The sequence below is a fragment of the Oncorhynchus gorbuscha genome, linkage group LG01 (assembly GCF_021184085.1).
Source record: "Oncorhynchus gorbuscha isolate QuinsamMale2020 ecotype Even-year linkage group LG01, OgorEven_v1.0, whole genome shotgun sequence".
In the NCBI taxonomy this organism is placed as follows: domain Eukaryota; kingdom Metazoa; phylum Chordata; class Actinopteri; order Salmoniformes; family Salmonidae; genus Oncorhynchus; species Oncorhynchus gorbuscha.
This window is the reverse complement of record NC_060173.1, coordinates 57,693,932-57,763,853: the sequence shown is the minus strand read 5'-3', so window position 1 is coordinate 57,763,853 and position 69,922 is coordinate 57,693,932. Positions and strand designations below refer to the sequence as shown.

The 69,922-nt window shown below is 45.1% G+C and overlaps 2 protein-coding genes across 2 annotated transcripts; one reads left to right on the top strand and one right to left on the bottom strand.

Annotated features, from left to right (window-relative positions):
• Positions 1-18,444: 18,444 nt before the first annotated feature.
• LOC124045326 (Krueppel-like factor 5) lies at positions 18,445-37,378 on the bottom strand. Its single transcript, XM_046364655.1, has 5 exons — positions 37,207-37,378; positions 29,882-29,889; positions 22,467-23,361; positions 22,111-22,170; positions 18,445-18,944 (listed from the first exon to the last, which is right to left on the bottom strand). Exons 1-5 carry the CDS (start codon positions 37,376-37,378, stop codon positions 18,766-18,768), a joined length of 1,314 nt encoding a protein of 437 aa, XP_046220611.1. The 3' UTR covers positions 18,445-18,765.
• An 11,645-nt stretch (positions 37,379-49,023) lies between these two features.
• Positions 49,024-61,502, top strand: taf6 (TAF6 RNA polymerase II, TATA box binding protein (TBP)-associated factor). The gene is made up of 15 exons (XM_046357542.1): positions 49,024-49,241; positions 53,145-53,305; positions 53,494-53,580; positions 53,988-54,141; positions 54,396-54,452; positions 54,602-54,718; positions 54,977-55,098; positions 55,726-55,803; positions 57,241-57,342; positions 57,580-57,762; positions 57,914-57,988; positions 58,097-58,222; positions 59,785-59,958; positions 60,199-60,390; positions 60,632-61,502. Exons 2-15 carry the CDS (start codon positions 53,150-53,152, stop codon positions 60,926-60,928), a joined length of 1,920 nt encoding a protein of 639 aa, XP_046213498.1. The 5' UTR covers positions 49,024-49,241; positions 53,145-53,149; the 3' UTR covers positions 60,929-61,502.
• The last annotated feature ends 8,420 nt before the right edge of the window (positions 61,503-69,922 follow it).

The window sequence follows — 69,922 nt, the reverse complement described above, 5'->3', positions numbered from 1 at the left end:
CAAATTTAATGATGGTGTTGAAGTCGTGCCTGGCCATGCAGACATGAGTGAATAGGGAGTACAGGAGGGGGCTGAGCACGAACCCCTGTGGGGCCCCTGTGTTAAGGATCAGTGTGGCGGATGTGTTGCTACCTACCCTAACCTCCTGGGGGCGGCCCGTCAAGTCCAGGATCCAGTTGCAGCGGGAGGTGTTTCGTCCCAAGCTCCTTAGCTTATTGATGAGCTTTGAGGGCACTATGGTGTTGAAAGCTGAGCTGTAGTCAATGAACAGCATTCTCACATACAGTTGAAGTTTACATACACCTGAGCCAAATACATTTAAACCTGTTGTGACTCGGGGGGCAGTATTTTCATTTTGGGGGGAAAAAACGTTCCCGTTTTAAACGGGATATTTTGTCAGGACAAGATGCTAGAATATGCATATAATTGACAGCTTAGGATAGAAAACGCTCTAAAGTTTCCAAAACTGTAAAAATATTGTCTGTGAGTATAACAGAACTGATGTTGCAGGCGAAAGCCTGAGAAAAATCCAATCCGGAAGTGCCTTCCATTTTGAAAGCGCTGCGTCCCTATTGAGCAGTGAATGGGCTATCAACCAGATTACTTTTTCTACGTATTCCCCAAGGTGTTTACAGCATTGTGACGTAGTTTTACGCATTTATGTTGAAGAATACCCGTAAGCGGATACATTGCGCAAGTGGTCACCTGATGTTCCAGAGAGATTCTCGTGTAAAATATAGAGGTAGCCATTACTCCAATCGGTCCTACTGAAAATCGAATTGTCCTGATGGATATATTATCGAATAGATATTTGAAAAACACCTTGAGGATTGATTATAAACAACGTTTGGCATGTTTCTGTCGATATTATGGAGCTAATTTGGAATATTTTTTGCCGTTTTCGTGACTGCAATTTCCGGACGATTTCTCAGCCAAACGTGAAGAACAAACGGAGCTATTTCGCCTACAAAAATAATATCTTTGGAAAAAAGGAACATTTGCTATCTAACTGGGAGTCTCGTGAGTTAAAACATCCGAAGCTCATCAAAGGTAAACAATTTAATTTGATTGCTTTTCTGATTTCCGTGATCAAGTTACCTGCTGCTAGCGAGACAAAATGCTATGCTAGGCTATCGATAAACTTACACAAATGCTTGTCTAGCTTTGCTGTAAAGCATATTTTGAACATCTGACATGACAGGGTAATTAACAAAAGGCTAAACTGTGTCTCAATATATTTCATTTGTGATTTTCATGAATAGGAATATTTTCTAGGGATATTTATGTTCGTTGCGTTATGCTAATTAGTGTCAGGCGATGATTACGCTCCCGCATGCGGGATGGGGAGTCACTAGATTAAACACAGTTTTTCACCATTCCTAACATTTAATCTTAGTAAAAATGCCCTGTCTTAGGTCAGTTAGGATCACCACTTTATTTTAAGAATGTGAAATGTCGGAATAAGTATAGAGAATGATTTATTTCAGCTTTAATTATTTTCATCATAGTGGTCAGAAGTTTACATACACTCAATTGGTATTTAGTAGCATTGCTTTTAAATTGTTTGACTTGGATCAAATGTGTTGGGTAGCCTTCCACAAGCTTCCCACAATAACTTGTGTGAATTTTGGCCCATTCCTCCTGACAGAGCTGGTGTAACTGAGTCAGGTTTGTAGGCCTCCTTGCTCGCACACACTTTTTCAGTTCTGCCCACAAATGTTCTATATGACTGAGGTCAGGGCTTTGTGATGGCCACTCTAATACCTTGACTTTGTTGCCCTTAAGCCATTTTGCCACAACTTTGGAAGTGTGCTTGGGTCATTGTCCATTTGGAAGACCCATTTGCGACCAAGCTTTATCTTCCTGACTGATGTCTTGAGATGTTGTGTCAATATATCCACAAAACTTTCCTACCTCATGATGCCATCTATTTTGTGAAGTGCACCAGTCTCTCCTGCAGCAAAGCACCCCCACAACATGATGCTCCCACCCCATGCTTCACGGTTGGAATGGTGTTCTTCGGCTTCCAAGCCTCCCCTTTTTTTCTCCAAACATAACAATGGTCATTATGGTCAAACATTTTCTTCAGACCAGAGGGCATTTCTCCAAAAAAATATGATATTTGTCCCTATGGCAGTTGCAGACTGTGGTCTGGCTTTTTTATGGCGGTTTTGGAGCAGTGGCTTCTTTCTTGCTGAGCGGCCTTTCAAGTTATGTCGATATAGGACTCGTTTTACTGTGGATATAGGTACTTTTGTACCTTTTTCCTCCAGCATCTTCACAAGGTCCTTCGCTGTTGTTCTGGGATTGATTTGCACTTTTTGCACCAAAGTACGTTCATCTCTAGGAGACAGAGCACGTCTCCTTCCTGAGCGGTATGACGGCTGCATGGTCCCATGGTGTTTATACTTGCATACTATTGTTTGGACGTGGTACAGATAGATGTGGTACCTTCAGGTGTTTGCAAAAAAACTCCCAATGATGAATCAGACTTGTGGACAAGTCTACAAAAAAAATTCTGAGGTCTTGGCTGATTTCTTTTGATTTTCCCAATATGTCAAGCAAAGAGGAACTGAGTTTGAAGTTAGACCTTGAAATACATCCACAGGTACACCTCCGATTGACTCAAATGATGTCAATTAGCCTATCAGAAGCTTCTAAAGCCATGATTCATTTCCTGGAATTTTCCAAGTTGTTTAAAGGCACAGTCAACTTTGTGTATGTAAACTTCTGACCCACTGGAATGTTGATACAGTGAATTATAAGTGAAATAATCTGTAAACAATTGTTGGAAAAAATACTTGTGCCATGCACAAAGTAGTTGTCCTACCCGACTTGCCAAAACTATAGTTTGTTAACAAGACATTTGTGGGGTGGTTGAAAAAAAGTTTTAATGACTCCAACCTAAGTGTATGTTAACTTCCAAATACAACTGAATATATGCACCATAGAGGTATTTTAGAATGTTCGCCTGCTGTCTAATTAAAACATTTATGGATTCATGTTTTGTAAATGATGATTGTGGTCTTTTTGTTTTGCCAATTGCACGATCACACTAGCAGCGAATAGATACGATTATCCTTGTTCAATAGAGCCATTGGACTTATCTCTACGATGTTCCTACCTGCCACGACATTGCAGGATATCTAGGTGGACTCGTTTTCCCTGGCTTTGTAAAGAGTACAGCCTGATGGGATCCCTACTTCCTTTTGTGTTCACACCTTCAAAGGCAGGCTTTTCAAAAAGGGGACGGTACTAGTTTCTACAGGTTCAAGGGAGGTATATTACACTGCACTTAGGCTGGACACATCACATATTTAATCATGCTTTTTTTTCTGATAACTAGTTCATTGCATCCGCCGTGGAGCCCAGTTTCATAATATGACCCTATTTCCCAGCTGCTTGCCTTAGTTTTGAAATAATCATGAAGAAACAGGCCTTATTTTAGGGCATTTTTCACCCTGCCAGCTCCTATTAGTTCTATTGAGCCTCCGGCACCAACTCGCCTTCCGAACGTTCTATTCCCAGTTTATTGCTCTAAATCACAATGCCTGCTTCGCTATTGTTGGAAATGAGACATGCTCAGGTTTTTGGTAGTTAAAATGTAAAGAAACAAACAAAATACTCATGGAACTCTGTCGTCCCATTGTTTCCTATAGATGAAATATGTATCTCGCAATGTGTATATTTAGATTTTTTTAAGCGGTACGCCATTTTAATCTTTAGTATCTCCTATTTATAATCATGTAAGTCTCGGCAGCGAGCTCGGTTGTGATCGATCACAAGACCAGAAATAGTCTGAAGTTGTTACGACTCTGAACTCTGTCTCCTGCGTCTGACTCCTTCATCCACTACACCCCGGACATTAGAAGTTTTCATTTTTCCCCTACTTTCTCATTACGCAGAAATAAGTACAGTTGACACCATCGAGGTGCGGATGTTAACTTTCCACACAAGTCGTTTTTTTACAGTTCCGTCCAACGAACAGATTGTAGTGGTGAAATAAAAAGGGATACATTTTTTTATGCCATTTAGGCAAAATTGAATTCCAAGCATCACTCCAATTAAAACAGGCTCTGCGAACATTCAATTCCATTCATTTGCTATTGGCTCACTCTAGTGTTCCAGCTTAGCCAACGTTCTTCTGCCGTTTTTCAGCCTTGGGTGAATTTTGACTCGTTCTATTGTCTAGCCTACTGCACTGTCTATCCGAGATGGCTAAATAATTACAATGGCTGCTTCTGATGATTAGTATTTGCAAGAAGAGCTGGACGACAAAACAGTTTTTATGTTCTTTTATATACTGACATAGGGACATACTGCCCTACTAATTTCAGTCAGAATACATTGAAGAGGAACTGAGATAGCAAGAACTGCGAGACCAGCAAGCAGCGATGGGGAACTACAGTCACACTCCAACTGGTGAATGTCTGTGTGGCAACAAATTCGATCACAGACCGTTCTTACTGGAGAGGGTCACTGCAGACCCCCATTGACCGTGTGTCTATGACAGACCATCAACATTTCGATGCACTTATGGATCGAGGTGTGCTGAGATGTTCTTCAGAACCTCCTAGATCAACTAGCAGCAGCGGCCTAGACCAGCTGGACCCGGAGGGAAAATGACGAACGAGTAAGTTGCTGTAGGTAGCTAGCTAGTATAAGCTCTCTTTTCACACGGGGTAGTGTTGTTCAGTACAGTATAATTTGGTGATTGATTCGGCCATAACAGGGCTTGCTAATATCACTACAAGCCAAGCTAGACAAGTAGAGCTAGCTAGCTGTGTTTGCTATACCTAAAATGTACTGTAGACTAATGTTATAGCTAGCTAGCCTCAGTGAATCTTATTATTAGCAAAACTGGAGAAATGTTTTGATGATGATGATGAGTAAAGGAATGACTTTGGCTTTTTGACCCTTATTAGTCTTTAAGTATACGTGTGTTGTAGCTAGCTAGCAAGTGTCTAGCTAACATGTGAGATGTGTATTCTGCATCATGCTGCTACAGTAAGAATACAGACAGTACACAATGATTGCCCATGAAAGTCTAATAGTGTTTTTGTCATACAGACAATACCGCTTGGTGGCCTACAGATTATTTTTTGCATTTTGTTCTACGTGGGGAGAAGCTAGGTACAGGACGCCAAATGCCTGAGTGCGCTGTTGGGGCCATTCAAGCAATTTATCCCGCAAATGATATGTTTGATAAAATAAGTTAATCACTAGAGGAGATGTGAAATGTCCATAACAACAATCTCCTTGTATCAAAGTGACTCTGGATACCTCACTCCACCCACCAAACACACCCATATGCAAGTATTCCCTTTGTATAAGCGTTGTATTTATTATAGGCGTTAGCCCCATATACTACCCACCATTACGACCTGTACGCTCTCGTTGGTTGGCCCTCGCTTCATACTCATCGCCAAACCCACTGGCTACAGGTTATCTTCAAGTTTCTGCTAGGTAAAGCCCCACCTTATCTCAGCTCACTGGTCACCATAGCAGCATCCACTCGTAGCACTCGCTCCAGCAGGTATATCTCACTGGTAACCCCCAAAGCCAATTCCTCCTTTGGTCATCTTTCCTTCCAGTTCTCTGCTGCCCATGACGAATTGCAAAAATCTCTGAAGCTGGAGACTCACATCTCCCTCACTAGCTTTAAGGACCAGCTGTCAGAGCAGCTTACAGATCATTGTATCTGTACATAGCCCATCTGTCTACCTACCTCATCCCCATACAGGTATTTATTTATTTATTTTGCTCTTTGCACCCCAGTATCTCTACCTGCACATTCAACTTTTGCCGATCTACCATTCCAGTGTTTAATTGCTATGTTGTAATTACTTCGCCACTATGGCCTATTTATTTCCTTAACTCCTTAACTTAACCTGATTTGCACTCACAGTATATAGACTTTTTGTTTTCTTTTGTTCTACTGTATTATTGACTGTATGTTTTGTTTATTCCATGTGTAACTCTGTGTTGTTGTATGTGTCAAATTGCTACGCTTTATCTTGGCCAGGTCGCAGTTGTAAATGAGAACTTGTTCTCAACTAGCCTACCTGGTTTAATAAAGGTGAAAAAAAAGATGAAAAAGCAACAAAAGAACAACTGAAACAGCTCCGGCGGGTGCAAAACACACTAAACAGAAAACAACTACCCACAAAACTCATGTGGGAAAGGATGGTTCTCAATCAGAGACAACGATAGACAGCTGCCTCTGATTGAGAACCACATCCCGCCAAAAAACAAAGAAATCCAAACAAAGAAATCCATCCGTTGGAGGCTGCCACGGTCCGGAAGGTGAGGGTGTACTCTGCAGCGGTCTGGGCACCCTGCCGGAGTTGGAATGGTTTCTCACCTTCCTCTCTGCCCTCTGGTGGATGGTCAAAAAATGCCCTGAACCTAGCTATGAACCCCTCGTAAGAACCCAGATCGTCCTCTCCTCTCTCCCAGGCAGCCGTAGTCCACTCCAGCGCCCGCCCGGTCAGTAGGGAAATGACCTTGGCAAACTTGGACCTCGTGGTGGTGGGGGCTGCCATCTGATGAGCGAAATAGAGGGAGCACTGTTGTAGGAAGCCATGGAATCACTGACCTGGGCGGCCTGCTGGGTAGTCTGGGGGACTGGCTCGCTGGGACGGCTTGTGGTAGAAGGCCCTCTGCTGGTTGGAGGTGAATCCTCTTGGGTGGTGTCGAGACGGTGGTGGATAACCACATCCATAGCCACACCCAGTTGCGCCCTTTGATTGTGGTGTTGGCGGATTAGGTGTCCTTGTTCATCGAAAGATGAAGATGTCCTTATCTTTTGCTGAGGCAGTATTCTGTAACGCAGGGAGTCAGGAAACAGATGCAGTGTAATAATTATCATGAAGATAATACAAGACAGGACCTGTGTACTGAATGTAACCTGAATGTAACCAATACTGCCTGATCACTAAGGGCTATATGAAGGAAGAATAATCAGGGTGGTGATGAAGTCCAGGTGTGCTTAACGATGGGGAGCTGGTATGTGCAATGTGGGTTGCCAGTACCTTTTTAATTTACACAATACCTGTTAGCAAAGGTGACATGCAAGAGCTTGTCTTGCATAATGTCTACTTCAATGCTGATTAGCATTTTCAAATCTGAGAGTAAATAGAGGCAAATATATTGATAAAAGTCACCTTGTTGCATACAATGTTGTCACGTTCTGACCTTAGTTCCATTGTTTTGTCTTTGTTTTAGTATGGTCAGGGCGTGAGTTGGGGTGGGCAGTCTATGTTCATTTTTCTATGATTTGGGATTTCTGTGTTTGGCCTGGTATGGTACTCAATCAGAGGCAGCTGTCAATCGTTGTCCCTGATTGAGAACCATACTTAGGTAGCCTGTTTTCACCCTTGAGTTGTGGGTGATTATTTCCTGTTTAGTGTTTTTGTTATTTATTGTTTTGTTCAGTGTTCTAGTACTTCATTAAAAGCTATGAACACTTACCACGCTGCGCATTGGTCCTCCTCTCCTTCATACGATGACTGTTACAAATGTATTATTTATTTAACTAGGCAAGTCAGTTAAGAACAAATTCTTATTTACAATCACGGCCTACCAAAAGTCCTCCTTTCGGGGATGGGAGCTGGGATTAAATAATAATAATAATAATAATATTATATATATATATATATATATATAGGACAAAACACAATATAGCTCTTTATTTTAATAATTTATAATATACAGTCATTTTTGCTCATCTTTATTTAGGTTGTCAATAATTTTGGACACCAATTTATGTATCAAATTTTTGAGAAGTTTCTAGTTTAAACCTATAATCTTTACATTTACAGTATTATTTAACCCTGCAGTCTTTGGGCCTAAAGACACTGGAGACATTTAAAGGTAATTGTAATTTGAAAACATTTACGTGCTCTTCTCGTTTGAAGGTTAATGAGACATAAGATATTTGTCTTTCTGTACAATTCCAGTTTGTTTAGTTGTCATATGAACGCACACACATACACTCTCCCTTCAACAACAGGGCGTAGCCTGGCTGAGGGAATCAGCATAATTATTATTTTTAATGTCAGCAGCAGCTAACTGCATGAAGGGACTCCACCATTCTGGCTTTCTTTCTCTCTCGATTCTTTCTCTCTCGATTCTCTCTCTCGCGCAGGCTCTCTCTCTCTCTCTCTCTCTCGCGCAGGCTCTCTCTCTCTCTCTCTCTCTCTCTCTCTCTCTCTCTCTCTCTCTCTCTCTCTCTCTCTCTCTCTCTCTCTCTCTCTCTCTCTCTCTCTCTCTCTCTCTCTCTCTCTCTCTCTCTCTCTCTCTCTCTCTCTCTCTCTCTCTCTCTCTCTCTCTCTCTCTCTCTCTCTATATTTTCCTCTGCTGTTGTGGTATTTTCAATCTGGGATTTTGTGTCCCAAAACTCTACAGACCTATTAGCAATCTCTCTTTTCACCCATTGGAACATGCAGGCCAGGGACAATAAAGAATCTGGAACCTACATGGACGATAATAGCGGAAAAGTCCATGTTGAAAAAAATATTAGCTCTGTGTTTTACCTCTATAAGCCTACTCTTAGACGAACAAGCTCTTTCAATGGAGGTTCTCCATAAAGGCTTTTGGTTGTGGACTGAGTAGTAGTTAATTTTTCAAAGAAAAAGTCTCGGAGTGTTCAACACTTTAAACACTTTATACCAATTCTATATTTTCTGACAGAGAGACCGGTTTGCTGAATGTCTAAAGCACTTCCTTCACTCGAAGAACAAGTTCTCTATATTAATTTCCTTTGAGAGGGAGGTATGACAAATCACTGTATCACTGTAAATCACTGTAAATCGTTTTTTAAGAGAACACTTAAATTGGAATTATGTACGAACAAAAGGGAATTTTAGGTAGGTTGTTTTGTTTTCATACTTACAGTATGCAACCAAATCAGTTCTGTACAAATTTGAAAGAACAACTTTTTTGTGTATTGTATTATTTTTGTTGTTGTTGTGAAATCCTGAGAATGAATAAAGAGATTTCAACTAGATACAGTTCTTGTGGTGATGTTCCTTCATTTTTAATGCTAGATATGATTTCTCTGTTACTTATCTAAGTGTTATCTGCTGTGAGATATTGTAGGAGGAGTGACTGTTTAGCAATCAACCCTGACATCAGAAATTGGGTTAATAGTTCCGTGGACTTCTATTCCACTTCCATGGAAACCAAAATCAATAGGTTCTACTCTTCGGAAGAGAAATGGCCATGAACTGAGAACAGTTCAGAGGCCGGGATTCTCCAAGTCGTCTTATATAGCAGCGCATTAGACAGCTGACCATGTGCATTTCCCAAACGTTTGCAGTTATCACATTAATGGTAAATGCTACGCATGTCGGCTCAAGCGTAATGTACCTTTAAAAGTAGACAGCAATATGCTGCTTTTTAGTTTGTCTTGGATTGAATCCCAGCCACAGACATGTTCAGTAGGGAACAGCAGATACAGGCGACAGCCACACAGTAGAAAGCATCTTTTTCATACGATAGAGATGCATACAATTCTCCAATAGCCCTAATATATTGCTCCTATAGCATTCTGAATGATGTGAGCAGACTTTCCTTAGATCGCTTGATTAAAATGTATTCTCAGAATAATTGTTTTTCAACTAATGGTCACATGAAGAACATTATATAACAAATAGATATTAAATGCCCACACCAAATCCAACTGGAAGACAATGCCAGCACAGCTTACCCATGATTTTTGCAACGATGCAAATCAATAATTGATTGTTTAAGTCAAAGTATGATATATTTGGGTTTGAAGTGGGAAATCCGAAGTGGGAACTTTGTGGAAATCCGTGTCAATGACGTGTAAGTCCTTTGATTTGCGTGACAGTTATGGGGCAGGCTTTAGTCAATTTGGAACTATCTTCCTTACAAACATTTTTGAGCTAACAAGTATGGGCTCCTTACATAGTGAGAAAAATGCATGTGAAAATATATGTGAAATATAAATTATTTATTTCCACACATATATTTATTTCAAATAAATTTACAGATGTATGTCACACATGAAAATACATTTTTAAAATGCATAAAAAAATTAATTATTTATCCCGTTTTTGCATCCCAAAAATATATTTTAATTTAAAAAAATCTGTATAGGTATTCTGTTACCAACCTGTTGCTACTGTAGCTTACTGCAGTCTGAATTTCACTTAAACTGTTAAGAGATGTTGGCTGGGCTGACGCCGGTGAAACGGTAGAAATCAGCTATATTATTCTGATGCGTGGATAGGTAAATGTTAATGCAGCTGGGACACCTCGTCGTTTCTGGAGACGTGCACAGCGGCGCTACAGCAAGAGTGTAGCTTGCTTGCTAACAAGTAGCAGTTGCTCAATAACTATAGCTAAGCATAGCTAACTGTGCAGTCAAGTAAATCCATTTGAAATAAGTTATGTCGCTCAGTGAGTAAATCACTGCTTTACCAGTACTAACGCTGCTGCATCAACTTAGTTTTGTTACCAATGTGTTGGAGAAAACACTGTACAGCTGACGACCGAAGTTAGCGCGCATTACCCTTGTCCCACCACAAGGAGTCGCTAGAGCGCGATGGGACATGCCGGCCAAACCCTCCGCTAACCCAGACTGCGATGCAGTGCCTTAGACCGCTGCGCCACTCGGGAGGCCTATTGATGCTTTAACTTAAGCGGTGTCAAGGAAATTGTGCCTTCATGTTTCAACATAGGTACAGACACTCAGTCCTAGTGGGAAGGTCAGGGATAGGTAGCCTACGGTATTGGCTGGAAGAATGGATTTTATGGTATAAACTGGAAGAATGCTTTATGGTATCAACATTGATAAGGTCATAACAGAGGAGACAGACAGATTCCATTCATAAAGACAGAATGACAGACACACAGTATAAAACCATTTGTTGGTTTTGCCCAAACAGATATGACTTAAGCCCTTTAGTTCAGTTATTACTAAGTAGTTACATAGGTATAAGGGCAACTTAGGGTGAACAGTTACCAGCCCTCTTTCAAAGGTCAGCCAATCGTCACTTGCAGGTGAAAACAATTCACAGCATACAGGGGTGGTTTCCTGGGAACCCATCCCAAAATGTACTCTGCTTTGACCAATATGTATACATTGTACTATATATACCACAAATGTGTCCATCCAACATCATTATGTTAATGAATAATTATTGTGACCAATAGTGTAACAAAAGTGACATTTCCATGGAGCGGTTGGGCATCGTCTCATACCCTGCTGCCAATATCTTTGAACGTGGTAACCTGAAGGAATCATATTGGCACACACACTAGAAAAAGATAAACTCTCATCAGGCTACAATACATAATATAAAAACAGATTTGTAAATATCAAAGTCTGTATGGGACGATTCTAATTTCAAAATGTATTAAAGATTTTAAAAAAATGTATTTGGCTATAGAATGTACTTTGAGCTGTAGTAGGTTCAACTCAATTAATTTAGATTTTATCTAAAAAAACACTATCGACCAATTTTTCACATCTGTGTTTTTTCATCAGAATTGACTTCATCATGATGGCTTATGGGTACCTTCATGTGTGTGTGTAAAATATGAATGTTCTCCGATTTTTTTATTAATACATTTTTACAAAACACTATACATCCATTGTTTAGCTGGAATGGAATGTTCATATCCTACAGCATTTGACTGATATGTTGTGTTCTCACCTGACCATCTTAAGATTTAATGACCTTACTGTAAGCCGCCCTGGATAATAAGCGCATGCTACATTACAAGTGTAAATGTTTTACATACAGATCTCATATTACCGTATTTGCTACTTTTTATAATGTATAATTTGTACAGTAATTTGTATGTTATTTGTTACTCTTGACTATGTAAAACCTAGCAGTACTACTTATTACGCTGAGAGTGGGGCACATATATTGCATTTAGCCAAAAAACATGATTATTATTTAAATTATTATTATCAAGTAATATATTTTATAGATGTCTGTCATTGAACAACCCCATGCCATAATTAGATAGTGAAGAAACACACCCATCTCTTTCATAATTTCTGTAAACAATGAAAGCTAATTTACCAATATTTCTGAAAATGTGTATATATATATACACACAGGATTTTGAATGAAACTCTTCATTTATACATAAATAGTGAGGTTCCAGTGCAAGACTAAGTAACATCAAACCATAATAATCAAAATAATAATGTATAACACAAGTATGAACTGTTGAACAAACTATAGAAGATAAAACTGTAAATATATGTAGGATAATGTCATGTTATCCTCTGACCAAGAGGTTTGTGTCATGTTTTGTCATATATTGTCATGTCTTGTCCCTGTGCTTTCTCTTCTATTCGTTTCCCCCTGCTGGTTTTATTAGGTTTCTTTCCCTCTCTCTCTATCCCTCTCTCTCTCTCTATCCCTCTCTCTCTCTATCGTTCCGTTCCTGCTCCCAGCTGTTCCTCATTCGTCCTAACTACCTCGTTTACTCTTTCACACCTGTCCCCTATTTTGCCCTCTGATTAGAGTCCCTATTTCTCCCTCTGTTTCCGCTTCTGTCCTTGTCGGATCCTTGTTTGATGTTTGCTGTGCTGTGTTCTTGTTCCGTCATGTTTTTGCCTTCATCAGATGCTGCGTGTGAGCAGGTGTCTCTGTCAGCTACGGCCTGCGCCTACCCGAAGCGACCTGCAGTCTGTGGTCGCTTCTCCTGTCCTTCCCCTCTACAGACGAGAGGATTTTTGTTATGGATTCGGGATTTGTCGTTTTCTGTTGTGGACGTGAATAAACTCTGTTTCTGTTAAGTCGCTTTTGGGTCCTCACTTCACCCGCATAACAGAAGGATCCGACCAGGAATGGACCCAGCGACTACGGATTCTCTCTACTCTGCTGTCGAGTTCCAGGGAGCGATGCTAGGCAGACACGAACAGGAATTGTCTGCTGCTTGACATGCCGTTGAGACCCTGGCCGCCCAAGTCTCCGGCCTCTCGGAGGAGATTCACAATCTCCGCCTCGATCCACCGGTTACCTCCTGGGCTTCCGGGTCTCCGGAGCCCAGAATTAATAACCCACCGTGCTACTCTGGGGAGCCCACTGAATGTCGCTCGTTCCTTACCCAGTGTGATATAGTGTTCTCTCTCCAGCCCCACACGTACTCCAGGGGTATTGCTCGTATCGCCTACGTCATATCTCTCCTTACTGGACGGGCTCGGGAGTGGGGCACGGCTATCTGGGAGGCAAGGGCTGAGTGTACTAACCAGTATCAGAACTTTAAGGAGGAGATGATACGGGTTTTTGATCGTTCTGTTTTTGGGAAAGAAGCTTCCTGGTCCCTGTCTTCCCTATGTCAAGGTAATCGATCCATAACGGATTACTCTATAGAGTTTCACACTCTTGCTGCCTCCAGTAACTGGAACGAGCAGGCGTTGCTCGCTCGTTTTCTGGAGGGACTCCACGCTAAGGTTAAGGATGAGATTCTCTCCCGGGAGGTTCCATCCAGCGTGGATTCTTTGATTGAACTCGCTATTCGCATAGAACGACGGGTAGATCTTCGTCACCGAGCTCATGGAAGAGAGCTCGCGTTAACTGTGTCCCCCCTCTCCCCGACACTACCATCTTTCCCCACTGACTCAGGTGTTGAGCCCATGCAGCTGGGGGGTATTCGCATCTCGACTAAGGAGAGGGAACTGAGAATCACCAACCACCTCTGTCTCTATTGCGGTTCCGCTGGTCATTTTGTCATTTCATGTCCAGTTAAAGGCCAGAGCTCATCAGTAAGCAGAGGGCTACTGATAAGCGCTACTACTCTGTCCTCTCCGTCAAGTTCCTGTACTACCTTGCCGGTCCATCTACGCTGGACCGGTTCGGCAGCTTCCTGCAGTGCCTTAATAGACTCTGGGGCGGAGGGCTGTTTTATGGACGAAGCCTGGGCTCGGGAACATGACATTCCTCTCAGACAGTTAGGGGAGCCCACGGCCATGTTCGCCTTGGATGGTAGTCCTCTCCCCAGTATATTATGTGAAACACTACCTTTAACCCTCACAGTGTCTGGTAACCATAGTGAGACCATTTCTTTTTTGATTTTTCGTTCACCTTTTACACCTGTTGTTTTGGGTCATCCCTGGCTAGTGTGTCATAATCCTTCTTTTGATTGGTCTAGTAATTCTATCCTTTCCTGGAACGTTTCTTGTCATGTGAAATGTTTAATGTCTGCTTTTCCTCCTGTTTCTTCTGCCCCCTCTTCACAGGAGGAACCTGGTGATTTGACAGGATTGCCGGAGGAATATCATGATCTGCGCACGGTCTTCAGTCGGTCCAGAGCCACCTCCCGTCCCCCTCACCGGTCGTATGATTGTTGTACTGATCTCCTCAAGAAGCGTTTAACATCCGCTCCTATCCTTGTTACACCTGACATCACTAAACAGTTCATTGTCGAGGTAGACGTGTCAGAGGTGGGCGTGGGAGCCATTCTGTCCCAGCGCTCCCATACTGACGATAAGGTCCACCCTTGCGCGTATTTTTCTCATCGCCTGTCGCCGTCGGAACGTAACTATGATGTGGCTAACCGCGAACTGCTCGCCATCCGTTTAGCCCTAGACGAATGGCGACAGTGGTTGGAGGGGGCGACCGTTCCTTTTGTCGTTTGGACTGACCATAAGAACCTTGAGTACATCCGTTCTGCCAAACGACTTAATGCGCGTCAGGCTCGTTGGGCGCTGTATTTCGCTCATTTCGAGTTCGTTATTTCTTATCGTCCGGGCACTAAGAACACCAAGCCTGATGCTTTATCCCGTCTCTTCAGTTCTTCTGTAGCCTCTACCGACCCCGAGGGAATTCTCCCTGAGGGGCGTGTTGTCGGGTTGAATGTCTGGGGAATTGAGAGACAGGTAAAGCAAGTACTCACTCACACTCCGTCACCGCGCGCTTGTCCTAGGAACCTTCTTTTCGTTCCCGTTTCTACTCGTCTGGCCGTTCTTCAGTGGGCTCACTCTGCCCAGTTAGCTGGCCACCCCGGCGTTCGGGGTACGCTTGCTTCTATTCGCCAGCGTTTTTGGTGGCCTACTCAGGAGCGTGACACGCGCCGTTTCGTGGCTGCTTGTTCGGACTGCGCGCAGACTAAGTCCGGTAACTTTCTTCCTGCTTCTGCTCCTGGTCTTGCTGGGTCTCAGTCTGTCCCCAGCCACCGCATCTCTCCTGCCCTTGCTGTGTCTCAGTCTGTCCCCAGCCACCGCATCTCTCCTGGTCCTGTTCCTGCACTTGCTGTGTCTCAGTCTGTCCACAGCCACCGCCTCTCTCCTGTTCCTGGTCTTAGCCTTGCTGTGTCTCAGTCTGTCCCTAGTTGTTACTCTCCTGGCCTGTTTGGTCCTGATTGCTCTAACGCTTACAGTTCTCTACCCGTGTCTCATTTTTATAAGAGTTATTGCACTAGATTCCCTCTTCATCGTTTCCCGTTACGGTCCTGAGGAGAGGAGTTGGGTTCTTTCTCGGGACGTGCTGGACCGTTCGTTGATCAATGATTTCCTCCGTTGCCGCCAGGGTTCCTCCTCGAGTGCGCCAGGAGGCGCTCGGTGAGTGGGGGGGTACTGTCATGTTTTGTCATAGATTGTCATGTCTTGTCCCTGTGCTTTCTCTTCTATTCGTTTCCCCCTGCTGGTCTTATTAGGTTTCTTTCCCTCTCTCTCTATCCCTCTCTCTCTCTCTATCCCTCTCTCTCTCTATCGTTCCGTTCCTGCTCCCAGCTGTTCCTCATTCGTCCTAACTACCTCGTTTACTCTTTCACACCTGTCCCCTATTTTGCCCTCTGATTAGAGTCCCTATTTCTCTCTCTGTTTCCGCTTCTGTCCTTGTCGGATCCTTGTTTGATGTTTGCTGTGCTGTGTTCTTGTTCCGTCGTGTTTTTGCCTTCATCAGATGCTGTGTGTGAGCAGGTGTCTCTGTCAGCTACGGCCTGCGCCTACCCGAAGCGACCTGCAGTCTGTGGTCGCTTCTCCTGTCCTTCCCCTCTACAGACGAGAGGATTTTTGTTATGGATTCGGGATTTGTCGTTTTCTGTTGTGGACTTGAATAAACTCTGTTTCTGTTAAGTCGCTTTTGGGTCCTCACTTCACCCGCATAACAGTTTGTCTCCAGATATGGAATAATAATAAACATTACATGACTGTTTCTAAATATAAACATTACTCCTGAAAGATTCTATTGATTGTGGAGGCCAAGTCATCTGATGCAGCACCATCACTCCCCTTCTTGGTCAAATAACCCTTACACAACCAGGAAGTGTGTTTTGGGTAATTGTCCTGTTGAAAAACAAATTATGGTCCGACGAAGGGCAAACCAGATGGGATGGCGTATCTCTGCAGAATTCTGTGGTAGCCATGCTGGTTAAGTGTGACTTGAATTCTAAATTAATCAGTGACAGTGACACCAGCAAAGCATCATCACACCTCCTCCATGCTTCACGGTGGGAACTACACATGCGGAGATCATTCGTTCACCTACTCTGTGTCTCACAAAGACACGTCTGTTGGAACCCAAAAAAATAATAATTGGACTCATCAGACCAGTCCTTGTGTACTACTCCCTTCACAGAACAGCACAAACAGGCCCTAACCAAAATAGAAAGAGGAGTGGGAGGCCCCGGTGCCCAACTGAGCAAGTGGACAACATCAGTCTCAACTTAAATAGCGAAGAGGCAACTCCGGGATGCTGGCCCTCTAGTCAGAGTTCCTCTGTCCAGTGTCTGTGTTCTTTTGCCCATCTTAATCTTTTCTTTTATTGGCCGGAGTCGCCTCTTCACTGTTGACGTTGAGACTGGTGTTTTGGGGGTACTATTTAATGAAGCTGCCAGTTGAGGACTCGTGAGGAATCGGTTTCTTAAACTAGACACTAATGTCCTCTTGCTCATTTGCGCACAGTTGAAGTTCCACAGTTGAAGTTCAACTGTATATATAACATTTGTGGGCAATCCTAATAGTCGGAATGTTAAACTGTATATACAGTTGAAGTCGGAAGTTTACATACACCTTAGAAAATACATTAAAACTTAGTTTTCACAATGCCTGGCATTTAATCCAAGTACAAATTCCCTGTTTTAGGTCAGTTAGGGTCACCACTTTATTTTAAGAATGTGAAATGTCAGAATAATAGTTGAGTGAAGGATTTATTTCAGCTTTTATTTCTTTCATCACATTCCCAGTGGGTCAGTAGTTTACAAACTCAAATAGTATTTGGAAGCATTGCCTTTAAATTGTTTAACTTGGGTCAAACGTTTTGGGTAGCCTTCCACAAGCTTCCTACAATAAATTGGTGAATTTTTGCCCATTCCTCCTGACAGAGCTGGTGTAACTGAGTCAGGTTTGTAGGCATCCGAGCATCCTTGCTCGCACATGCTTTTTTTTTCTTTTTTTTTCTGCCCACAAATTTTCTATGGGATTGAGGTCAGGGCTTTGTGATGACCACTCCAATACCTTGACTTTGTTGTCCTTAAGCCATTTTGCCACGACTTTGGAAGTATGCTTGGTTCATTGTCCATTTGGAAGAAACATTTGCGACCAAGCTTTAACTTCCTGACTGATGTCTTGAGATGTTGCCTCAATATATCCACAATTTCCCTGCCTCATGATGCCATCTATTTTGTGAAGTGCACCAGCCCCTCCTGCAGCAAAGCACCTCCACAACATGATGCTGCCACCCCTGTTCTTCACGGTTGGGATGGTGTTTTTGGCTTGCAAGCCTCCCCCTTTTTCCCCAAACATAATGACGGACATTCTTGCCAAACAGTTCAGAGGACATGTGCCATGTGCTGTTGCAAACCGTAGTCTGGCTTTTTTTTATAGCGGTTTTGGAGAAGTGGCTTCTTCCTTGCTGAGAGGCCTTTCAGGGTAATTCAATATAGGACTTGTTTTACTGTGGATATAGATAATTTTGTACCTGTTTCCTCCATCATCTTCACAAGATCCTTTGCTGTTGTTGTGGAATTGATTTTCACTTTTCGCACCAAAGTACGTTCATCTCTAGGATGATGGCTGCGTGGTCCCATGGTGTTTATACTTGCGTACTATTGTTTGTACAGTTGAATGTGGTGATTGCTCCCAAGGATGAACCAGACTTGTGGTCTACAACTATTTTTCTGAGGTCTTGGCTGATTACTTTGATTTTCCCATGATGTCAAGCAAAGAGGCATTGAGTTTGAATGTAGGTCTTGCAATAAATCCACAGGTACACCTCCAATTGAATCAAATTATGTAAATTAGCCTATCAGAAGCTTCTAAAGCCATGACATAATTTTCTGTAATTTTCCAAGCTGTTTAAAGGCAATGTCAACTTAGTGATACAGTGAATTATAAGTGAAATAATCTGTCTGTAAACAACTGTTGGCATAATTACTTGTGTCATGCACAAAGTAGATGTCCTAACCGACTTGCCAAAACTATAGTTTGTTGACAAGAAATTTGTGGAGTGATTGAAAAACGACCTAAGTGTATGTAAACTTCCATCTTCAACTGTATATACAGACAGACAATGTGCATCCATTAATACATGGAGCAATTGGAGGCAGGTGTCCATGGTCCCCTGTTTCTTTGAAAGTCCATACCTCCCCATGATGACGTTGTCATTACAGGAGCAGACATTTTGATCTTTGTGTTGGCCCTCATGCAGTGTAATGCATTCTGGGGCTTCAAGATGGTGGTGATATGTCCCTCTCTTCTGGTGACGCTTCAGGTGGTCGTAGCATGTGTGTGGATGTGTTGGTGGTTGGGTGTTTATGCCGGTGCGTGTGTGTTTAGTTCTGGTGGCGCTTCATGTGTAGGGCAAGGTGATCGGACCGGGAGAAACAGCGCCTGCAGGCTACACACTTGAAGGGCTTGGCTCCCGTGTGTTTACGATAGTGTCGTGTCAGCTCGTCAGAGCGGGAGAAACGCCAGTCACAGCCCTCCCAGTTGCAAGAGTATGGTTTCTCTCCTGAAAACACAAACAGAGAAAGACCAGGGATGTAAATACCCTGTAAAATATCTATCAATATGGGTTACAATTGGAGAGTACGGTGTGACTGTTAGACAGGGATGTGAATACACTGTAAAATATCTATCAATATGGGTAACAATTGGTGAGGCCTGTGTGGCTATTAAACAGGGATGTGAATACACTGTAAAATATCTATCAGTATGGGTTCAATTGGTGAGGCCTGTGTGACTGTTAGACAGGGATGTGAATACACTGTAAAATATCTATCAGTATGGGTTCAATTGGTGAGGCCTGTGTGACTGTTAGACAGGGATGTGAATACACTGTAAAATATCTATCAGTATGGGTTCAATTGGTGAGGCCTGTGTGACTGTTAGACAGGGATGTGAATACACTGTAAAATATATATCAGTATGGGTTCAATTGGTGAGGCCTGTGTGACTGTTAGACAGGGATGTGAATACACTGTAAAATATCTATCAGTATGGGTTACAATTGGTGAGGCCTGTGTGGCTATTAGACAGGGATGTGAATACACTGTAAAATACCTATTAGTATGGGTTCAATTGGTGAGGCCTGTGTGGCTGTTAGACAGGGATGTGTGTTAGTTTAGGACAGTTTGTAAGGTGCCATGGAGATACAGCAGGACAGTTATTTTGAGAAAGAGATGAGAGTTGTAGACTATTTTTCATTGCACATTTCTTTGTTCAATACTGTGTTCATTGTGATGTCTTCAAAAGAGTGTGGTAAACATACTATCAAATCATATTGATTGCTTACACAGTTTACAGCAGGTATAAAAGCTTCAGCCAAATGCATACAGTATGTGTATCTCCCTCAACAATGCAGCACATTAGTCAATAATAAAAGAGTCAAATGAAAAATAGCAAGTAATAAGAAAGGTGGAATGCATAGTAATAGACTGTATTTATACTGTGTTTCAGAGTTCTGAGTGCATGTGTGTGCGTGTGTGTGTTTGTGTGTAAAGGTTGGATGTGTGGGTAGTCTTTGCAAATAATCTGTTAGGTGCAAATAGTCTAAGGTACAGGTCTGTACAGGGAGAGAATAAGGGTTAGCTGTTCAGCAGTCTGATATCCTGGTGGCAGAAGCTGTCTCTGAGCCTATTGGTATAAGACCCGATGCTGCTATACAGGTTGGTAGATGGTAAGGTGGTGCAGTTGCAGTACCAGATGGTGATGCAGCCGGTCAAGATGCTCTCGATTGTGTAGCTGTAGAACTTCTTGAGGATCCGAGGACCCATGCCGGATTTCTTCAGTCACTGGAGGTTGAAGAGGCACTGTTGTACCTTCTTCACCAAGCTGGTGGTATCTTTCCCCCTTCTGATGACCAGTTGGCGAATCGCATCTCTGCATGTCTGGCAGACATATTAGTGTGGATGACGGATCACCACCTCAAGCTGAACTTCGGCAAGACGGAGCTGCTCTTCCTCCCGGGGAAGGACTGCCCGTTCCATGATCTCGCCATCACGGTTGACAACTCCATTGTGTCCTCCTCCCAGAGCGCTAAGAACCTTGGCGTGATCCTGGACAACAAACTGTCGTTCTCAACTAACATCAAGGCGGTGGCCCGTTCCTGTAGGTTCATGCTCTACAACATCCGCAGAGTACGACCCTGCCTCACACAGGAAGCGGCGCAGGTCCTAATCCAGGCACTTGTCATCTCCCGTCTGGATTACTGCAACTCGCTGTTGGCTGGGCTCCCTGCCTGTGCCATTAAACCCCTACAACTCATCCAGAACGCCGCAGCCCGTCTAGTGTTCAACCTTCCCAAGTTCTCTCACGTCACCCCGCTCCTCCGCTCTCTCCACTGGCTTCCAGTTGAAGCTCGCATCCGCTACAAGACCATGGTGCTTGCCTACGGAGCTGTGAGGGGAACGGCACCTCAGTACCTCCAGGCTCTGATCAGGCCCTACACCCAAATAAGGGCACTGCGTTCATCCACCTCTGGCCTGCTCGCTTCCCTACCACTGAGGAAGTACAGTTCCCGCTCAGCTCAGTCAAAACTGTTCGCTGCTCTGGCTCCCCAATGGTGGAACAAACTCCCTCACGACGCCAGGACAGCGGAGTCAATCACCACCTTCCGGAGACACCTGAAACCCCACCTCTTTAAGGAATACCTAGGATAGGATAAAGTAATCCTTCTCACCCCCCTCTCCCCCCTTAAAATATTTAGATGCACTATTGTAAAGTGGTTGTTCCACTGGATGTCATAAGGTGAATGCACCAATTTGTAAGTCGCTCTGGATAAGAGTGTCTGCTAAATGACTTAAATGTAAATGTAAATGTATCTTACATAAGACATCTCAGTCTTTTATAACTAGCACTGACTTTGCCAATAACTGTTTTATTGAGGGAAAATGTACTTACTATGACTGCGATATGTGATTGTCTCACCTAGCTATCTTAAGGCTTGTCGTTGGCCCAAACGACCTTGGCTTGAGTATATTGTTCGCCTTTTTCATATGATTCTGCGTTTTGCATCATTATGGGGGATGATTTCTGTATTTTGAAAGTTACACATCTTAAACTCGATTGCTGACTAGGAAAATATTTTGGGACAATGTCAACAATGGACTAATGAAACAAATAGCATACGATTGTTTTGGGGTGGAATTTTATTTTATTTTCAGAGCATCTGTGCGTCAGTGTAAGCTTAACTCAGTAGAGACTAAAGGATATTCCAGAGTTAACCATCCCTGAGACTGGGTGTGGCAACTCGTATATCTAAATTTATCAATTAAAACATAGCATCAACCTACGTGATATCAAAGAGGGCCAACCAACTTTCTGGTAGAGAATGCAGTGATGAGAACTAAAATTGTCGCCCGTAATAAAGAGCAGTGTGCTATGATAAACTGTATCTAATGGCTTCAATTATGTGACAGATTTTTTATTGCTTGGATGTGACTGCCCCCAGTGAAGAGTGATACTGAATTGAAGGACTGAATCTGTGCCTCGAGTTTATCACCTGAGGAAGGTCATTGGCCTTGTCAGGCTTGATTCTAATGTTCTTCAGTAGAGGGCACTAGTGCCTAAACTTTCCATAGCTGTGTTGTACCCCGTTTCCCATCTTCAGAGAAGAGTAGTTATAGTCTGTACATTTCTATTTGTGTAATTGTACAGAGGAAGTTACTCTTTCTTACCTGTGTGTGTCCTTTGGTGTGCTTTCAAGTGAGAGCTCTTTGTGTAAACCTTGGAGCAGCCTACAAGAACAGAAAATGGATGTTAGTATCACTGAATGGATACCATGGAGAAGTACTCAACATTGGCCTCCTGCGGTATTCATTTCCAGCACGTCTCGGTAAGCAAACAAACAGCATCATGAAACGCATCTTCTGTATCTTTGACCAAACACGCTTTAGCCTTTCGCACATTAGCCTCCAAAGTATCTATATCAATGGTCTAAATGGCACTGTGGGTGCATTCATTCAGTCATCAATCCATCCATCCATCCATCCATTCATCCATTCATCTATCCATCCAGAATCAGGAGGCTCACCGGGGAAGTCACAGAAGTGGATCCGTCTCTTCTCGAGCTCAGGGTTGTTCCGTCGGTTGTACCTGGGTCCTGTCAGCAACCGTTGTCCTTGGGCCATAAGCATGGAGTGGTGGGACATCTGGGTGACCTTTAACCCCAGTCTGCTAGAGGCCTGGAAGGGCGGTGGAGTGGTCAGCAGCTCAGCCTGGTTCTCAGGACTACCCGGCTGCGAGTTGGGGGGTGAGGGAGGTAGACTGTGGGGCTGTGACTGGGGCGACACCTTGGCGTGGTGGTGGGAGAAATGCTCCGGCATTGCAAACAACGAGTCACCACCGCCATGACCCACCGTTGTCAAGGAGACATTGTTCAGGTTGAGCATGGTTCTACCGTTGCCGGCTCCGCTGGTCCCTGATTGGCTGCTGCGGGAGAGTGTCATTGTGAGGTCAGCTCTGCTGACGGGGATGGGCATCTGGTAGACCTGCGGTTGTTGGGGGCCAATATACAGCTCGGTATCTGAAACTGGGTGTCCGCTGGTGGCCATATCGGGTTTGATAAACATAGTGTTGACGGTCTGGGGAATGCTGAAGACAGACAAGAAGTCAGGCAGGGTCTGGATGGAGCAGGACACTGGGACGTCCAACCGAGGCTCTGTCTTGATGTGCTGGAGGAGATGGGTCTGGTGGTGCTGCTGGGGCTTGTTGGGCTGGTTCAGGCCGGTGCAGAGGTGGGTGGTTTTGGGGAGGGTGAGGTTGATGTTGATGCTGTAGGAAGCTGTGTTGTGCTTCTCCTCTGAGAAGTACTTGTCCACCAATGAGGCACTCTCTCCGCAGTATTTCTTGTCTGTGTGGGCCATGGATGGAGGATGGAGGAGACTGCATGTGGTCTGGGGGAGGTACTTTTCCATCTCCAACTGGGTCTAGAGAGAGGGAGGAGGAGGAAGGGGGATAGGTGGGGAGGGATGGAGGGAGAGAGATTAGATGGTGACACTTCCTAGAGCAATGTTGTGTGTCTAGGAAGAGTCTCTTGTAGCTGTGTTGGGAATGTGTTTCCAAAGAAGAATATCTGCTGCTCACTTTTAGATCATTTGTTGAAATGTTCAGACGGAAGCACTCTGTAATGTTTTTTTTATGGATTCATGATGTGTGCTGAGAGTCAGGAAGCAAGTTCAGGGAGTGAGTGTTTTAATGAATAAACGCATCTCAATACAAAACAAGAACCACGAACAACACACAGACATGACACTGGAACAGAAACGGTAACGCCTGGGGAAAGAGCTTAAGGAAGTGACATATATAGGGCAGGTAATCAAGGAGGTGATGGAGTCCAGGTGAGTGAAGACGTGCAGGTGTGCGCAACGATGGTGACAGGTGTGCGCCATAACTAGAAGCCTGGTGACTTAAGAGGCCGGAGGGGGAGCACATGTGACATTGACTAGCTTTTCATTTACAAACTAGGTTCTTTTTTCAAACTGTGTTTAATTGAATCCCTAGAAGCGAAAATGGGACATATTAAGCTATTGTTATTTTTCTAGGAAAGTTCAAATGGATGCCGGATAAATATGAAAATGCAGCCCAAAACAAATCAGCCACAACTTTAGCTGCGAGTTACTGGGGCCAAACGCTAGGGCACAGGGAGTTAATCCAAGCCAAAGCCCAGCCAATCAGTTGTGTTAAAATAATTCACCGAGCTGTTGATATACTTAAGCCCTATCCAGCTGTGCACAATGGCTTACCCAACATCAGATACAATGGAGGGAAGAGAACAATTCATCAGGCCTATTATGCCTCCACAGCTATTTGAGGTGCCAGCTATGTCTGTACAGTATATTTCCAAATCTCTCCCCTAGCAACTCTAGTGTTGATGTGCTTTTCAATCAAATTCAATCAGATGTATTTATAAAGCCCTTCGTACATCAGCTGATGTCACAAAGTGCTGCACAGAAACCCAGCCTAAAACCCCAAACAGCAAGCAATGCGGGTGTAGAAGCACGGTGGCTAGGAAAAACACCCTAGAAAGGCCAGAACCTAGGAAGAAATCTACAGAGGAACCAGGCTATGAAGGGTGGCCAGTCCTCTTCTGGCTGTGCTGGGTGGAGATTTTAACAGAACATGGCCAAGATGTTCAAATGTTCATAGATGACCAACATGGTCAAATAATAATCATCACAGTGGTTGTCGAGGGCGCAGCAAGTCAGCACCTCAGGAGTAAATGTCAGTTGGCTTTTCATAGCCGATCATTCAGAGTATCTCTACCTCTCTTGAAGGGCACTTCAACCTGTGTGTGAGGTCAATAATACTTGGAAAATTCCTTATTTTGATTTGTATTGCGAGATCCTCCTGTATGAAGCTGCTGCTTTCAAAACAGGGCACAAACAGGCCTTGTGTTGGTTGATTATGTTTTGGCAAGCAGCTTAACCCAATACTTGGCAGAGTCCTCCCTCTTGTCTGAGTGCCCATGGACTACCTGGATTGGTCCAATAAGAAACAATTTTGTTTTCAGTTGCAAATGTTTTCCGTTGCATGCCGTAATGAACACAACCCTGGTTGCTTTCACACACGCTGTTTATCCTCTATGTATCAGGAGAAGAATGGGGTGCACCTGAACCAAAGACTGAGTCAGTTAATGATTGTAAAACATGTACAACTGCTACATGCCAAAGCCCAGATAACAGAGAAAGAAGAGAAGAAAATATTAAACATCTTATCAGCTCTACTCTGGGTTATGGGGTAAAGGGGGGGAAGAGTGGGGGTAGAGAAGAGTCAGGGGGGTTTCCACAATTCCGGACCATGAACTTGCCATGGTCCCAAATGGCACCGTATTCCCTATAGTGCACTACTTGACCAGGACCCATAGGGCGCTATGTAGGGAATAGGGCTCTGGTCAATAGGAGTGCACTATGTAGGGAATAGGGTGCCATTTGGGACACACACAGGGGTGTTTCCATACTTCCGGTTCATGACCATGACAGTGATTTCCAGTCAAAATACCAGCCAAGTCAATCATGCCCAATATTTGAGAACAATACTGTGCGATGAAAGATGACTAATGTCACATTTCATACCATGTCACCATAGCGAAATATGATCAAATTTATTTCAATCAATCAAATGTATTTATAAAGCCCTTTTTACATCAGCCGATGTCACAAAGTACTGTACAGAAACCCGGCCTAAAACCCCAAACAGCAAGCAATGCAGAGTAACTAGAGACATTTACATTTACATTTAAGTCATTTAGCAGACGCTCTTATCCAGAGCGACTTACAAATTGGTGCATTCACCTTATGACATCCAGTGGAACAGCCACTTTACAATAGTGCATCTAAATCGTAAAGGGGGGGGGGGTGAGAGGGAATACTTATCCTATCCTAGGTATTCCTTAAAGAGGTGGGGTTTCAGGTGTCTCCGGTATAGAGCATCTATACTGTCCAACAATACGATAATGCAATAAAAAATCCTTTGTCCATGGTTGCACATGCAAATATATCTGAAACTAATCTCCAAATCAACATCCAACAACACCACTCAAGAGTTCTTTGTGGCCCTCACATTTGGCACCACTATTCTTGACATAGCACTCAATGGTGTCTGAAGTCAAAATGCAAGTAATAATATATGCCATTTAGCAGATGCTTTTATCCAAATCGACTTACAGTCATGTGTAGATCAATTTTACGTATGGGTGGTCCCGGGAATCAAACCCACAGCCCTGGTGTTGCAAGCAACACGCTCTACCTACTGAGCCATACAGGTCCATCGTCGACCTCACTATTTCTCCTCCTCTTTTTTAGGACAGTTACTTTGAGGGGAATCAGTCATCTTGGTTTGTGAACAACAATGTAGTGTCATTTAGACTGCTGACTGGTGGTGACATGCACAGTCATACACAGAAAGTCAAAGCATTGTGACATGCTTAGACTGCCCATAGAGTATGAGTATTGAGAGATATAGGAAACCACTGTGACTGGTAATGACGTGTAGTTTGGTCAGTGAGGCTGACTGGTAGTAGTGTGTAGTCTGGGCACATACAGTACAGTTTGATTATTGACAAGGATGAGTAGATGACCACTATGACATGCACAACAACCCAATCAGAGAGAGGAGATTACAATCATGAATTATACAGGAAAAGCCAGCCACATCGTGGACACTGACGCCTTGCTCCCGGACAAGCTAAACACCTTCTTTGCCCGCTTCGAGAAAAAAACAGAGCTGCCAACAAGGACCACTGCCACACTCATGAGGACTGTGATCTCTTGTTGTCTATGGCCTAGGTGAGTAAGACATTTAAGTGTGCTCAAGTGCCACAAAGAGGGACAGAGGTAAAGAGGGACACAGATGGCCCAGAACAGAGCAGCACGTCTGGCCCATAAATGTACACGGAGAGCTAACATCAATGACATACATGTCAATCTCTCCTGGCTCAAAGTAGAGGAGAGATTGACTGCGTCACTACTTGTCTTTGTGAGAGGTATTTACATGTTGAAACCACTGAGCGGTCTTTTCAAAAGACTAGCACCAAGCTCAGAGACCCATGCATACCCCACAAGACATGCCAAAGGGGGTCTTTTCACAGTTCCCAAGTCCAGAACAGACTCGGAAATACCGTACTACACAGAGCCATGACTACATGGAACTCTATTCCACATCAAGTAACTCATGGAAGCAGTAAAATCTGATTTAAAAAACAGATAAAGCTACACCTTATGGAACATCATGGAGACACATAAAACAGGTAAGTGTCAAAACCAGGAGGACTAGTAAAAGAGAATAGAAAAGGCAGGAGCACGGGAAAAACATGCTGATTGACTTGGAACATACACAACGAACTGGCACGTAGACAGGAAACACAGCGATAAATACACCAGGGAAAATAAGCGACACCTGGAGGGGGTGGAGACAATAACAAGGACAGGTGAAACAGATCAGGGACAGATCAGGGTGTGACAAATACCTAGGTAAGAATGCTGTTCATTGACTACTGCTCAGCCTTCAACACCATAGTACACTCCAAGCTCATCATTAAGCTCGAAGCCCTGGGTCACAACCCTACCCTGTGCGATTGGGTCCTGGACTTCCTGACAGGAAGCCCCCGGGTTGTAAAGGTAGGAAACAACATCCCCACTTCGCTGATCTTCAACACTGGGGCCCAATAAGGGTGTGTGCTCAGCCCCCTCCTGTACTCACTGTTCACCCATGACTGCGTGGTCACACACGCCACCCACTTGATCACCAACAATGACGAGACAGCCCATAGGGAGGAGGTGAAGGCACTTGGATTGTGGTGTCAGGAAAACAACCTCTCACTCAACGTCAACAAAACAAAGGAGATTATAGTGGACTTCAGGAAACAGCAGAGAGCGGACCCCCTTATCCACAATTGAGAGCATCCTGTCGGGCTGTATCACCACCTGGTACGGCAACTGCACCGCCCACAACCATAGGGCTCTCCAGAGGGTAGTGAGGTCTGCAAAACTCATCACCGGGGGCAAACTACCTGCCTTCCAGGACACCTACAGCATCCGATGTCACAGGAGACTGAAAGATATCTTCTATCTCAAGGCCATCAGACTGTTAAACAGCCTTCACTAACACAAAGAGACTGCTGCCTACATACAGAGTTGAAATCATTGGCCACTCTAACAAATTGATAGTTAGTCACTTTATTAATGCCACTTTAATAATGATCTTTACATATCTTGCACTTCTCATCCCAGATGTATATACTGTATTTTATACCATCTATTGCATCTCGTCTATGCCGGTCGGTCATGGCCCATCCATATATTTATATGTACATATTCTTATTCCATCCCTTTACTTCGATTTGCGTGTATTAGGTAGTTGTTGTGGAATTATTAGATTACATGTTAGATATTGTTGCACTGTCGGGAACTTGAAGCCCAAGCATTTCGCTACACTTGCAATAACATCTGCTAACCATGCGTATGTGACCAATACAATTTTATTTGATTTGGTGCCAGGAAAATAACCTCTTCCTCAACATCAACAAAAAGAAGGCGCTGATGGTGGACTTCAGGAGACAGCAGACAGAGCACGCCCCAACCCACATTGGTGGTGCAGTGGTGAAAAGCTTCAAGTTACTCGGCGTACCTTAAATGATAAATTCACACAAAGAGTGTGGTGAAGAAGGGGCAACAGCTACTCTTCAAGCTCAGAAGGATAAAGATATTTGGCTTCGACCCTAAGACCCTCACAAACTTCTAAAGATGCATCATTGAGTGCATCCTGTTGGGCTGTATCCTCTCCTGGTACGGTAATTGCACTATCCGCAACCGCAGGTCTCTCCAGAGGGTTGTGCGGTCAGCCCAATGCATCCCTGTGGGCACACTGCCTGCCCTCCAGGACATTTACAGCACCCGGTGTCATTGGAAGGCCAAGATAGCACCGGAGGAGATGGCTGCCGTTTTACAGCCTCCTAACCAACTGTGCTATTTTGTTTGTTTGTAACTTATTTTGTACATAAAGTTGCTGCTAGCGTCTCTTATGACTGAAAAGAGCATCTTGACAGCAATTACTCAATTCAAACTGGACAAAGATTCTTTCTATAATGAGTCTGATGCGAAGGATATAATGCTCTCCGGAGACCAGGCCCAAATCCCTGTCAGTTGCGTGAAGAAAAGGCGGAGCAGAGGGAGAAATTTGGGGTTTCTTGTTAGGATTTGTAGGCGAGTGAGTAAATCGCCATTACCATCGGTTCTATTGGCCAAAGTGCAATCACTGTGAAACAAACTCGATGATCTACAGTCGAGACTGTCCTGCCAACGGGACATTAAAAGCGGTAATATCTTGCGCTTCACTGAGACGTGGCTCAATGATGACACGGATAATATAGAGTTGGCTGGGTTTTCGGTGCATCAGCAGGACAGAGCAGCTACATCTAGTAAGACGAGGGGCTGGGGGGGTGTCTATTTGTCAATAACAGATGGTGCGCGATGTCTAATATTAAAGAAGTCTAGAGGTATTGCTCGCCTGAGGTTGTGTACCTAATGATAAGCTGTCGACCACACTATCTACCAAGAGAGTTCTTATCTATATTATTCATAGCCGTCTATTTACCACCACAAACCGATGCTGGCACTAAGACCGCACTCAAACTCAAACTTAAATCTGTTTTACCTCATTTCTACCAGCATGTGTCACATGTGCAACCAGAGAAAAAAGGAAAAGGAAAGAATTCTAGACCACCTTTACTCCACACACATACAAAGCTCTCATTTGCCCTCCACTTGGAAAATCTGACCATAACTCTATCCTCCTGATTCCTGCTTACACAAGAAAAAACTAAAATCAGGAAGTACCAGTGACTCGTTCGAAGTGGTCAGATGACGCGGATGCTACGCTGCAGGACAGTTTTGATAACACAGACTGGAATATGTTCTGTGATTGATCCAATGGCATTGAGGAGTAAACCACCTGAGTCACTAGCTTCATCAATAAGTGCATTGTCGACATCGTACCCACAGTGACCGTACGTACATATCCCAACCAGAAGCCATGGATTAGAGGCAACGTCCGCACCAAGGTAAAGGCTAAAGCTGGCACTTTCAAGGAGCGGGACAGTAATCTGGACACTTAGAAGAAATCCCGCTATTCCCTCAGACGAACCATCAAACAGGCAAAGCGTCAATACAGGACTAAGATTGAATCCTACTATGCCCGCTATGACGCTCGTCGGATGTGGCAGGGCTTGCAAACTATTACAGACTACAAAGGGAAACCCAGTCGCGAGCTGCCCAGTGACGTGAGCATACCAGATGAGCAAAATGCCTTTTATGCTCGCTGCGAGGCCAGCAACACTGGAGCACGCATGAGAGCACTGGCTTTTCAGGATGACTCTGTGATCACTATCTCCGTATCCGATGTGAGCAAGATCTTTAAACAGGTCCACATTCACAATGCTGCAGGGCCAGACGGATAACCAGGACGTGTACTCAGAGCATGCGAGGACCAATTGGCAAGTGCCTTCACTTCCATTTTCAACCTCTCCCTGACCGAGTCTGTAAAACCCACGTTTCAAGCAGACCACCTTAGTCCCTGTGCCCAAGAATGCGTAAGTAACATGCTTAAATGACTACCGCACCGTAGCACTCATGTCGGTGGCCATGAAGTGCTTTCAAAGGCTGGTCACGGCTCACATCAACACGATCATCCCGGAAACCCTACACTAGAATTCAGTGCAGCTTTTGACATTATCGATGATAGTCTGTTTCTGGAAAAACGTGTGTTATGGCTTTACACCCCCTGCTATAATGTGGATAAAGAGTTACTTGTCTAGCAAAACACAAAGGGTGTTCTTTAATGGAAGCCTCACAAACATAATCCAGGTAGAATCAGAAATTCCCAGGGTAGCTGTTTAGGCCCCTTACTTTTGAAACTTTTTACTAACGACATGCCACTAACTTTGAGTAAGGCCAGTGTGTCTATGTATGTGGATGACTCAACACTATACACGTCAGCTACTACAGTGACTGAAGTAACTGCAACACTTAACAAAGAGCTGCAGTTAGTTTCAGAGTGGGTGGCAAGGAATAAGTTAGCCCTAAATATTTCTAAAATATTTCTAAAACTAAAAGCATTGTATTTGGGACAAAATATTCACTAAACCCTCACTAAACCCTTCTCCGGCGCCATCTAGTTGAACATCATGCACTGAGAGAAAATCTCTGGTCATCCCTACACTATCTGGCAGACTCACTAAACACAAATGCTTTGCATGTAAATGAGGTCTTAGCTATGGAGTGTGACCATGGCTATCCATACATTTAAAAAACAAGAGAATCATGGTCTGGTTGACTTAATATAAGGAATTTTAAATGATTTATACTTTTACTACTTAAGTATATATATACCAAATACTTCTACCCCCAAGCTATAAGACTCCTGAACATCTAGACAAATGGCTACCCAGACTTTTTTCAGCACCACCTCTGGGTGAGCGTTTTCTTGATGGTTTATGGCGGAATACAGCTCATTCAATGCTGTCTTAGTGCCATCCTCTGACTGGTGTTGTATATTAACAGCTACAAATAATACAGATGAAAACTCTCACAGTATATCTAGACAAATGGCTACCAAGACTATTTGCAGTGCCTCCCCCCCTCACCCCATCTTTACACCACTGCTACTCTCTGTTGTCATCTATGCATAGTCACTTTAATAACTTTACCTACATTTACATACTATCTCAACTAACCGGTGCCCAACACATTGACTCTATACAGGGGGGTACCGATATAGTCTCACTATTGTTATCTTATTCTTATCCATATTTTTTAACTGCCTGGATGGTTAGGGGCTCGTAAGTAAGCATTTCACTGTAAGGTCTACACCTGTTGTATTCAAATTGATTTGGGTTCTTTTTCCACCACTGCAGACAGAGTATACATCACGCAGCTCTGGTTCCCTCTGCTGGACATGCCTGCTCTTCTCTGTATCACGGAGGCGCTCCGCACTGCTAAAGCTAACTCTCTCTCCTCTGCTCTCATCCTTCTAGACCTATCGGCTGCCTTCGATACCGTGAACCATCAGATCCTCCTCTCCACCCTCTCCGAGTTGGGCATCTCCGGCGCGGCCCACGCTTGGATTGCGTCCTACCTGACAGGTCGCTCCTACCAGGTGGCGTGGCGAGAATCTGTCTCCTCACCACGCGCTCTCACCACTGGTGTCCCCCAGGGCTCTGTTCTAGGCCCTCTCCTATTCTCGCTATACACCAAGTCACTTGGCTCTGTCATAACCTCACATGGTCTCTCCTATCATTGCTATGCAGACGACACACAATTAATCTTCTCCTTTCCCCCTTCTGATGACCAGGTGGCGAATCGCATCTCTGCATGTCTGGCAGACATATCAGTGTGGATGACGGATCACCACCTCAAGCTGAACCTCGGCAAGACGGAGCTGCTCTTCCTCCCGGGGAAGGACTGCCCGTTCCATGATCTCGCCATCACGGTTGACAACTCCATTGTGTCCTCCTCCCAGAGCGCTAAGAACTTTGGCGTGATCCTGGACAACACCCTGTCGTTCTCAACTAACATCAAGGCGGTGGCCCGTTCCTGTAGGTTCATGCTCTACAACATCCGCAGAGTACGACCTTGCCTCACACAGGAAGCGGCGCAGGTCCTAATCCAGGCACTTGTCATCTCCCGTCTGGATTACTGCAACTCGCTGTTGGCTGGGCTCCCTGCCTGTGCCATTAAACCCCTACAACTCATCCAGAACGCCGCAGCCCGTCTGGTGTTCAACCTTCCCAAGTTCTCTCACGTCACCCCGCTCCTCCGCTCTCTCCACTGGCTTCCAGTTGAAGCTCGCATCCGCTACAAGACCATGGTGCTTGCCTACGGAGCTGTGAGGGGAACGGCACCTCAGTACCTCCAGTCTCTGATCAGGCCCTACACCCAAATAAGGGCACTGCGTTCATCCACCTCTGGCCTGCTCGCCTCCCTACCACTGAGGAAGTACAGTTCCCGCTCAGCCCAGTCAAAACTGTTCGCTGCTCTGGCTCCCCAATGGTGGAACAAACTCCCTCACGACGCCAGGACAGCGGAGTCAATCACCACCTTCCGGAGACACCTGAAACCCCACCTCTTTAAGGAATACCTAGGATAGGATAAAGTAATCCTTCTCACCCCCCTTAAAATATTTAGATGCACTATTGTAAAGTGGCTGTTCCACTGGATGTCATAAGGTGAATGCACCAATTTGTAAGTCGCTCTGGATAAGAGCGTCTGCTAAATGACTTAAATGTAATGTAATGTAAAAACCTGTTTTCGCTTTGTCATCATGGGGTATTGTGATGTCATCATGGGGTATTGTGTGTAGATTGCAGAGAATATGTTTTTATTTAATAAATTATAGAATAAGGCTGTAACGTAATAACATTTGGAAAAGGTCTAGGGGTCTGAATACTTTCCGAAGTGTAGATTGTATCACCCAGAATTAAGGGTTTGACGATTACTATCATTGAAGTGATAAAAGATAGAAGTGGGGAATGTGGAGGGAAAATATATAGTCTGGAAGGACAGCCTTGAATTGTACAGCTTGTCTCATACAATCATTGGTTCCTGTAGGTGCTGGGTAGAGATATGAGGGGGAGACGGTCATGACCCCCTCCTCAGACTTTTTGGCAGAACGCCCAGAACATGTTCTATAAGTTAAGATAGGAGACGGTGCCAGACACATGCAGGAACCAACCCTATGAACTATGCCTATGCTACTTGTCTGTGTAAGCAGTATATAAGACAACTAACGGGACTGCCACGGCAGAGCTATCTTCAGACCGGTACTTTATGCATCTAAGTTGACTGTGACCTCTCCAGCTTGCTGATAATAAATAAGAATTCATTTAAGATTGACTTCAGGTGTCCCTGGTGGTACTTTCCACAACACAATCAAGCTATTTTATTCTCTATTTTAAGACACCTGGGTGTATTAGAAACAAATATGTAAAGATCATTTTGTGAAGCTTTTGAATTTGGCCTTACTGCCATTACCTCAATAGATGCACTACACAACAAACAAAGATACACAAATATCCGAAGGATCTATGGTTTGTAGTGACTGAAATGCATAAGAAAGGTAATGAGGTCATCTGGTAAAAAGTGTGTGTATGTGTAAAAGTACATCTGTATTGCTGCCAAATGCAATTTTGTCACTGGAAATAAAATGCGTATAAGTGAATGAGAGAAAATAGACAAGCCGCGATCAGTTGTAGCCTTGGCAGGCTACCTGTGTTGATTTCAACCCTAGGCATGTAGTCTTGGCAGGCTACCTGTGTTGATTTCAACCCTAGGCATGTAGTCTTGGCAGGCTACCTGTGTTGATTTCAACCCTAGGCATGTAGCCTTGGCAGGCTACCTGTGTTGATTTCAACCCTAGGCATGTAGCCTTGGCAGGCTACCTGTGTTGATTTCAACCCTAGGTGTGTAGCCTTGGCAGCCTACCTGTGTTGATTTAAACCCTAGGCGTGTAGCCTTGGCAGGCTACATGTGTTGATTTCAACCCTAGGTATGTAGCCTTGGCAGGCTACCTGTGTTGATTTCAACCCTAGGCATGTAGCCTTGGCAGGCTACCTGTGTTGATTTCAACCCTAGGTGTGTAGCCTTGGCAGCCTACCTGTGTTGATTTAAACCCTAGGCGTGTAGCCTTGGCAGGCTACATGTGTTGATTTCAACCCTAGGTATGTAGCCTTGGCAGCCTACCTGTGTTGATTTCAACCCTAGGTATGTAGCCTTGGCAGGCTACCTGTGTTGATTTCAACCCTAGGCATGTAGCCTTGGCAGGCTACATGTGTTGATTTCAACCCTAGGTATGTAGCCTTGGCAGCCTACCTGTGTTGATTTCAACCCTAGGCATGTAGCCTTGGCAGGCTACCTGTGCTGATATCAACCCTAGGTATGTAGCCTTGGCAGGCTACAGCGGGAAAACTGGGGAACTCTGATTTCAAAAGAGAATACTGTTCATCTAGAAGAACGACCCTTACGAAAACAAATCTTTCAGTCAGAGTGCAGTATAATTACAGTACACTGCAGTATAACTGCAGTTCAACGGCAGTGCAATGCAATTACAGCATCCAAAATACCACAGTGGACTGCAGTTACTGTACTTTACTGCAGTTTCAAAACGTCAATCTTTTTTTTGTAAGGAGAGACTTGGTTGTTTATGAACAACTTGGGTTTATTAGCTATAAGAAACAACCGTTTAGCACAGGGTTTGGTGGCTCCCGTAGGACATCTAAGATGAGTCGAAAGGATCTCACAACAATAACTCCCAGGGGCTAGATATCAAAACTAAATCAACTGCTTACTATGGATTTTCATGACAATTACATTGGCATATGCTGTGCAGTGCATGTGAATTGATGCTGGCTACTCTCGCACACAAGTTTCCCACCGTTGACGGGCGTCTCTCAATGTGATTTCGGCTTGAGAGTCATAGTTCTCAGTGATGGGGTCATAATAGCTAGCTCCAACCGTTCAAAAGTTAGAGCCAAATCTATAGGAAGAAAACTGAAACCGCTCTGTTTTTCACAATCACATTTAGCGGCTATGGGAGGTTACTTGCGTAACCCAGGTTCTATAAACTCCGGGGCATTCGGTGGATTTATTATTGGGGGGACAACAACAACATAGCACTCTGGAATATTTGGGGCCTATGAAGGGGGGCCACGTTTATAACTAATCCCCAAGTCAATCGCAGACTACGGGAGGTGCACAGTACCACATAGAGCCATGGCCATAGAGCCATGACTACATGGAACTCTATTCCACGTCATGTAACGAATGCAAGCAGTAGAATCAGATTTTAAAAACTGTTCATATACACAGCGGGGACTGTGAAGAGACACACACACCAGCACAGACACACATACACATGATAAGACACGCACTCTACACACACGCCAAGTGGATTTTATAGTGTAAATAATGTGATAGTAGAGTAGTGGCCTGAGGAAACACACTTACTGTCTTGTGAAATGTGATGTAATATTTTACATTCTATATAACTGCTTTAATGTCGCTGGACCCCAGGAAGGGGGATCCTTAATAAATACAAATACTAATCAAGAAGAGAAGGCTTTTTGAACTTTCAATAGTCTGATTACTAAAACAATTCCTGAATCTCTGTATAGAGAAAGGAAATGGGCCCTATTCTTATTCTTTCTATCATTAGCCTAAATCCATCCATGAACACTGACAGTCAAATGACTATCATAAACACACCAGAGGCTATAAATAGATCAGATACATCCACATCAAAGTTAATAGCTGTGAATTCCAAAGAAACTTCCATGACCAAAAGAGAGCATCAATAGTAATTGGACGCCGTCAGATCCCATTCAACAGTTGGCATTCCGCCAGATGTTGCTGGGTAAACATAAAACACGACACCAGAAAGGAACATTTACATTTACATTTAAGTCATTTAGCAGACGCTCTTATCCAGAGCAACTGAACTATCTGCAGTTGGGGGTCGGAAACTGGGGAGAACCTCACACACAGCAGCAAAATAGCAGTAGACAGATCATGTGCAAAAAACTGAGGTCTATAGTAATATTATTTAATTATAATGACATTTTAATAAGAAAAACGTGGTCACATTGATGTTTTAACTCGTTCGTTTTGTCTTGAACCATAAATGAATCATTTTTCGATGTGTTCAATGGTATTACACTGTACAGTTTACTTGCACCTTGTTCGATCCTCTACGATCCTATTCGAAGTAGGCTACTCACTGTTTTATTGCACACTTGTTCGTCCCGGCTAAATAGACAGTTGTGGTCCTACTTTAGTCCACTTCTATTCATAAAACAATCTTTAAACGAATTAAATGCACGAAAAATATGCATTTATAACGAAGTGACTAACAAATCTAAATACATAAAAAAATACTAATCAATTTGTATGCCCTTTCAACAACATTATTCCAAATATGGAAGCATGCTTGGGTCGAGAAGACTAGCCTAATGCACGGGTAATAACGCTATAGACTTTTCTATAGGCTAACGATTTATGGAAAATCATGTATATTGAATAGGCCTACATGTGCTCGTTCTCCCAAGAACATTGAAATAATGAATTCATTATTATGTATGTATATACAACAATGTTTATTGGGGTTAGAGAATAGAGGGGGACACAGTTTATTTTATTGAGTGGAAGTGCCCATGATCCAACTGACTACAAAATATAAACCAGGAGAAGAGCGGGATAGGGTGGAACCGCTGGCCGTACCTGGCCTACCCTCCAACGGGTTAAAATGTGGACTAATTCTCACCGGGGGTTTCACTTCTTCAAAAACGGACGAGTCATCTGCGCCGTCCGCTCCAGACAGCCGCACAGGTTTTAGTTGCGTGAAAACCGCGCTCTCTTCTGTGTGTGCCGAATTCATTGCCTGTCCTATACTAGTTTCCATAACTATCTCCTGGATAAAACGTATTCAAATAGCTCTTTCTTTATAAATATAACTTATGTAAAGTACATATAGATTTGACAACTGCTGCGTGATAAGCGCGTCTTTATCGGATCCAGGAACGCCCGGAAATTCCAAATGCCTCCTTCTGGCTCATATATCGTTTTACCTGCGCTCAATTAGCCTATGGCAGTGAGACCTGGAAGTCATGATTGACAGGAACATTAGCCAATCCAAGCGAGGAGGCGCGGGTGGGGGGGGTAAACGTCGAAAATCGAACAGCTAATTTGGGGTATTAATTCCAATTGGTGAAGCTAGCACTGGCGGTTCTAGCTTGTATAGCTCCTTGGGCGAACCACGCCTTCAACCCCCCCCAAAAACAACATGTAAAACTATTTAAATATAAATACAGAAATAAGAATCATAAATATCAAAAAGAAGTAACAAAGACAAAAAGAAACAAATTGTAGTATATCAATACAAAATATAATTACATTTTTTACACTAAACATTTATTGTCAGTTTGGGATTGGATCCAGCAACCTAACCACTAGGCTACCTGCGTGTGCTTTGGGGACCTTTAACAGAATGTGACTGGCAGATCGGTGTTGTATGTGGAGGATGAGGGCTGCAGTGGATATCTCAGATAGGGGGAGTGAGGCCTAAGAGGGTTTTATAAATAAGCATCAACCAGTGGGTTTTGCGACAGGTATACAGAGATGACCAGTTTACAGAGTATAGAGTGCAGTGATGTGTCCTATAAAGAGCATTGGTGGCAAATCAGATGGCTGAATGGTAAAGAACATCTAGCCGCTCGGGAGCACCCTCACCTGCCAATCTATAAATTACGTCTCCGTAATCTGTCATAGGTAGGAGAGTCATCTGAATCAGGGTTTGTTTGGCAGCTGGGGTAAAAGAGGAGAGATTTACAATAGAGGAAACCAAGTCTACATTTAACTTTAGCCTGCAGCTTTGATATGTGCTGAGAGAAGGACAGTGTACCATCTACCAATACTCTCAAGTACTTATATGAGGTGACTTACCTCAGGGACCCTGGGTTTAGTCCCTGACTGATTAAATAAAGGTTAAAACATTTTCGTTTTTCTTTGTATACATTTCATATATATTGTAGCGACCCGCACAGACAGCTATGTGTTAGGCTAGGAGGTGGTTGTGTTGTACTGACCAGTACCCGGTGTTCGCGGGGTCCGACCTGTCAATCAACCTGCTATCTGCCAATCACGGGAATGCCTGGAATGTTCTGATGCCGGGCATCCTGGTGGTTGGCGGAGTGGCGTGGAGGGGGGTTGGGCAGGGGGGTGGAGCATTGGAAGTTAAGACCAGGTTCAGCCTTTGTTCTCTCTCTCTTACGTCTGGGTTTCACAAGAGAAGGTCACAATTGGCTTGTGGGTTATCTGTCATCTATTTGGCGTGTGCTACGGCCCAAACAGTAGCCTGTGTAAAGTTGGTGTAATAAACCGTCAATTCGTAAACTCAAGCCTCTGTCTGGACAATTGTTCATTTATGATCTAGTCAGGTCATTACATTGGTGTCAGAAGTAAAAACGTTGATACAAGTTAGCCAGCTAGCTAGCTGACTTATGTGGCTAGCTATCGTAGGTGAGAACGGGGATTGAAAATGCTTCGAGGGAATCCGAAAGTGAAGGTGGAGGTAGGGGACGATTATGGCCAAGGAGGTGCGTGTGAATGGACGTCGGGGGCTCTGTCTGAGGAGATCGCCAGGGCGTCGGAGCGCAGAGGCCGCTTGAGGGAGGACGTTAGAGCGATGGCGGCTGAAGTGGGCATGAGTGCTTCGTCGAATGTATTTCGCACGGATTCTGGTGGGCGGACCAAAGTGGTGACGTCGACGCGGCGTGATGAGGAATCTGGGGCTCAGGATGTAAACAAACATGGCGGCGCCCAGTTCCCGGCTGCGTCCGTATCTGTTAAGACCCCGAAGTATTCCGGTAAGGCGGATTGGGAAGCTTTTCATGCTCAGTTTGAACTGTTAGCTCATTTTAGGGGGTGGCCGGATGAAGAAAGGGCACTGCAGTTGGCTTTATGCCTCACGGATGAAGCTCTGGCCTGTTTGATATTGATTAGCCCCGAGGACAGGCATGATTATGGGGCTTTAGTGGGAGCACTGAGGAGGCGCTATGGACAGTGTGTACAGCCCGGGCTACTGCGCTCCGAACTGAGTAATAGACGCAGGCAGCCTGGAGAGCCTCTACGGGTGCTAGCTAATGACATTGAGAGCCTCTCTCGGCGGGCATATGCTCACATGCCCCCTCCGTGCAGAGCGAGCTAGCACGGGACCAGTTCATACAGGCGCTCTCTCCTACGGAGCTGCGCATACAGACCCAGCTGGCTCATCCTGAGTCATTGCAGACAGCCTTGGAGATGGCTTTGGAGAGGGAGCTGGTGTGGGCTGGGGCTTCAGCTGGGGCTTTGGTGGGGGTGCAGGGAGACACACCCTCTGTGCGAGCTGGGGGGCAGAGCAGCCCGGAGCCGGAAAAGCCTGCTTGGGTGGCCAAAATGACAAAACTCATTCGTGCTGTGTCGCTACAGGCGGAACGAAACACACGCCCTGGTCCCAGGGTCTGCTGGGGTTGTGGCCAGCCAGGCCATCTGCGCCGAGTTTGCCCCATGTCCCCCAGAGCTCAGGGAAACGGCTCGGGGTCCGCGTAGACCGGGTAGTGCGGACCCCTGGCTTTCTATCCCAACCACCATCATCTTCAGGAGGAGCCCACCGGCACAGACGGGGAAGCAAGGCTCCACTTCCCCCAGAAGCAGACGAGGGCAAGCGGATGGAGCCTGTTGTTGTGGTGGGCCGGACCTGTGTTGGGGACTTTTGTCATGTCCCTGTCACTGTGGAGGGGGTGCCCTGCTCCGCCCTGGTGGACACTGGGTCCACAGTAACCCTGGTGAGGCCAGATATTGTGCCAGGTTGGACTCAGTGTGAGCCTACAACTGTGCAGCTCCGCACAGTCACAGGTGAGCTGGCACCCATGAAAGGGAAGGGAATAATGACTCTGACAGTAGGGGGCAGGACTGTGCGTCATCCTGTGTGGGTGGCGGCTGTGCAGAACCCTTGTATCCTGGGGTTGGACTTTCTTAGGAGCACAGGCTGCCAGTTAGACCTAAATAGGGGCACACTGAGCTTCCAGGGAGGGACGGAAGTCACCATGGCCCCCCTAATGTCACATTCACTCAACCCAACAAACCCTTTACTCCAACAGTTAAAGCAGCAGAGACTCATGGCTGCGCCCCCCCCCCACAGCTGTGTGTGACTTTTCCCCAGTCCACCTGTCACCTACGGCGGTGTGTTACATTCCCCAGCTACCTCCATGACACAGCCCTCTGTGAGCCCGGGTCGCACCCCCCCAGCCCAGCTACCCCAGATGGGAGAGGAGAGGACACTGTCTGCAGTGAGGGAGATATGGGGGAAGAACTGTGTTGGTCTTGACCCTGAGCAGCAGGAACGGTTGTGGCAGTTGCTGTTTGAATTCAGAGACAGCTTTGCGTTGAGTGAGGAAGAGGTGGGTCAGACTCATCTGGTGCAGCATGAGATCGACACAGGTGATGCTCGACCCATCAAGATGCGTCCCCGCCGTATCCCGCTGGCACGCCAGGAGGCGGCAGACCAGGCTTGTGTTGGAGATGCAGCGGGCAGACTTCATTGAGCCCTCAGACAGCCCCTGGGCGGCGCCAGTCGTCATGGTTCCGAAGAAGGGGGGCAAGCTGAGGTTCTGTGCGGACTACAGGCGGCTGAATGAGGTAACCAGGAAGGACTCATACCCCATACCACGTATCGATGAGTCGCTGGACCTGGTTAGGGGGTCCTCCTGGTTCTCCTCACTAGACCTCCGCAGTGGCTACTGGCAGGTGCCCCTCTCCCCAGAGGCCAGAGCCAAAACTGCGTTCTCCACTAACAGAGGACACTGGCAGTTCAAGGTCCTGTGCTTTGGCCTGTGCAACGCTCCAGCTACTTTTGAGTGTTTGATGGACAGGGTGCTGGATGGCATCCCCCGACAGCAGTGTCTGGTATACCTCGATGACATCCTGGCCCATGGCAGCTCCTTCCAGTCAGCCCTGGGGGCACTACGGCGTGTGCTGGAGAGGGTGGCTGCCGCAGGTCTGAAGCTCCACCCCGAGAAGTGCCACTTCATAAGGAGAGAGGTGTCCTTCTTGGGCCACCGAGTGGGGAAGGAGGGGATCAGCACCATGGAGGACAAGGTAGGGGCTGTCAGAGACTGGCCCACCCCCACCGACCAGCGTCAGCTGAAGAGCTTCCTGGTCCTGGCCTCGTACTACAGGAGGTTTGTACGGGGCTTCTCAAGCGTTGCTGCTCCACTGAACCGCCTGCTGCCGAAGGACAAGGCTTTCACTTGGACAGTGGAGTGTGAGGAGGCGTTCAACACCCTCAAACGTGCACTGATCGAGGCCCCGTGCTCGCCCCCTGACCTCACCTTGCCCTTTATCCTGGACACAGACGCGAGCAATGTGGGCATGGGTGGGGTGCTGGCCCAGGTGGGGCCAGAGGGGGAGAGAGTGGTGGCGTACTTCAGCAAAACATTTGACAAACATGAGCGCCGCTACTGTGTCACCCGGCGGGAGCTCTTGGCTGTTGTGGCTTCCGTCAAACACTTCAAGTACTACCTGGGTGGTCTGCCCTTTACTGTAAGGACTGACCACTCTGCTCTCCAGTGGCTCATGTCTTTCAGAGAGCCAGAGGGGCAGGTGGCACACTGGTTGGAGGAGCTTCAGCCGTATGACTTCACGGTGGTGCACAGGGCAGGGGCACGCCACTCCAACGCCAACGCCATGTCCCGTCGGCTCTGTACTGCAGACGGCTACCGCCACTGTGAACGGAGAGAGGGACGGGAGAGAGAGCTGCGGGCAGAGGAGGGTGTCTGTGCCACAGTGTGTCGGGCGAGCGGGCCTGTCTGCTGTGAGCTGCAGACTGTCGACGTGGCTGAATGGCGGCAGCAGCAGGGACGGGACACAGACCTACAGCCAGTGCTACAGTGGGTAGAGGCGCAGGTGAGGCCACCATGGGAAGAGGTGACAGCGCTCTCACTCGCGACCAAAGGGTTGTGGTCGAAGTTTGAGAGACTGCGGCTGGCTGATGGCGTGCTACAGCGGGCATGGAAGGAGTCAGCTACGGGAGAGGAGAGGTGGCAGGTGGTGGTCCCAAAAGCATTGCGGGAGGCTGTGCTCCAGAGTACTCATGGGGGTGGGGACTGGACACTTTGGGGTCACAAAAACACTGCGCCGTCTCCGTCAGGGCTTCTACTGGGGGCAGCACAAGAGGGATGTGGAGGACTTTTGTCGCCGCTGTGACAACTGCACAGCGAGAAAGGGCCCCCCAGGCCGCTCTCATGCTCAGCTCCAACAGTTCCCAGTGGGAGCTCCCATGGAGAGGGTGGGAGTGGATGTAGTTGGGCCGTTCCCCACCACAGACAGTGGAAACCGCTGGGTGCTCACGGCCATGGACTATTTCACAAAATGGCCCGAGGCCTATGCTCTGCCTGACCAGGAGGCAGAGACCATCGTCGACGCCCTGACAGCGGGGATGTTCAGCAGGTTTGGAGCTGCAGAGTCCATCCACAGCGACCAAGGCAGAAACTTTGAGTCCCGTGTGTTCGCCACCATGTGTGAGAGGCTGGGTATGCACAAGACCCACACTACTCCTCTCCATCCTCAAAGTGATGGCCTTGTGGAGCGCTTCAACAAAATGCTTGGACGGCAGCTGGCCATCGTCTCTTCCAAACACCAGCGTGACTGGGACAAGCACCTGCCTATGGTCCTCATGGCATGCCGCTCCGCTGTCCAAGACTCCACTTCCTGCACGCCTGCCCTCCTCATGCTGGGGAGAGAGATCCGCACCCCTGCGGAGATGGCGTTTGGTCGGCCCCTGGATAGCCCTCATGTTCCTCCGGGGCCGGAGTATGCCCGGAGACTCCAGGACCGCCTGGAGACAGCCCACACCTTCGCCAGAGAGCAGCTGGTGAATGCAGGTGTGAGGCAGAAAAGGAACTATGACGTGCACACCCGGGGAAGGCACTTTGTGGCTGGGGAGCTGGTCTGGGTCTACAGCCCCCTAAGGAAAAAAGGCAGATGCCCCAAGTTGGACAGTCACTGGGTGGGACCCTGCAGTGTCCTGGAGAGGGTAGGGGAGGTTGTGTACCGGGTGCAGCTTCCTCCCAGGGGGAGAAAGGTGGCACTGCACCGGGACAGGTTAGCCCCATACAGAGGGGCCTCTTCTCCCCAAACCCCAAGAACCCCCACAATTCCCCTCTCTGGCAATGACATTCTCCAGGCACCCACCCTCAGGTGCCGCAGACAAGGCTCCACAGACAGCCCACTCCCCCTGTCTCCCCCCCCTGTGTCACCGCATGGTTCCCCAGAGCCACGGACTGTATTACCCGTTCCCGCTTCCTTGTCACCCATATCCCTGCCTTCATCCCCTGGGTCCCAGAGGGGCACTCTGCGACCATCACGGCCACGCAGGCAAAGGAGACCTCCGGGTCGCTTCAGAGACTTTGTTTGTTCCCTCGGGGACGAGGGACTTTGTGGTGGGGGGGCTGTGTAGCGACCCGCACAGACAGCTGTGTGTTATGTGTTAGGCTAGGAGGTGGTTGTGTTGTACTGACCAGTACCCGGTGTTCGCGGGGTCCGACCTGTCAATCAACCTGCTATCTGCCAATCACAGGAATGCCTGGAATGTTCTGATGCCGGGCATCCTGGTGGTTGGCGGAGTGGCGTGGAGGGGGGTTGGGCAAGGGGGTGGAGCATTGGAAGTTAAGACCAGGTTCAGCCTTTGTTCTCTCTCTCTTACGTCTGGGTTTCACAAGAGAAGGTCACGATTGGCTTGTGGGTTATCTGTCATCTATTTGGCGTGTGCTACGGCCCAAACAGTAGCCTGTGTAAAGTTGGTGTAATAAACCGTCAATTCGTAAACTCAAGCCTCTGTCTGGACAATTGTTCATTTATGATCTAGTCAGGTCATTACAATATATTTTAGATTTTTAATCTCAATTTCTTATCTACGGACTGAACATACTCTCCTGCAATCCGCCTCACCCAATGTGGTACGGATCTACTGTTTTTTATACTTTAGAACCGGACCCCCCTCAGTAGCTAGCCAGCTAACTAGCTACTAGCTAGTAGTCAGTTAGCCACTGCTAGCGGTCATCCCCGTTAACTCGGACATCTGCCAGCCTCAACTGGTGCAATTCCTGCCAGTCTGCACAGCGCGATATCAACGCAGAGCATATCGGACTGCATTTCTCTACCAAATCTTCGGATTCATACCGCAAGCTCTGAACCTTTACTCCGGATCATTGCAGCTAGCTAGCTGCTATCCGAGTGGCTACTCCTGGCTAACGTCTCTGTCCCGAAGCAAGTACCAGTTAGCCTGGAGCTAGCCTCGAGCTAGGCCCATCTACTGGCTAGCCGAAGAGATCCGTCAGACAATTCCTGGGCTTCAATACTTCTTTTGTCAATTGCCGGGACACTTTGCTGCCGACACGGAGCCCCGCCAATCGATCACGACTGGTCTGCCGATGTAACTGTCCGAGGGGGTTTCAACAGGCTCTCTTGTTGCGACGTCCCCAAGAGGACCATCTGCTAGCCCCGGCCCGCTAGCTGTCTGAATCGCCATGTCTCCTGCCCGCCTAGCTACCCACTGGTCCCTATGATCACTCGGCTACGCACGCCTCTCCCAAATGTCAATATGCCTTGTCCATTGCTGTTTTCGTGAGTGATTTTTGTCTTATTTCACTGTAGAGCCTCCAGCCCTGCTCAATATGCCTTAGCTAACCCTTTTGTTCCACCCCCCACACATGCGGTGACCACACCTGGCTTAAATGGTGCCTCTACAGACAAAACCTCTCTCATCGTTACTCCATGCCTAGGCTTATCTCCACTGTACTCACATCCTACCATACCCTTGTCTGTACATGATGCCTTGAATCTATTCTTCCATGCCCAGAAACCTGCTCCTTTTACTCTCTGTTCCAAACGCACTAGACAACCAGTTCTTTTAGTAGCCTTTAGCCGTACTCTTATCCTACTCCCCCTCTGTTCCTCTGGTGATGTGGAGGTTAACCCAGGCCCTGCAGCCCCAAGCATCGCTCCCATTCCCCAGGCACTCTCATTTGCTAACTTCTGTAATGGTAAAATAATTGTTAACATTAGAAGCCTCCTCCCTAAATTTGTTTTATTCACTGCTTTAGCACACTCTGAAAGAAAGAAAGAGAGAATTAGAGAGAGGATACTTAACAGCATACCAGATACAGTGGGGCAAAAAAGTATTTAGTCAGCCACCAATTGTGCAAGTTCTCCAACTTAAAAATATGAGAGATGCTTGTAATTTTCATCATAGGTACAATTCAACTATGACAGACAAAATGAGAAAAACAAATCCAGAAAATCACATTGTAGGATTTTAATGAATTTATTTGCAAATTATTGTGGAAAATAAGTATTTGGTCACCTACAAACACGCAAGATTTCTGGCTCTCACAGACCTGTAACTTCTTCTTTAAGAGGCTCTTCTGTCCTCCACTCGTTACCTGTATTAATGGCACCTGTTTGAACTTGTTATCAGTATAAAAGAGACCTGTCCACAACCTCAAACAGTCACACTCCAAACTCCACTATGGCCAAGAACAAAGAGCTGTCAAAGAACACCAGAAACAAAATTGTAGACCTGCACCAGGCTGGGATGACTAAATCTGCAATAGGTAAGCAGCTTGGTTTGAAGAAATCAACTGTGGGAGCAATTATTAGGAAATGGAAGACATACAAGACCACTGATAATCTGCCTCAATCTGGGGCTCCACGCAAGATCTCACCCCATGGGGTCAAAATGATCACAAGAACGGTGAGCAAAAATCCCAGAACCACACGGGGGGACCTAGTGAATGACCTGCAGAGAGCTGGGACCAAAGTAACAAAGCCTACCATCAGTAACACACTACGCCGCCAGGGACTCAAATCCTGCAGTGCCAGACGTGTCCCCCTGCTTAAGCCAGTACATGTCCAGGCCCATCTGAAGTTTGCTAGAGAGCATTTGGATGATCCAGAAGAAGATTGGGAGAATGTCATATGGTCAGAAGAAACCAAAATATAACTTTTTGGTAAAAATGCAACTCGTCGTGTTTGGAGGACAAAGAATGCTGAGTTGCATGCAAAGAACACCATACCTACTGTGAAGCATGGGGTGGAAACATCATGCTTTGGGGCTGTTTTTCTGCAAAGGGACCAGGACGACTGATCTGTGTAAAGGAAAGAATGAATGGGGCCATGTATCGTGAGATTTTGAGTGAAAAATTCCTTCCATCAGCAAGGGCATTGAAGATGAAACGTGGCTGGGTCTTTCAGCATGAAAATAATCCCAAACACACCGCCCGGGCAACGAAGGAGTGGCTTCGTAAGAAGCATTTCAAGGTCTTGGAGCGTTCTAGCCAGTCTCCAGATCTCAACCCCATAGAAAATCTTTGGAGGGAGTTCCAAAGTCTGTGTTGCCCAGCAACAGCCCCAAAACATCACTGCTTTAGAGGAGGTCTGCATGGAGGAATGGGCCAAAATACCAGCAACAGTGTGTGAAAACCTTGTGAGGACTTACAGAAAACGTTTGACCTCTGTCATTGCCAACAAAGGGTATATATATGACCAAATACTTATTTTCCACCATAATTTGCAAATAAATTAATAAAAAATCCTACAATGTGATTTTCTGGATTTTTTTTCTCCTTTTGTCTGTTTTAGTTGAAGTGTACCTATGATGAAAATTACAGGCCTCTCTCATCTGTTTAAGTGGGAAAACTTGCACAATTGGTGGCTGACTAAATACTTTTTTGCCCCACTGTATAACAGATTGACCCCAACACATAAACTATTGCAGCATAAATACTGGAGCTTGATACAGGAGGGGTCAGGACACACTGTGGCCCCACCCGACGATACCCCCGGACAGGGCCAAACAGACAGGATATAACCCCACCCACTTTGCTAAAGTACAGCCCCCACACCACTAGAGGGACTATCATTTGTTTTTCAACAGGGCAATGACCAAACACACCTCCAGGCTGTGTAAAGGCTATTTGACCAAGAAGCAGAGTGATGGTGCTGCATCTGATGACCTGGCCTCCACAATCACCTGACCTCAACCCAATTGAGATGGTTTGGGATGAATTGGACTGCAGAGTGAAGGAAAAGCAGCCAACAGGTGCTCAGCATATGTGGGAACTCCTCCAAGACTGTTGGAAAAGTATTCCAGGTGAAGCTGGTTGAGAGCATGCAGAGAGTGTGCAAAGCTGTCATGAAGGCAAAGGATGGCTACTTTAAAGAATAAAATATATTTGTTTCACACTTTTTTGGTTTAATGATTCCATATGTGTTATTTCATAGTGTTGATGTCTTCACTAGTATTCTACAATGTAAAAAATTAAGAAAAATCCTTCAATGAGTAGGTTTGTCCAAACTTTTGACTGGTGTGTATGTATATCTATTTATATATTTGTTTGTGTGGAATTGGTCTGCGGACCTACAAAAGGGGGATGGCCCGTTTAACGCCAGTGGCCCATCTGCTGTACAACAAAGTATGACCTGTACTTTGTTGTATTCTAACCACATTCATGTTCCCATTATGCCTGTAGCACCCCTTTTGTGGGGTGAGACATCCCATGTCCCTGTTCATTAATAAAGATGACCTGTAACTCAACCAGTGGAGGCTGTTGAGGGGAGGACGGCTCAGAATCACTGAAATAGAGTAAATGGAATGATATTGATACCATTCCATTCACTCCATTCCAGCCATTATACTCCATTACAGATATTATTATGAGCTGTCCTCACCTCAGCAGCTCTACTGAATTTTTTATTTGATTTAACCTTTATTTAATATAATATAATATATGCCATTTAGCAGACGCTTTTATCCAAAGCGACTTACAGTCATGTGTGCATACATTCTACGTATGGGTGGTCCCGGGGATCGAACCCATTACCCTGGCGTTACAAGCGCCATGCTCTACCAACTGAGCTACAGAAGGACCACATTTAACTAGGCAAGTCAGCTAAGAACACATTCTTATTTACAATGATGGCCTATCCTGCCCAAACCCTAACCCGGACGATGCTGGGCCAATTACGGCCGGTTGTGATACAGCCTGGAATCAAACCAGGGTCTGTAGTGACACCTCTAGTGCTGCGATACAGTGTCTTAGACTGCTGTGCCACTCAGGAGCCCAATCTGAATTATAGATTGGTCCCCAGATTAAAAAGAAGTGGATAGGTGTAAGAAATATTATGATTGCATTCCTTTCAAACCTGTGGATTAGGGTTGGAATGAGTTGTATGAAGTAGATTTAGGGCAAATAGCTCAGAATAAAACTAGAACCATCACTGACAGGCAGAACTAGCCGATTGGTGAAAACATCCAACTAATCTTTACAGATGTGTAGTATCAAATATTTCTAAAATCGTTTAAAAAAATAGTATATTGTAGGTAAATAATTATTGGAACTACATTTTACAATAAGACCAACTTCATAAAAATGTATACCACCATAGATACAAATTTACCACGGTTCAAAATATAGGATGACATTACATTCAAGTAAAGATGTTTGAGGACCTTGAAAAACAAAACAAGATGGCGGATTTTCTGAAAAAGGGTTCGGAGCTGCAAACCATAGCTAAATCAGTTAAAAATAAATCTACAAATAAATAAATACTGTAATTAGTTAGGTTGGCAAACGAACCACTGTCAAATATTTAAATAGTATTTGTTTGTTTTGAATAATTTTGTATTTTCTCCTGTTGCTGTATAACGACCGTATTGGTAACTTTGGAAGGTAAGAGCGCTATGCTAGGCTAATCAACTTGGCTCGCTAGCATTAGCTAACCATTACATCAACAAAATGCACGGAACTGTATACAAATTGTTTGAATAACACATATATTGCATAATCTGCTGCATGTGTTGTTTTTGGTTCTGATATGTAATTCGCTTGCAAACTATCGGGTAAAATCTCAGACCGGGTAGGTAATTTATGCTGGAACGGTCTAGTAGCTAGCTGTGCTAAGTAGCCTGCATGCCTGCAAGTTGTTATTACATTTCGATGACTACCGTTCGCTCTCTTTGAGTTTTAAAGAAGAAGCCTAACGTAGCTTTATAGGCTGTGGACCCTATGTAATCAATCAATTGGCTAATTGTTTGGATTCAAATACCAGGCTTGAGCTTCTTCTCATCTAATTTTATTTTATCTCCTGGACCGAAGGCTCGTTCAAAGATTAAGAAATGGAAGCAATTTTCCTCCACTACACACAAGGAGTTTTGAACTCATGAGAACAACCCTGCACTGTAAAAAAAAGAATGCTGTTGTTTTTAGAGTAACTTAATGGCAGACAGTCACCTGTAAGTTACTGTAAACAAATAGTACAGTATGTAACTGTGGTTAAACAATACAGTAAATTCCAAATAAACATTGGTTTAACAGTACAGCACTGTTAAATCAACGTTTCTTTGGAATTTACGGTAACATACTGTACTTTTTAACATTAACTTACAGGTAACTGGCTACCAGTAAGTTACCATTAAAAAAAACAGTTTTTTTACAGTTTGTGGAAGGAGCTCAGTCTATGGAAAACATGCAGACGAGGTGGTAGGAAAATGATCAGCAAATTGAACTGCGAGCAGTACAACATGGACACCGGGGTCCAAAATCGCTTGCCAGTTCTGCAGGCTGACCCTCAGGCAATTGACGTGACCCACTCCAAGTCAATCCTGTTTAAAATTGACATGCTCCCTCTCGGACAAATCGTCAGAGATTATAACATCGACTTCCACGCTTTCGATAACCAAACCGGACACCATCTCTGCCCAAGCAAAACTCAGCAGCTGCCTAGAGGACATCAGGGCATGGATGAAAGGTAACTTTCTCCAATTTAACAGTAGCAAGACAGACGCTTTGCTTATTGGGACACCCAAACAGTTTACCAGTGCTGCAAACATCTGCCCCACAATCACTGGCCAGGCCATCCACGTGTCCTCTGTCATCTCCAAACTAGGAGTCAAGTTTCATCCGTCTCTGTCCTTCGATGCCCACATAAAACAAATATGTAAAACACTATTTTTTCCATCTTACACTGAACACAAATATAAATGAAACATTTTCTAAGATTCAACTGAGTTACAGTCCATATAAAGAAATCAGTCAATTGAAATAAATAAATTAGGCCCTAATCTATGGATTTCACATGACTGCATCTGTTGGTCACATATACCTTAAAAAAGGTAGGGGTGTGGATCAGGAAACCTGTCAGTATCTGATGTGACCACCATTTGCATCATGCTGTGCGACACATCTCCTTCATAGAGTTGATCAGGCTGTTGATTGTGGCCTGTGGAAAGTTGTCCCACTCCTCTTCAATGGCTGTGCAAAGTTGCTGGATATTGGCGGGAACTGGAACACGCTGTTTTACACATCGATCCAAAGCATCTCAAACATGCTCAATGAGTGACATGTCAGGTGAGTATGCAGGTCAGCTGGTGGATGAATTCAAATTGCCATTGATATAATGCAATTGTGTTTGTTGTCTGTAGCTTATGCCTGCCTATACCATAACCCCACCGCCACCATGGGGCACTCTGTTCACCATGTTGACATCAGTAAACCGCTGGTCTCCACAACGCCATACATCTGTCTTCTGCCCGGTACAGTTGAATCTGGGATTCATCTGTGAAGAGTACACTTCTCCAGCGTGCCAGTGGCCATCGTTGGTGAGCATTTGCCCTCTGATGTTGGTTATGATGCTGAACTGCAATTAGGTCAAGACCCTGGTGAGGACGACAAGCACGCAGATGAGCTTCCCTCAGACGGTTTGTGCAGAAATTATTTTGGTTATGCAAACCCCCAGTTTTATCAGCTTTCTTGGTGGCTGGTCTCACACGATCCTGCAAGTGAAGAAGCCGGATGGTTACATGTGGTTGTGAGGCCGGTTGGACATACTGCCACATTTTATAATGCGACGTTGGTAGAGAAATGAACATTCAATTCTCTAGCAACAGCTCTGGCTGACATTCCTGCAGTCAGCATGCCAATTGCACGCTCCCTCAACTTGAGACATTTGTGACATTGTGTTGTGTGACAAAACAGCACATTTTAAAGTGGCCTTTTGTTGTCCCCAGCACAAGGTGCACCTGTGTAATGACCATGCTGTTTAATCAGCTCTTGATATGCCACACCTGTCAGGTGCATGGATTATCTTGGCAAAGGAGAAATGCTCACTAACAGGAATGTAAACAAAATCTCTCAAAATTTGAGAGAAATACGCTTTTTGCCTATGGAACATTTCTGCAATCTTTTATTTCAGCTCATGAAACATGGGACCAACACTTTACATGTTGCATTTCTATTTTTTGGTCATTTCTATTTTTTGGTCATACCCTCACTCTCCCAGCCAGATGCAGATAACCTAATCCATGCCTTCATCTTCTCTCGGATCGACTACGGCAATGTGTTGTTTGGGAGCCTCCCAGCTAAATCACCACAGAGACTCCAAATAATCCAGAACAGTGCTGCCAGGGACCTGACCAGGACCAAGAAGTCAGATCCCATCACTCTGATCCTGGCCCAACTCCACTAGCTACCGGTCAACTACAGGATTGACTTCAAAATCCTCATCCTTGGATTTAAACCCTTGAATGGATTGAGGTGCACCTACATCAGTGACCTCATCTCAATCAGCGAGCCACCTCACACTCTCCGCTTCAGCAACTCTCTGCTGCATCAAGTCTCCAAGACACGTCTCTGAACTATGGGGGACCGAGCCTTCTGCTCCCTTGCCCCTCGCCTATGGAATGCTCTCCCTGACCATCTGAGAGCTGCTCCGTCACGCGGAACTTTTAAAACGGGACTTATACCCCACTACTAAAAGACTTTCATAGTCCTAGACCCAATGTAAAATGTATTTCGCACCTAGCCCACTATTGCTATTTTACCTCCATTGATTCTAAATGTATGTTATTTTTATTGTATATAATGTTTTACTTTTTTCCTCAGTTGAGCTTTGAGAACTCTACTGAAAAGCAGTTTTACAAATTAAATGTATTCTTATTTTTATGTAAAGTTGAAGACACATGCATGCAAAGCTTTTGCCCATTCGGACAGAATCAGGGAACATAAGCTGACTGGCAGCTAGTATATTTGTGCTGCCTTCAATGAGAGGTGAAATGTGTATTTTAATGACGTTACAGTAGAGTGGGAAAGCTGGTGGTCAGTCATCTGATCTGGAATATCTCTATTCATGAGGTTTTTATGTTTTTATTTATGCAATCTTGCGTTCACCATCCATTCATGAATTTCCAGAAGCCTAACATTAGATACAGTGACAGCCTGGATTCAGAGGCATGCTTTGTGTTCAAAACAAATGAGTCGTTTTAAATTCATCATAATGTTTGTTTTTATAAGATGCAGCTGGAAGTGAGTTATATTTAGAACCCAAAACAAAATGAGTCGTCTTAAATGAATCAGAATAATGTTTGTTTTCTAAGATGCAGCTGGAAGTGAGTTATAACATGGCCATTAGAACCCAAAACAAGATGAGTCGTTTTAAATGTGTCAGAATGTTTGTTTTCTAAGATGCAGCTGGAAGTGAGTTATAACATGGTCATTAGAACCCAAAACATAGGAAAAATAGTTTTCTTTCAGCTTGACGTCCCTCATTCACCTTCCAACTATCCCTCTATCCCACAGCCACCATGGCGGAGGAGCGGAGGCCGAAGCAGTGCACTGTGGTTCTGCCCACAGAGTCCATGAAGGCCATGGCAGAGTCCATAGGAGTGGGGCAGCTACAGGAGGAGAGCTGTGCCGCCCTGAGCGAGGAGGTCAGCTACAGAATAAAGGAGATCGCCCAGGTAAGAGCAGGGCCGAGTTCAGTGGGGCACGCCGTAGCAAAGTGATTTGCGGAAAATGAGAATCTGTTATTCTTGGATGACTCACGCTGACATGTTGCACCTCAGTTCATATCAATACCAATGTACACAGGGTAATTATGTTATGAAATGTGATCATTTTCTGTTTTCCCCCTCCCTTTGTCTTCCAGGACGCGTTGAAGTTTATGCACCACGGAAAGAGACGTAAACTGACGACAAGCGACATAGATCATGCTCTTAAACTGAAGAATGTAGAGGTGAGGGGGACTATACTACGCCATCATGGAGAAATGGTTCTTTCTTTGGAGAACTTTTCACAGGACCTCAATGAAATATATAGGCTATATTGAAAGCAACATTTTAGATGTTATTTACATAAACAGACTTGGTTAATAATGTCAGTAGAGCAATTACTAAGCTATCTTCAGATAAATGATTACAGCCTCTGTACAAATTAAACTTAACCTGTTTTGGGTTGCTAGTGTTACAGAATGTATTGATATCAGTCAATTGGTGGCATACTTATTGATGGCAGTCACTACACATGACTTGTACATTTCAAGTCACTGCACATATACATGCACCATTTCAGTTTCAGTGTGTATCTATGCGAACAGTATTAGTCATCCCAGTGCTCGGTTTCATAGAGGCCTCTCCTCCACAGCCTCTGTATGGGTTCCAGTCGCAGGAGTTCATCCCGTTCCGCTTTGCCAGCGGAGGAGGGAGGGAGCTTCACTTCTACGAGGAGAAGGAGGTGGACCTTAGTGACATCATCAACACACCCCTCCCTAGAGTCCCACTTGACGTTTCACTCAAAGGTATACTTCTATTTTGTTTTGTAAAAATGTTGTATTGATTTGACAAAAACATATACCTCCACACAGAATGATACTGACGCATTCAAACATTTCAAAGGTATAGACCTACTTATATTGATGTTGATTGTATTTTATTAGATTCACTTCCATTGTTATCCATATGTCATATGATGGTATAATCTTTAAACAAGTGTTTGGGTTTGTTAGTTATACAAGCTCTGGTTGTACCTCCTCTCTTGTTTTCTGTTCCTCAGCTCACTGGTTAAGTATTGAAGGTGTCCAGCCTGCTATACCAGAAAACCCACCCCCAGGTGAGATGTCTGTCTGTGTCTGTTTCCATCCTTCTCTATCATCTACTTGAGTAAAGCAGCATTCCTCTCTAAACAACCACATTTCCATCATGTGTATATTTTCGCTGTGTATATACCATCTCACTTCTTTCCCCTTCTCTTTCCCTCAGCCCCCAAAGAGCAGCAGAAGGCTGAGTCTACAGAGCCCCTCAAGGTGGTCAAGCCTGGTCAGGAGGAGGAGGGCTCCATCCAGAAGGGCCAGGGAGCTATATCTGCAGAGGCTAAAGGTCAGGAGCTTCTGATGTGTCTGTACGCCATCTTAAAATTGTACGTGACACATAACATGTCAAACCGAACCATACTGTGTTGGCTCTGATATTTTCTTTTCACATTGGCCTTTCCAGCACGGTTCAAGCCGCTATGGTAGATGTGTAACTAAGCCAGTGAAGTGCAGCTTGGCTCAGCACGGAAGTGTGAAAAGGATACTAGAAAAGCTATTCTTATTTAATCAATGTTTGTGATCCCTCTGGTTTGGTCCCTCCCAGGTAAGAAGGAGGGTCTGATGAGGATGAAGCCCCGCAGTACTCACGAGCTCTCAGTGGAACAGCAGCTCTACTACAAGGAGATCACGGAGGCCTGCGTCGGGTCCTGTGAGGCCAAGAGAGCTGTGAGTTTTGTGTCTTGAGTCAACCAGGTTTCTGGCTAAAATGTCCTGGTACTGGGTAGAGTTCATGATGCTGTTGAACTTAACAAGGGCCCAGGACCAGTGGAAACAAACTAGCCCCATATCATCAGAGATCCACCACCATATTTTACAGTAGGTTTGGGGTTATTTTCTGCTTATCACATCTTTCTCTCAAAACCACCACAGGTGTGCGTGACCAATTGAGCTATATTTTAATGTCATCCAACAAATGTAAATGCGTGCATTTTGCTAAAGGGCATTGGCACTTAGATTGGAACCGGTGCTATGGTCAGATGACATGAAAAGAGAGCTCTTTGTCTTTCGACCCCCATCTTTTTGATAGAAAATACATTTTTACTTGTTAAACAAAATATATTTCTTTGAGCAATTGTATTAATATCAATAATAAATCATTTTCATTTCATTTTTCTGCATACAATATAGCTAATTAGGAATCTTATTTATTTTATACAGTATTTTTTTGCTCATTTTTATCAAGGGTGCCAATCATTTGGGTCATGACTGTATTTCTGTGTGTATGGTTTTCTTATTGTTGCCACGTTATAATGCCATCTCTCTGACCCAGTATGTCTCTCTTGTCTTCTTCAGGAGGCTCTACAGAGTATTGCTACAGACCCGGGGCTCTACCAGATGCTCCCCAGATTCAGCACATTTATCTCTGAGGGGGTGAGCTTCTCTTCCTTCCTGTCAATCTCTAGTCTCTACTCTGTCAATCTGTAAACTCTACACTATTTCTCAATTGTCGAAACGAATCTTCTCTTTCTTCATCCTCATCTTATTCACTGCACTGATCTGAAAGTACTGACCAGGTGAACGCTAGCCTAATGATGAGCTTACACTATATTGTTTTCACCTGTCCAATCATTTCCAATCATTGCAGCTGAGGGAAAGGAGATGAGGAGAAGACATTGTCAAGTTATTTAGATAGAGCCTAAGTGTTTCAGTGCATTAGGGATCATGGCCCTGTGACCTTTAGCTTGTTCTTCTCTCTTACGTCCTCCTCTCCTACTGTAGGTCCGTGTGAACGTGGTGCAGAACAACCTGGCCCTGTGACCTTTAGCTTGTTCTTCTCTCTTACGTCCTCCTCTCCTACTGTAGGTCCGTGTGAACGTGGTGCAGAACAACCTGGCCCTGTGACCTTTAGCCTGTTCTTCTCTCTTACGTCCACCTCTCCTCCTGTAGGTCCGTGTGAACGTGGTGCAGAACAACCTGGCCCTGTGACCTTTAGCCTGTTCTTCTCTCTTACGTCCACCTCTCCTACTGTAGGTCCGTGTGAACGTGGTGCAGAACAACCTGGCCCTGTGACCTTTAGCTTGTTCTTCTCTCTTATGTCCACCTCTCCTACTGTAGGTCCGTGTGAACGTGGTGCAGAACAACCTGGCCCTGTGACCTTTAGCCTGTTCTTCTCTCTTACGTCCACCTCTCCTCCTGTAGGTCCGTGTGAACGTGGTGCAGAACAACCTGGCCCTGTGACCTTTAGCTTGTTCTTCTCTCTTACGTCCTCCTCTCCTACTGTAGGTCCGTGTGAACGTGGTGCAGAACAACCTGGCCCTGTGACCTTTAGCCTGTTCTTCTCTCTTACGTCCACCTCTCCTACTGTAGGTCCGTGTGAACGTGGTGCAGAACAACCTGGCCCTGTGACCTTTAGCTTGTTCTTCTCTCTTATGTCCACCTCTCCTACTGTAGGTCCGTGTGAACGTGGTGCAGAACAACCTGGCCCTGTGACCTTTAGCCTGTTCTTCTCTCTTACGTCCACCTCTCCTCCTGTAGGTCCGTGTGAACGTGGTGCAGAACAACCTGGCCCTGTGACCTTTAGCTTGTTCTTCTCTCTTACGTCCTCCTCTCCTACTGTAGGTCCGTGTGAACGTGGTGCAGAACAACCTGGCCCTGTGACCTTTAGCTTGTTCTTCTCTCTTACGTCCTCCTCTCCTACTGTAGGTCCGTGTGAACGTGGTGCAGAACAACCTGGCCCTGTGACCTTTAGCTTGTTCTTCTCTCTTATATCCTCTCCTCCTGTAGGTCCGTGTGAACGTGGTGCAGAACAACCTGGCCCTGTGACCTTTAGCTTGTTCTTCTCTCTTACGTCCTCCTCTCCTCCTGTAGGTCCGTGTGAACGTGGTGCAGAACAACCTGGCCCTGCTCATCTACCTGATGAGGATGGTCAAGGCCCTCATGGACAACCCCACACTCTACCTAGAGAAATATGTAAGAGTTCTAACAACTAAATATCATACACAGTTTACTGAAAACTAAAACTAAACACATGACACAGGTCAATATTACACACAGTAAACTGAAAACCAAATGATAATATAATTCTAATAATCTTTATTTCTGGAGCATTTTGACACAGACAGACCTCAACTCAGTGCTGATCATAACACCTGCCATTTGATGTGTCCCTCTCTTGCTCCTCTCCCTGATTCCCTGGTGGTGGCCTAGCTGCATGAGTTGATCCCAGCGGTGGTGACGTGTATAGTGAGTAAGCAGCTGTGTTTGCGGCCTGACGTGGACAACCACTGGGCTCTGAGGGACTTCGCTGCCCGTCTGATGGCCCAGAGCTGTAAGACCTTCAGCACCACCACCAACAACATCCAGTCACGCATCACCAAGACCTTCACCAAGGTATGTGGAGATGCGTCCGATTGATCAACTTTTACTTGGAAGGAAGTGTATGTGTGTTTTTAGTTTAAATAAATAACATATAATACTGGGTTTGAGACAGTAAGTTTTATTATGAGCCATGAACATCTCCTTCCCTTCATCTTTCTCTCAGAGCTGGTTGGATGAGAAGACCCAGTGGACGACACGGTATGGTTGCATCGCTGGACTGTCTGAACTAGGACCTGACGTGAGTACTGCCTTTCTGCCATTTTGAAGAAATATTCTCACCCTGGTCTGAGCTGTGGTATAATCGTGTACTCTGTCTCTCACCCTCTCATCTCTTTCTCCCCTCCAGGTGATCAAGACGTTGATCCTGCCCAGGCTCACTGTAGAAGGAGCTCGTATCAAAGCTGTGTCTGAGGGACCTGTGGTCTCCAACATCGATAAGATAGGAGCCGACCACGTCCAAAGCCTTCTACTGGTGAGGAGCCGAACACAGACTGTTATTGTTCTACTTATTATTTTATTTTAATTTATTTCACCTTTATTTAACCAGGTAGCCTAGTTGAGAACAAGTTATCATTTGCAACTGCGACCTGGCCAAGATAAAGCAAAGCAGTGTGAACAGACAACACAGAGTTACACATGGAGTAAACAATAAACAAGTCAATAACACAATAAACAAGTCAATGACACAGTAGAAAAAAATAATCTATATACATTGTGTGCAAAAGGCATGAGGAGGTAGGCAATAAATAGACCATAGGAGTGAATAATTACAATTTAGCAGATTAACACTGGAGTGATAAATGATCAGATGAACATGTGCAGGTAGAGATACTGGTGTGCAAAAGAGCAGAAAAGTAAATAAATAAAAACAGTATGGGGATGAGGTAGGTATATTGGGTGGGCTATATACCGATGGACTATGTACAGCTGCAGTGATCGGTTAGCTGCTCAGATAGCAGATGTTTAAAGTTGGTGAGGGAATTAAAAGTTTCCAACTTCAGAGATTTTTGCAATTCGTTCCAGTCGCAGGCAGCCGAGAACTGGAAGGAAATGGCTTTAGGGATGATCAGTGACATACACCTTCTGGAGTGCATGCTACGGGTCAGTGTTGCCATCGTGACCAGTGAACTGAGATAAGGCAGAGCTTTACCTAACATGGACTTATAGATGACCTGGAGCCAGTGGGTCTGGCGACGAACATGTAGCGAGGGCCAGCCGACGAGAGCATACAGGTCGCAGTGGTGGGTGGTATAATGTGCTTTAGTAACAAAACGGATGGCACTGTGATAAACTGCATCCAGTTTGCTGAGTAGAGTATTGGAAGCTATTTTGTAGATGACATCGCCGAAGTCGAGGATCGGTAGGATAGTCAGTTTTACTAGGGTAAGTTTGGCGGCGTGAGTGAAGGAGGCTTTGTTGCGAAATAGAAAGCCAACTCTAGATTTGATTTTGGATTGGAGATGTTTAATATGAGTCTGGAAGGAGAGTTCGCAGTCTAGCCAGACACCTAGGTACCATCCACCATCCAGGGTGGTGATGCTAGTCGGGTGGGCAGGTGCAGGCAGCGAATGGTTGAAAAGCATGCATTTGGTTTTACTAGCGTTTAAGAGCAGTTGGAGGCCACGGAAGGAGTGTTGTATGGCATTGAAGCTCGTCTGGAGGTTAATTAACACAGTGTCCAAGGAAGGGCCAGAAGTATACAGAATGGTGTCATCTGCGCAGAGGTGGATCAGGGAATCGCCCGCAGCAAGAGCAACATCATTGATATATACAGAGAAAAGAGTCGGCCCGAGAATTATTGTTGACTACAATGTTAATATTCCATTGAAGATGGATCTTTATGATAAAACATGTTTGTTTTAAATAGGACCACAGACAACATATCATATTGACCACTACATACATTTTGGGCTGGTTTCCCAGACACAGATTAAGCCCAGTTCTGGACTAAAAAGCTCCACTGAACATGTCTAAAACTGGCTACACATACCCAACTGGAAGAGAGACATTGACTAATATCCTCTTCTCTCTCAGAAACACTGTGCCAGCGTTATCGCCAAGACTCGTCCCCTGCCTGACAACATGGAGCAGTACCGGACAGACTACGGTTACCTGGGGCCCACGCTCTGTTCCCACGTGGTTAAAGCCCGGGCCCAGGCAGCACTACAGGCCCAGCAGGTCAACAGAACCACACTCACCATCACACAGGTAGGGCACCTAGATGTCTAAAACCATGTATATTAACTGCCTAAGGTCAGAGTCAATTCCATTTCAGTTCAATTTATATTCCAATTCAAATTTTCCTCATTAAAAAATGATACAAATTTCTGTTAACTTCCAGAATTGAAATGGAATTGACATCAACGCTGATATGAACTGACAATATCAGCAACTGTGTAATGATCCAACGTAACGTTACAAAACCCCATCTGTCTGTCTGTGTTGCAGCCTCGGCCCACCCTGACGGTGTCTCAGAGCGGGATAGGAGGGTCGGGGGGGTCCCGTTCCCCCAGCATCATCAAGGTTCCCAGCTCCCTCACTCTCATGTCCACCCGACCAGGCACCCCAACACAGCCATCGCCACCGGCAACCAAGTACATCGTCATGGCAACCAGTGCAGGGGCGTCCTCCACCCAGCAGGTACTGGACAGTAGTCTTGTTGTTGTTTTTTTAATCTTTATTTGCAATTATAAGAAATAGTAACAAAAACAAACTATTGTATTCACTCTGACCTCCTAGATTCACTAGACATTTAATATACAGTCATTGATATCCTATACATTCCTTTTTTTATAGACCTTCAAGTTTCTCTGATAAAAGCCTCTAGATTATCTCGATGCCCTAGTTAAGTGTTGTAATGTAATATTCCCCTCTCCTCCAGGTGATCACCCTGAGTTCCTCCTCGGGCTCCTCGGTAACCAGCACGGTTGCCAGCGCTACCTCCACCCTGCAGCCTCTGGTCAAGCTGGAGTCCAGAGGGGCCGGCGGCCTCGGGGGGTCGCGACCCCTCCAGAAGTACATTGTGGTGTCTCTCCCCACGTCCGCCTCTTCCTCCCTGGAGAGTAAGAGTGGCATGCTCCCCCCCTCCTCTTCCTCCACCTCTCCCATCTCGCTGGAGGCCGGGATGAAGATGGATCGCTCAGACTCTCCCGGGGCCAGCACACAGTCCCCGCACTAAGATACTGGCTGCATCCCAAATGGCACCCTACTCCCTATATAGTGCGCTACTTTTGACCAGGGCTCATAGGGCTCTGTTAAAAAGTAGTCCAGGATCGATAGGGCTCTTGTCAAAAGGAGTGCACTATATGAGGAATAGGATGCCATTTGCGACGCAGACACTGGCTTGTAATTGGCTTAGGGTGGTCAGACAGCCCGCTGATTGGATGTTGATGGTGATAATGAGAGATACCTCTACCTCTCTGATAGGACAGAGATTAGGTGCCTGAAGAGGGAGGAAGGGATTACTTTTGGGAGCCGGGGTGGAAACTAGCAACTTCTGAGTCTAGAGTAGCAGAAGAATTGTCAGAAAAGGGGGATATTATGCGAAAGTGATTGATAGAGACCAGATGGGATGGCGGGAGGAGTGGATGGATGGGTGCATGCAGTAAAGTGCACAAATCGCATCTCTTTTCTTATTGTACATACATTCACACGTGTCTAAAAGCTGTGTGGGCATTTATAATGGTTCAACCAACATTCTAATTGATTTTATGTTCCTTTTTTACACTATAATAAACCTGATTTTGTAATGATTTTATGGCGATTGCTTCGTATTTTAATTAGTGGAGGTAGCCTGGGTGTCAGTCAGTTTCTGCTCTCTTGTCAGTTCCTTATGGATTTTTCTTCCAGACATGACATGTTTGGCAGTGGAGTTGGCGAGAGAGCAAACGGATTAAGCTGAAGTGTAAGAGGATGATTGACAATATGGTTAACAGCTGACAATAGAAATAAAACATAGTAGCCTAAAGACCTACATTCCTTACATAAACATCCTTACATTCTTAGGAAGCAATGCAGGTTGTTGTTGCTGAGACTTAACATTGAAGAGGCGGGAAAGGAATTGTGACAAACGTGCCATATACAGTGACTTCTGTAAATATAGGGACTTGAAGCGTTTTTTCTTCTTTTGACTCATTACTCCAAAAGTTTGAGTTATAACTCAAATAATGACTGAGGTTAACGTGCCGACTGTCAGCTTTAATTTGAGGGTATTTTCATCCATATCGGGTGAAACGTTTAGAAATGACAGCACTTTTGTACATAGCCACCCCCCCCACACGGATATACCCCCTCGACATGCTAACCTCTCACCATTAGTGGTAGGTCAGCATTTGGGGGGGTATGATATTTGTTAGCTGCTAGGCTACCTGCCGCTAGGATGCTGCTCATCCTTTTAACAAATAAAGAGCTGTGCCTGCCTTAGCTCTGGTCCTGGGCCCGTTTCCTAAATAAAGAGCTGTGCCTGCCTTAGCTCTGGTCCTGGGCCCGTTTCCTAAATAAAGAGCTGTGCCTGCCTTAGCTCTGGTCCTGGGCCCGTTTCCTAAATAAAGAGCTGTGCCTGCCTTAGCTCTGGTCCTGGGGCCCGTTTCCTAAATAAAGAGCTGTGCCTGCCTTAGCTCTGGTCCTGGGGCCCGTTTCCTAAATAAAGAGCTGTGCCTGCCTTAGCTCTGGTCCTGGGGCCCGTTTCCTAAATAAAGAGCTGTGCCTGCCTTAGCTCTGGTCCTGGGGCCCGTTTCCTAAATAAAGAGCTGTGCCTGCCTTAGCTCTGGTCCTGAGCCCGTTTCCTAAATAAAGAGCTGTGCCTGGCTTAGCTCTGGTCCTGGGGCCCGTTTCCTAAATAAAGAGCTGTGCCTGCCTTAGCTCTGGTCCTGGGCCCGTTTCCTAAATAAAGAGCTGTGCCTGCCTTAGCTCTGGTCCTGGGGCCTGTTTCCTAAATAAAGAGCTGTGCCTGCTTTAGCTCTGGTCCTGGGCCCGTTTTGTAAATAAAGAGTTGTGCCTGCCTTAGCTCTGGTCCTGGGCCCGTTTCCTAAATATAGAGCTGTGCCTGCCTTAGCTCTGGTCCTGGGGTCGTTTCCTTTGCTCGTTTCCCAATAGCGATGGAATTTAGGCTTACAAGTGTTTTAAACTATCCATATTTTCTACAACAGTCGTAAATGTAACATGTGTTTCCCAAAATGCCATGCAGAGAGAATGGTCGCTAAGTGCGTCGTTGGAGCAATGCTGCTTTCATATCAGATTTCTCCATTCAAATCTTTCCTTAAACATTAGAATTATGTCACAATACTAACGACTGAGATATTACCACCTACGGCTACAAATATTGAGGCGGTTTATTATAATGCTTTACCCAATAAAAATTCACAAAATCCCCGATTTGGCACATCATTGCGCACATGTTAGGTCACATATCATTGAATGCAGTATATTGAGACAAATTACAGCCAGTAGCCTACATGTTGCAAAATAGAACTCAATTGAATGAACATGAAATGTAGGCATATAGTCCACTGCTAGTTAAGATGGTTCTGTACTGGATGGCCACCATTTTGCAAGCTCTGATCCAATTTTTTGTGTGATTATTTTGTCATTTATTTTTACTCTATTTTCACTAAATGTATCCACTATTATTTCCTACAACCAACAAGAAGTCTTTAACATCAGATTGGGCTCTCTATGTAATTCCAACCCAAGAGGAAACGCCAGCCTTACAGAGGCAAGAGAGGGGGGATCCTGGTGAGATTAAGGCGAAGGGAAAACCGACCACCTCTTCCCTCCATTCTACTGGCTAACGTACAGTCACTTGATAATAAAATCGATGACATCCGATCACAGATTTGCTACCAACAGAATTCTCAGAACTGCAATATTCTTTGCTTTTCAGAAACATGGCTCCCGGACAAGATACCCCCCATGGCTATCCAACTTGATGGGATTCTCCATTCACCAGGCAGACAGGACAGTGAGGTTGGGGAAATCTCGAGTGGGGGAGGGTTTTGCCTCTTCATCAACTCCAACTGGTTTGCTAAGCTAATACCCGCGTGGTGGAAGTGTCTTGGAATACCTGATGGTGAAATGCCGACCCTTCTGCCTCCCGAGGGAGTTTTCAGTTGTTATCGTGACTGCTGTATACATTCCACCTCCGGAAAATAAAAATAACAAGCTGGTGCTAAACAAACTGTACTAGCCTATAAACAAACAGGAAAACCTACACCCTGAGGCTGCCTTTCTGGTTGCCGGGGATTTTAATTTGTCGTCACTAAGACACGTGATGCCCAACTTCCAACAACACGTCTCCAACACCACTAGGAGCGATAAAGTCCGAGACCCCTGCTATTCTACCCACAAGCAAGCATACAAGGCCCTCCCTCGTCCGCCGTTCAGCAAATCAGGTCATGACTCTGTACTATTACAGTAGCAGTAGCAGAAAATGGAAGTACCCGCGAATCCCTCCGTTGAGAAATGGTCACCAGAATCAGAGGTTATGCTACACGACTGCTTTGCTAGCGCTAATTGGAATATGTTTCGAGACTCCGCCGATAACATTGACGAGCTAACTACCTCCGACACTGGCTTCATTAGAAAATGCATCGGCTATGTTGTACCCACGTTTAGGGTTCGCTGCTTCCCCAATCAAAAGCCAAACTAAACTAAAGAACATAGCTACCGCACACAGAGCTATCGTAGACAACCCTGACGCTATGGCAGAGGACAGGAATAAGTACAAGAAGGCCCGCTATGACCTCCACAGAGTCATTCAATGAGCAAAAGAACAATATAAGAATTAGGTGGAATCATATTACATAGGCTCCGACGCCCGCCGCATGTGGCATGGGCTACAGTCCATTACGGATTAGCCAACCGCGATCTGCCCAACGATGCCTTTCTACCAGACAAACTCAATGATTTTTATGCAGGCTTTGACAACTACAACATTGAGCCGGGTGTGAGGGCCATCACAGACCCAGAGGATTGGGTGATCTCACTCTCCAAGGCCAAGGGCAGAAGTGTCTTTAATCAGGTCAACAAGACTGCGGGCCCCAACGGTATTCCAGAGCATGCGCAGAACACCTGGCAGGCATATTCATGTTACTTTTCAACCTCTCCTTGTCCCAGTCTGTAATCCCCACATGTTTTAAGATGATCACAATCATTTGTGTTCCTAAGAACATGCCACAATGTCTACCACCCTGTTGCACTCACTTCTGTGATCATGAAGTGCTTTGAGAGGCTGGTTATGGCTCACAATAACTCCACCATCCCAGACACACTAGACCCACTCCAATTTGCATACCGCCCCAACAGATCCATAGACTACGCTCTTCAAGCTGCCCTCACCGACCTAGATAAGAAGAATACCTATGTGAGAATGCTGTTCATTGACTACAGCTCAGCGTTCAACACCATTGTCTCCTCCATGCTCGTCATCAAGCTTAGGACTCTGGGTCTGAACACCTCCCTCTGCAATTGGATCCTGGACTTCCTGATGGGCCGAACCCAGGTGGTGAGGGTAGACAACATCACCTCGGCAAAGCTGAATTTTAACACAAGGGCCCCACAAGGGTGTCTGCTTCGTGCCCTCCTGTCCTCCCTGTTCACCCACGACCGTGTCGCCACGCACGACTCCAACACCATTATCAAGTTTGCTGACGACACGACGGTGCTATCACGACGGCCTGATCACCGGCGACTATGAGTCAGCATAGCATAAAGGGAGGATGTCAGAGATCTGGCAGTGTGGTGCTGGAGCAATAACCTCTCCCTCAACGTCAGTAAGACCAAGGAGCTGATCTTGGACTACAGGAAACGGGGGGGGGCGAGCACGCCCCCATCCACATTGACGGGGCGGCAGTGGAGCATGTAGACTGCTTCAAGTTCCTCTGTATCCAAATCACGAAAAATTCTTAAAATGGTCCAAATAAACACGCGCAGTCGTGAAGAAGTGTGACAGTGCTTCTTCCCCCTCAGGAGGTTGAAAAAATGTGCAATGGGCCCTCAAATCCTCAGAATGTCTCTACAGCTGTACCATTGAGAACATATTGGATGGTGATAAGGATCAGGATCCAAGATGGCAGCATGGTAAGTCATTTGTCTGTGACTAGTAGATTTTAATTTACTAAAAACCTATTAATTTATGGTGGAGCAAATGCACAATTTCCTTGTTGTGTAGTGCAAACTATTTTGTTTTGCTGGTGTAAAGATCGCGGGTCTCCCACAACTCGGATACATTTTCTTTCTTGGAAATCAGATACATACGTTTTCTTTCCTGGAAATCAGCATTTGTTCTACCACTTTTAAAAGGGGGAGATCCAACTCTTTTAAATAATTATAGGCCAATCTCAAAGCTGTCACCCATGGCGAAAATACTTGAAACACTTGTTAGTGGAGAGCTAAAAGAGGTTTTATATATTAACTCTATTTCCTCAATGTACCAAACGGGCTTCGGGAAGAAGCATAGCACAATTACAGCGGCCATGAAGGTTTTAAATGATATCACTGAAGCCCTTGACAAAAAACAGCACTGTGTTTAACTTTTTATTGACCTCTCTAAGGCTTTTGATACAGTTGATCATGCTATACTAAGGCAGAGATTGCCGAGTGTAGGTCTTTCAGAGCATGCAGTTGCATGGTTTGCTATCTATCTGTCTGATGGAACTCAGTGCACTCCATTTGATGGGTTTGTGTCTGTTAAATTGTCTATCTGTAATGGTGTGCCCCAGGGCTCTGTACTTGGTCCCCTCTTATTCACTATTTATATAAATAATTTAGACAAAAATGTGTAAAATGCGCACCTTCACTTTTATGCCGTTATTTATTGTTGTGCCTCGTCTCTCACAAAAGCTTCCCAAAACATGCAAACTGCTTTTTATACTGTTCAACATACCTTGTGTCAATTGAAGCTTATTCTCAATATTGACAAAACTAAACTAATGGCGTTTTCTAAAGCAAGAAATAGACCTCTGAACCTTTCACCTATTACTACCTGCCAGGGCAATGAGATTGAAACTGTAACCTCATATAAATATCTTGGAATTTTAATTGATGAAGGCTTCTCTTTTAAATTGCATATTCAACAACTTACAAAACAATGAAAGCATTTATTGGAATTTTATTTTTAGGAATAAGGCCTGTTTTTCTTTTGAAGCTAGAAGGAGGCCTTTACTAGACTATGGGGAATATTTTATATATGAATGCTTCCGCTCAGTGTTTGAGATCAATTGACACCCTTTACCATGGAGCATTGAGATGTATTTTAAACTGCAAAACCCTTACGCACCACTGCCCTTTATATACAAGGGTTGGCTGGACTTCTCTAGTCAATTGTAGGCTCAGGCACTGGTATACTTTGATTTACAAAGCCATTTTGGGTTTACTACCATTTTATTTGGGCATTTTTATTGTTCAGAAATGTGGTGGGTACTCTCTTCGTTCGCTGGACTTTATCCTGTTAATTGTACCAAATGTCCAAACTGAATTTGGTAAAAGGGCTTTTATGTATCCCTGTCCGCCATCGGCTTGGAACGCCTTACAAAATACTTTTAAACTGGAAAAACTTATCCCGATTGGTGTTTTTAAATCATTGATGAGGGATTTTGAGGCTGATAGTGTAATGACTTGTTGCTGACTGTCTTGGCCAGGACACTCTTGAAAAATAGATTTCAACTCTCAATGAGCCCTTCCTGGTTAAATAAAGGTTAAATAAAATAAACTAAATATTGACTGGCTGCATCACTGCTTGGTATGGCAATAAGACTGCCCTCGATCGTATGGCGCTACAGAGGGTGGTGCGGACAACCCAGTACATCACTGGGGCTGTGCTCCCTTCCATCCAGGACCTCTATATCAGGCAGGATGAAAAGAAGGCCCAGAAAATGGTCAAAGTCTCCAACCACCCAAGCCATAGACTATTTACTCCGCTGCCGCGCGGCAAGAGGTACCGGTGTGTCGAGTCTGACACCAACAGGCTCTTGAACAGCTTCTATCCCCAAGCAATACAACTTATAAATATCTAACATAATATCTACATGGACTATCTGAGTTAACCTTGTATCTTTATTGACCTTTTATTGTTATTTTTGCACTGTCTCTATGCACACTCACAGGGCTCTACACACTCACACACACTGTCACTCCAACCGTCACACAAACACTCACTCCATCATTTTCTCACTCACACATAATATGCACATATCTGTTTATCTTATCTGTTTATCTTATTTCCCGTTGCATAGTCCCCTTACCCCGATACATATTTACCTCCATCACTCCAGTATCCCTGCACATGTAAATATGGTATTGGAACTGACTTTATAAATAATTCCTGTATATAGTATGCTTACTTACTTACTTTTTTCATAATTCCTATTTTTATTTCTCGTGTGTTTTGTTTCTAGTAATACATTAATATTGATCATTGCATTGTTGGGTTTTGAGTTAGCAAGAAAGGCATTTCACTGTACTTGTGCATGTAACATTAAAACTTGAACTTGAAAAATGATGTTTTAAGTGAAATATTAGCTTTTGTCTGAAGCACAAACAAGGCTGTTCAGCATCAGCAGCTTGACTACTGCTAGAGCACTGTACCTTTATTGATCTACTGTTCTTCAACATCAGATGTATTCACATTGGATGGGTTGATTAGGGTTCATACCTCTCAAACAGCCTAATACATTCTCTTAGAGTAGGTTTACCCAACATGTGACTCAGTAACAGACATAACATTCATAACAAGAGAAAAAAAATCTATGCACAAATTTCAAAATTGCACCTGGTGTATTTTACTATTCTTACTCGCAATAGTCATTTGAGACCCCAATGAGTTCCTAAATGTTTTTTATGTTTTGGGTCGGGGGCCCTAAGTGACATGCCTGGAACCGGCTCTGATTACTGTGCATTATAACTATTTGAAATGGCATAAAACAACATAGCTGTCAATGGCAGCTTAAAGTGGTTGTTTTTAAAAATGGTACAGCTCTATAACAGTTTAAGCTACAGACACTGGATTAAACCAACTGTAAAAAGGTCTTACATAACTAGTTGATTAACTATTTCATGTTTTAAATGTGCATTCATTTACATAAAATGAATACATTTACCACAGTACCCAACTTCCCCCATGAGGGATTTTATGAATACCCTGTTGGGCCGAACAACGCTATTGACCTGTTTACTTGTTTATTTGAATCCCCAAATCAAAATGTACTACGGGGAAGGGTGGTCCAAAATAGGGGAGGGTTGTCAAACTTGTTTTTTTTGCTTTGTGGGGGGGGGGGGGTTGTGTGTTTGTTTTTGTGGGGCACAGGGGAGGCTAGTGAGTTTTTTGGGGGCACAGGGGCGGGTAATGAGTTTTTGTGGGGCACAGGGGAGGCTAGTGAGTTTTTTGGGGGCACAGGGGCGGGTAATGAGTTTTTGTGGGGCACAGGGGAGGGTAATGAGTTTTTGGGGGCACAGGGGAGGGTAATGAGTTTTTAGGGGGCACAGGGGAGGGTAATGAGTTTTTGGGGGGCACAGGGGAGGGTAATGAGTTTTTGAGGGGCACAGGGGAGTGTAATGAGTTTTGGGGGGCACAGGGGAGGGTAATGAGTTTTTGGGGGCACATGGGAGGGTAATGATTTTTGGGGGCACAGGGGAGGGTAATGAGTTTTTGGGGGCACATGGGAGGGTAATGAGTTTTGGGGGGCACAGGGGAGGGTAATGAGTTTTTGGGGGCACAGGGGAGGGTAATGAGTTTTTGGGGGCACAGGGGAGGGTAATGAGTTTTGGGGGGCACAGGGGAGGGTAATGAGTTTTGGGGGCACAGGGGAGGGTAAATGAGTTTTTGGGGGCACAAGGGAGGGTAATGAGTTTTGGGGGGCACAGGGGAGGGTAATGAGTTTTTGGGGGGCACAGGGGAGGGTAATGAGTTTTTGGGGGCACAGGGGAGGGTAATGAGTTTTTGGGGGCACAGGGGAGGGTAATGAGTTTTTGGGGGGCACAGGGGAGGGTAATGAGTTTTTGGGGGGCACAGGGGAGGGTAAATGAGTTTTTTTCTCTGGTTTACATTCGGCTCTTCTGCTCTTATTTTCCCTTTAAACAATGGCTTGACTTAGTTTTGATATTTCCCTAATAACGTTTAGAATAGTTTGTGAAGGTTTGGTATGGTGTCTATTATTATGCTTTAGCAACTGCAGGCCTA

What these genes read in the sequence shown, in the direction of transcription:
- taf6 (XM_046357542.1), top strand. Translation starts at nt 53,150, where the DNA reads ATGGCGGAGGAGCGGAGGCCGAAGCAGTGCACTGTGGTTCTGCCCACA. An exon ending in CACTCTACCTAGAGAAATAT is followed by an intron (nt 57,343 to 57,579) that starts GTAAGAGTTCTA and finishes GTGGTGGCCTAG; the next exon opens with CTGCATGAGTTGATCCCAGC. An exon ending in TCACCAAGACCTTCACCAAG is followed by an intron (nt 57,763 to 57,913) that starts GTATGTGGAGAT and finishes TCTTTCTCTCAG; the next exon opens with AGCTGGTTGGATGAGAAGAC.
- LOC124045326 (XM_046364655.1), bottom strand. Translation starts at nt 37,378, where the DNA reads ATGGAAACTAGTATAGGACAGGCAATGAATTCGGCACACACAGAAGAG. An exon ending in CCACTTCTGTGACTTCCCCG is followed by an intron (nt 22,171 to 22,466) that starts GTGAGCCTCCTG and finishes CTGTTCTTGTAG; the next exon opens with GCTGCTCCAAGGTTTACACA. An exon ending in ACACCAAAGGACACACACAG is followed by an intron (nt 18,945 to 22,110) that starts GTAAGAAAGAGT and finishes TTGTGTTTTCAG; the next exon opens with GAGAGAAACCATACTCTTGC.